Source organism: Anopheles coluzzii, chromosome 2 (assembly GCF_943734685.1).
Source record: "Anopheles coluzzii chromosome 2, AcolN3, whole genome shotgun sequence".
Taxonomy (NCBI): domain Eukaryota; kingdom Metazoa; phylum Arthropoda; class Insecta; order Diptera; family Culicidae; genus Anopheles; species Anopheles coluzzii.
Genome location: NC_064670.1, coordinates 75,298,853 through 75,370,941, shown reverse-complemented (window position 1 = coordinate 75,370,941; position 72,089 = coordinate 75,298,853). Strand labels below are relative to the sequence as shown.

The window sequence follows — 72,089 nt, the reverse complement described above, 5'->3', positions numbered from 1 at the left end:
GAGGGAATGGTCATGCCGAATATCAAAATTAAGTAGTTTTTTCCAGAGTTTTTGGTCATAAAAATGGATGCAATGCGTGCAAAACATATGCATCTACCTTTTACAAAACTAGTCTTCTCCGATTTAAGTAAAACAACATAAAATAACACATTTTCTAAAGCGGCTTCAAATTGTTTGCCAAATTGCTTCCGACAGCCGCTGCCAGATGCGCTAGTGAAAATCGAAATTACACTTCGGATTACGATCAATGTAGCCCGGCCTTAAGGTATTTTAAATACAGTGAACCCTCTCTTATTTGAGAGGCGATGGGACTGTCGAATAAGAGGGGTTTTCAAATTAGAGAGGTGAAAAGTGAATGAAAGGTCCATACAAACAAGAAAGAGACAGAACATTTAGAATGCAGCCTTAACTCTTGCTATAGGAAACAGTGCATACGATTGCCAATTTGAGCATACATCATTCAATAACCATGGCAACGCCATACACAAATAAGAGGGACACAGATTTCAGAGGTTTTCCAAATTAGAGGAACAAAAATGTACTGGAAATCAAGGGACTGTGAAAAATGTTCAAATAAGAGAGGTTTTTCAAATTGGAGAGGTGTCAAATAAGAGAGGGTTCACTGTAATCTTTATTTTTTATTCATTTTTTTACGATGTTATTTGTCGAAAAGATTACTATTTCAATTACAGCAATTATCCGCAGTACGCGATACTCGATATACGTGAATTCGCAGTACGCGGTTCCTCTAAATTTGACAGCTCCATGTGTTTTTTGTAAATATTTGGATTCTTTGAAATATTTTATGCTCTTTTTGAATTTCCTTAATGCTCTGAAGGTATTTTTCATTAAATTTGTGCAAAAGATACCTATTTTACAACAAAAAACTTTAATGCCAAACTCTGTGGCGATATTTGTCAACCCTCGAACCGGTAGTGTAAATTATTTTTCGATATGAATCCTTTTTCGCGAAACTCGAGATACGGTATGGTGCTCGGTCCCGTACAATAGCGTATATCGGATAATGACTGTATTGTGGATTTTTGCAAAATAAAATGTCAAAATTCAGACTTTTAGCATGCTACAAAAGCAATGCAAATACAAAAATCCATAAAATTTGAAATAGTGATCTGTTTGACACCTAACTAGTGTTGGGTCAAGTAGCTCTTTTGCAAGAGCGGAGCGCACTAAAGTGTGCGGTGCGCTTGAGGTAGCTCCGCACAGGGCGCTGCACACAGGAGCGATTGTGCGATGCGCTCCCAGGAGCGAAATTTCGCACTTTACTGAGCACTGCACGCAGGAGCGATTGTGCGATGCGCTCCCAGGAGCCAAGGTTCGCAATTCAGGGAGCGCTACACGCAAGAGCGAAGTTTCGCACCACAAGTAGCGATGCACGCAGTAGCGATTGTGCAATGCGCTCCCAGGAGCAAAGTTTGGCACCACAAGTAGCGATGCACGCAGGAGCAATTGTGCAATGTGCTCCCAGGAGCAAAGTTTCGCACCATACGGAGTGCTGCACACAGGGCTGCGTATGTGCGATGCGCTGCCTGGAGCGAAAATGCTCTCCGCCAGGATAAGTTGAAACAATGAGCTAGAAGATGTGCGCTTGAAAGCTTCGCACAGAATATGATGGCTTGCATAAATCCAGGCTTTGACTTGCGGAATGTGAGCGGAATGCGCCAATTATTTTTACTCACCTGTTTGAAAGAAATTATTTTCTTATGAGTCGAGTGACAAAAAGTTTATATAACGTAATACATACATAATTGGCCTATTCCTTTGCGCGCCGGATTTTCAATAAAATTTATTTTGAATATGTTTAGTGTGTAATGTGTTTATATGAGTGCGTATATGTTTATTATAATTGAAATTGAATACAGTAATAGAAAATAATTGATTGTACAGTCATTATATCTTAGTCCATATCCGCCTCTCACTTCTGCATTCTCCTTCTGTCTTACATTTTGTTTTTTTTATTAAACCAAATTTTGCTTAGCTTGCTTGAATGCAATCTATTTCGTTTAAAAGATTCAATGTCGGCTGCCTTTGAAAAAACCCTTTCACATGGCACAGAAGAGGCTGGGATGCAAAGAATGCGAAGCATTAGGTCGTATAATCTCGCATACTTGTTTTTGTGTAATTTCCACCATTCAAGAGGGTTGTCCGCTCTATGTGACAATGGCTCGGCCGAGTAATTGTCTAGTTCCTTCTGAGTTTCAATTCGCGTATGTAAATAACTTGGGAATCATTTTGTTCGGTATCGAAATCTTTCCAAATACTATTGGTAATGAGATCCTCACTAATTGCATCTTCAGTTTCGTTAACAGTTTTTATTTGAATTCATTGGTTTGTGTAGGCAATGTGTCTAATAGTAGCAATATATGTTTGCAGCTTTGCTGAAATCCTGTGTCGCTTTGGAATCCTTTTTGTTTGAACCGGGGGTCCAAAATGGTGGCTTGCTTAACAACATTTAGATGCAAATTATAGCTAAGAATAGCAAGTGAAGATACAATTGGATGTTTATTGGAATAAAAACGTTCCAGCAAATGGAACGTTGAATTCCAGCGTGTAGGAATATCCAATATAGGTTTAACTGGGAATGAATGAGGTTTTTTGATTTAGTAACTAAAGAATATTCTGCTGAACAAACAATAACGTTGTCCAAAATGCGTCCATGTAAATAACGAAAAGAAATCTCTGTCAAAGAGTAGATCTAACGTGCTGGATAGTCTTTCATTTACATCACTGATACCTTTCAATATGTTTACAAGCAGGTATATTGTTTCTGCCATGAAAATTCTGTTCGTCTTAAGTTTTTCTTCCATTTCTTCAAGCATTTCTAGGGTTTCTAATCTTCTAAAATGTCCCTGTAAGCTCTCAGAATTTTTCATGTCGCTTGTGGCTGACCTCTTGTGAAGTGTGGCAACATACTTTTGATAAAATGTCTATTTTTTCTCTAAACGTTCTAACTGTGTATCTCGAGGTGTATTTTTTTAAAGGATCGGATGTTTGGTGTTGGAAATGGGTAAAGAACTGGTTCGAGAAGGTACGACGGGAACAGGCGAAGCAACATCGACGGAAGAATTGAGCAAGGAACTTTATCGATCGAAAACTATTGGATCAGGACGGATTGGCAAAGTGGTTCTACAGGAGAACATGGAATGGACAGAAAAGTCATGCGTGATGGCACGGTAGGACTGAGAGGGAGGGAAACAGAATGCCGGATTGAAACGTTTTGCACAATCGAAGTTGGACGGAACAACGAAAAGGTACGTGGAGGGACCCGGATCGGTTTGGGAGTTGTGATTTTGGGAGGCAGAGAAGGGAATGAAATGTTGTGAACTCCAGAAGAACTTGGAAAGGATAAGGACGTGGTGCGAACGAGCAGGGGAGGTGAATTTAATATGTCACCTGGAGATACACTAACCGGAGCGCGCGATTGCTGTTTTTCTGCTGGAACAAATAGCCTGAGATGGTTTTTATGTTGATGCTGTACGATGTTGTTGTTGCTGCTGTTGTTGTTGACCAGAGCTTCAGACATTTTCCTATCAAAGTAAAACCAATATAATTTCTGTTGTTCTCAATTAAAGCAGCTCACGCAAATCCCAAAAGCAGTATATATCATTGAGATAGTGCTGGCTGAACGATGCAATTGCGATCAAACCTGCTTAAGTACACAACATTTAATGACACACCTGTATATAATTTTTTCTACTATAATTCACAGCTATGTACGGAGTCAATACACTAGGATCTTTGGAGAGAAACTTGAAAAAAGTAGGCGGGGTTTCAAACCGATGCGAACACTAGAATAAATAGAATGTTTACAATTACATAACCCATCTTTTATTTTCGCCTGCTGTCACCAATTTGCCATTGGTTTCAATGTGTGCGTGTCTCCGCGAAAATTTGGACCTGTGTGCGTGCAATCCCATCTCCCGCTAAGCTGAAAACGGGAGATATCAAATAGAAATGAGCAAAAAACTGCTCGATTTTTCTACTTGGGTACTCGCAACCCTCGCAATGTTTGACGGGTACGGATGGTTCACGCATCCCTGGCGTATACATCCAATGCGCAGCTAAAATAGAAAGAGTTTGTTATACTTGTTCGGTGCCACTTGAATCACTCGATCATGGTATCACATGCTCATACTGTGATGACCTCCACCACATTACGTGCACTAATTTGCCCTTGACGGTGATCGAAGAGGTAAGACGGACAGCCTCTCTTTATTGGAGTTGCCCCGGGTGTACGAGCGCGATCGCTAACTCGCGTAGTAAGGAAATCAAGGGAACGGGAATGCAGGTTGGCTTTCAGGCGGCTCTCTCTGCTGCTGTTGAGGCAATGAAAGCTACCCAAGTTCCGCCAGTGGTGCATGAGATTCGCATGAGCTTTGCCGCTATAGGTGCGGTAAACCAAGCTCCCAGCCGGTGCTCCAATCCCATTGCCCTCAGATTCTCTTCTGAGTGGTAAGCGCAGAAGACTGGCTTCCGTGGACGCAACAACGTCTTGAAACATTGTTGTTGATAATGTTCCTACACCAGCTATCACAAACACTAATAATAAATACCAAAACAGTCGTCCTTCACTACCACAAATAATTACCGGAACCGATACCACCACCACATTGATAACAACTGTGACACAACTACAAAGACCTGATTATATGTGGCTGCACTTGTAAAAGCTTTCCACATCTGTCACCGTTGAACAGGTAGCGGAGATGGTAAAATCGCATCTAGACACCTTAGATTTCCTCGTTTTTTGCCTGTTGAAAGCGGGAACAGCTATTAGTTTTGTTAGTGCATTAACGTTTTAGGTAAGAATTTTAGCTGCTCTCCACGACAAGGCACTTACTGCAGGCTCTTGGCCGGCCGGACCCTGTGGGAGTGAGTTCCTCTCACTGCCACAAAGACCATCGTATCATCAACGCGAACTCACTATCATACACTCACCTGTACCAGTTCAACACATCCCGTCTGATCCCTCGCAGTTATCACTTGACATGAATCGCAATTTAACTTCACTAGTTCCTGCTATATAGCTCATTACAACCCGCACACGGTCACCATTTACTGTCCGTCCCTCGTATGTAACTGTATACTAACAGCATGTGCGTAGTTTGCGACCCAAAACTGATGAATTCCGCTTAGCAGTATTACAAGCAGACTATGATGTTGTGGTATTCCTGGGACCTGGGACCTTGCTTGATCACAGCCTTCCCACCGCTCTCCTATTTGAAGATACGTACCGTGTCTATCGCTGCAACAGAAACGTCACAAACAGTTCTCTATCACGGGGTGGTGGTATGCTAATCGCAGTGTGTTCTACTTTTTCTTCTCATGAGCTTCCTGCACCTCAGCCGACATTCGAATCCATCTGTATCTGCATTCAGCTTCCCACGTATGGAGTATACATAGCCGCTGCCTACCTCCCTCTGAACCACAGCTCGGATGAAAGTAAAATAAATGCATTACTGGACGGTGTTTACTGCACCTGTAGCGCATTAAATCCGAACAATAGATTCGTGCTCGTCAGAGTCTTTAATCAATCCGCTCTCTCGTGGTTGCCGGCTCAATTGAATTACGAAATCCCTTTTACGTTTTTCGACCCTCACTCCACCTCAGCTCGCAGCGCCCACTTCGCCGATGAGTTGCATCTGAATGCGCTTTACGAGCTTAACAACTATACAAACTCCTTGGGACGAATTCTTGATTTAATCTATGTAAACTGGTCGGGATCAACAACCTCCTCGCTTATACGTGTCAGCGATCATCCGTTACTGCCAATTGACTGCTACCACCTACCGCTGAATTCAATTTGGCCATCAGCACACCTGTAATGATCACTCTCACTATCGCCCCAGAAAGAAGGCTCAACTACCCTCGCACCGATCTCGCTAAACTATAGAGACTAATGCTACGCGGTCAGACTTGGTCAACATCTGTCCAGACATATTCGCGCTTCTTCCGGTGTACTACAGGGCAGTAACCTGGGCCCCCTACTGTACCTGCTCTACATTTACGACGTGATCTCGGTACTGGCCGACTCCAACTGCCTTTTATACGCAGATGAGGCAAAAATCTACCGTGAGATCCGGAATCCCGAAGACCATCAGCGTCTTCAAGCATCCTTAATTGAGTTAGACTCCTGATGCAAGTGGCACGCTTTAACTGTCAGCATCGAGAAGTGTGCTGCTATCGCATTCACTAGATCGCGTACGCCTGCACATTACACCTATATGCTAAACGGACAAAGTCTTGAAAGAGTTTTTACGTGACTGGTACCGACGGCTCGACTGTGATACAAGATGCCTGCTGCTGGGGCTTCCTAAGCTCGCAGATCGTATTCAGCATGCCAGGTTGGCATTCATCACCGGGCTTCTTAACGGATGTATCGATTGTCCTGTGCTGCTCTCGCGGGTTCAGCAATATGTGCCAGCCAGATCATTTCGTGCCCGCTCAATGCTGGCTATTGCGACACCCCGGACTTCTTTTATTGCCTGGGACACCATGATCTGCATGACCCGGTCGCTACCCTGTATTAGCGACATTTACGAGTCCAGTACCACGGCGGTGGAATTAGCTATGCTTATTTATATAACAAATCACTAACTTGCGTGTCCTGTAATTATATGTATACGTAGAAGAGCAATTTCGAGTGGGCTATGCAGTCCATTAATAATACAATAAAAATTAAACATTAAATAGAAAACAAGCTTTTTGTAAGTAACTTTCTTTTATTTTGAGCAGCTAAAAAATCGGTCGCTTGTCCCGGGGATGACGTCGTTACTTTTGTCACGATCGTGAATTTTCGTGCAGTCGAGGATCGTTGGCCCGATCGAGATGGACGGCTATCCACACGAAACCACTACAATAGTGTCCTCTATCGAGATTCACTAGAAGCCAAAATGGGCTAGCGGATCGATTGTTAATATTTATTAACACCTTCCATGTAGTGCCCATTCTTTAAATCTTGTTGTTCAACACGCTTTGAAAGCATCGATAAAATAAAAAACAAAAGAATTATCAAATTCAACAAAAGATTAATCAAATGTTTTACATTTTAGAAAAAGCAATAAAGCTTCTAACAAACTTTTGGAAATGCAAACAAACATGAAATATCCTGCTTTAAAATTAATACAAGATTGCCCAACAAAATGGAATTCTACTAACGAAATGATAGATCGTATAGTTAAAAATAAAATCCCGTTAGTATCGTGTTGGGCCGCTGAAGGTTTTAATTAAAAGCTAGAAACAATTATAGGCTACTATGAAAAAAATAATAACTAAATAATCATTACTGAAAGCGGAACAAATAATAACGAATACGAAGATATTAATGATAATAATAATGAAGAATTTGGGATTACTTAAAACAATATGGAACAAACGAGGATAGAATGAATGCTCAATCGCATGCAGCTTCTGAATAAGATTCATTTTTGAGCGAAAAAACTTTAGCAGTAAACGAAAACCCCTTAAATGGTGGCAATAGCGAAACATTATTTGCCCTAAACTTTTCGAACTAGTACAAAAATATTGAAGCGTTCTCGCAACATCTGTTGCGAACGATATTTTTTTAAACCTGGACAAATCTCAACTGAAAGAAGGAACATATTAATATTAAGCTAAAATAAATTTTGTTTACTCACCGCAATTATGAATTATCTCTTAGTCTTACATTTAGAATATTTTAAATAATATTTGTTGAATGAATTACTTTTCTTGTTACCAATATAATATTTTTGTTTAAGATGTATCATTGTTTTTTATTTAGTTCAAATACATGTAAGCATTAGTTGTTTCAGAATTCACAACCATTTGTTTTTCATTAGGTTTATAAGTTGTAAGTTAAAAATTGTATGAATTAATGAATTAATAAAACTAATATACCTGAGTTAAATTTGCTCTAAAATGAGCTTTTCAATATCTTCTATTAGGCGTTACGTCCTACGCGGACATGCTGGCTTATAAGGCTTTCGAGACTTTATTCATTATCACGCAGACGGATAGTCAATCCTTGCTACGGGGGGACGGTCCATTCTAGGCTTGAACCCATGACGGGCATGTTATTGAGTCGTTCGAGTTGATGACTGTACTACGGGACCACCTCCAAACCCTCCGCTTTTGAATATGTGCCATCAAAATGAAGATAACAAAAACATAATATATGCAATAATTGATTCTTCTTCTACTTGACCTAACGTTCTACGTGGACATGACGACCGATAAAGGCTTTCGAAAGTTATACAATAACACGTAGTAGGCCCTTGCAGTTATTTTGTCAGTTAAGCCTTGCTAAAGGAGGATGGTCCATATGATACTTGAACTCACCACGGGAATGTTGTTAGGTCGTTACCGGCCATGTTGATAAGAAATAGTAGAGTAGATGATGTAAAATATGTGTGGAATTTTGCGACCAAATACTGACGGTTTTCTTAATGGAACACACCAATTAAAAAAAAAGATGGAAAGCATTTATATCGCTTAGCCTTAATCCAGCTTAACTCTTTGTTGTACTTAACAGCGCATACGCACGCGTTGAAAACAATCAGTGCTCTTTATCATGAGTATTGATCCCTACTGATCACATCCTCTACTGTCGCTCCTTGGTTTCATTTACTCAGTCTTAGGGAGCGGCTTCAACCTGGCTAATCGTGATGGACTGGTTCGGCTGTTACAACTGCTTTGGCAACACCCGGCAAACAATGTGAGGGTTTGTCAGGTACCTCTCGCTCAAATTCTTCTAGTTGTCTCGCTTCCTCGTATAGCAATTCTGTCCAGCTGAGCTATCACGTCTTGCGACCTTGTCTGCTACGATAGAGGCCGTCGATGACAACTGATAAAGGCGGTCGTATCCGTACTAGTGATGGGAAATATGAATCTCAGAAGTGACTCGAATCTATGTATCCCGATCCCAATCCCAATGTGTTACAGCGTTTTATTCTAGTTTGTAGTGGGGGGAGGGGGGTGGAATTTGTTAAAACTGGAATAGGAGGTCATTCTATTTTACTGTTAATTATTTAACTTTGCAGTACTTACATCATAATTAGAACAGGTTCCCGAGATACGCGGGCATGTATTCAATATCAAATCAAATAATTTATTTACTGACTATAACTTCTCATCAAAAGCTACATTACACGAACTTTTGCTACATTTTGACTGAAAACTGCGTAATTCGACTTCCGAAATTAGAAATACGTGGTTTCTCTCGACCCTCATTAATAGCGTATCTCGGGGACTGCCTCTTATTTCATTCGCAATCTCAATTCAAATCCCAATCGCAATCGCAATCTGAATACTGATGAGAATCCCATACAGAATAACAATCGAATCCCAATCGAATCCCAATCCCAGACGAATTGCTATCCAAATCCCAGACGAATTGCTATCCAAATCCCAATCAGACTCCCAATCGAATACCAATCGAATACCAATCGAATTCCAATCCCAATCGAATCGCAATCTCAATCCCATTCAGAATCCCAAACCCAATCCCATTCAGAATCCCAATCGAATACCAATCGAATTCCAATCTCAATCTCAATCAGAATCACAATCGAACCCCAACGAATCCCAAACCCAATCGAATCCCAATCCCAAACAAAATCACAATCGAATCCTAAACGAATCGCAAAGGAATCTTTTAGGGATTAAAATCCTACAAACAGGATCCGATCCGATTGAATCTTTGTATGAATTGAAGCTTCGAATCTTCCGAATTCTGAATCTCCCAACACTAATCCGTACAAGCGGCTCAAGAACCTAAACCTTGAAGTAGGAGAGAAGGTGAGAGAAAGATGATCGTGAGAATGGAGAGAGGACACGGTAGATGATCGAAGGAGCTAACGGGCGATCTCGGCAAAAAGATGAGGGGATTCTGGTGTCGGTGCTTGGCTAGAGAAGAAGTGTAGAAAATTAAAATAAATGTTGAGTGGTGTTGGAGATCATAAAGTTTATTATTTTCTGTATAAATAGTTGTAACCTTTTCACACGTCCCTCTCCACTGTTCTCCTACTTACCCCTCGCCTAAAATCGACAGACGTCGTGGAGCAATGCGTCTCCAGATTTCGCTGCTGATGTTGTTGTCCGAAGTAACCGAGATAGCAAAACTCCTTTACTACCTCGAGATTGTCGCCGTCAACTAATACACTGCTTCCCAAATGGTCTGAGTCTCCGGCAAGCAGATACTTCGTCTTCGTCGCATTGATTCTCATTCCAATTCTTGCTGCTTTGCGTTTGAGTCGAGTGTCAAACACCTTCACTGTTGTCCCGCCGATGATGTCGATGTCATCCGCGAAGCCAAGAAATTGGAGAGATCGGTAAAGGATTGTCGTTTTCTAGCCACGCACCTCGAATGATACCTTCCAGAGCGATGTTAAAGAGCAGACAGGAGAATCAATCACCTTGCCTCAGACCTCTGTGAGATTCAATCGCTTCCGACGTCAAGTTCGATACTCTCACTTTGCACTGCACCCCCTTCATTGTGGTCTCTAACTGCCGGATCAACTTCTCAGGAAAGTGGTACCGCTGCATGATGCTCCATAGCTCCTTCCGGTCTATGGTATCGTAGGCCGCCTTGAAGTCGGCGAACAGGTGATCCGTAGAGATCTGGCACTCTCGGGACTTCTGGAGGATGTGCCGTAGAGTGAAAATTTTGTCAGTGGAGGATTTGCCTCCAACAAACCCAGCTGCCGACAACATTTGTAGCAAGTGGCGCAAGTCTGCAGAAGAGCATCTGGGACAGGATCTTGCAGGCGACATTAAGGACTGTGATGGCTCGGAAATTCGAAAAATCCAGCCTATCGCCCTTATTGTAGACTGGGTGAGTAACACCCAGCTTCCGCTCCTCCGCTTCCGATTGCTGCCGGCAGACTTATTGCTTTTAAACTGTTTGATGGCGCTGGCAATCTCATCCAGATATTGCCCTGATTCAGAAGCTTGGATAATTGAGAGACATGTTAAAATTCTGTACGACGGGGAATGAGTAGGTGTAGGAGGTGGAGAGCCTTTGTTAATCTTCTAGAGGCTTCGGATTCACCCCCGTATCAGCGAGGTATTGCTACAACACTGTCAACAGAATAGCTACCCACAGAGCGGGAGTTAACAAAGGTAGATGTATGAACAGCCACTACGATGAAATGATGGACGATGAAATGAGGTCCCTTCGAACCATTTGTGAGGAATCGTCCTAAATTTATTCACGGTAAGTCCATTGTTTTGGTGCATATTAAACGCATGATACTTACATTTCCTTTTTTCTTTTTTTATTGGTTTCGTTTAACCACGGTAACATTTGCAGAAACCAAATTCCTTTCCTTACAACAGAATGTGTCTTAAATGGGATGGTGCAAGTGTAGATACGGTCTGTCTTTCTGCAAAGAATACATATTGTCATGTCACCCAAAACACCCAGCGATAACGGGACCCGATAATCGTTGTACAGTACTTGAAATTGTCGTCTTATTATAGTGTAGATATGTTTTTGTAGGGCATTTGAGTGAACAGTGCGGATTGAACGTTTAACGTATAGTATAGTTTCGTGATTTGATATAGTTTCTTATAGTATGTGATAGGCTGATAATGATAGGAAAAAATTAACGGAAGAGAAGGTGATAGATGTGATAACTCGATGTTGTAATAGAATGATAGAGAAACGATTTTTTTATTAATCACGATCCAGATAGATATTAATTAACTAGTCATACATAAAAATTATCATCATGTACCGTTAAAAAACAAATTCAATATATATGCAACCCTACCAGAAGAAAGCAATTGTGATAATGTTTGTGAACGTGATGACACTTGTTGTGTTGATTGTTATTTCGCTTTGTACGCTAAGCTAGGACATTATGACAGGCATGATTTCTATCTTAATGCTTTCAACACAAATGTGTGTGGTGGACAAGACTTAGCTAATCGTTACGTAAAACGGATTACAAGAAATTTCACTTATAACAGCCAGCGCCATTCAAGTGTACGGAACAAGACATTCATTTTACGAATTATTCCTCGCAATTTGAAACGATGACTACGAAACGTGATAGAGAAACTGGTTCGTTGCATAACGCAAGGAAGAGTATCTTTGAAAAGCGATGGGCTGCGTGAGAGTGCTCCCAGCAAAATCAGTCGCAGCCTTTGACTTCAGATATGTAACGATCAACGAGCAACGGTTGCAGTGATGACAGTGATTTTACTTGAGTATACCCGCTGCGCAAAGCGATCGAAAACTTCTCAAACTCAAACTTCCAAAATATTTCACAGTCCATAGTCGGCATCGCGAATAAATGAACTCTTTTTAACAGTCGTTTAAAGTTCATTTTGGTTTAACCGAGTTCATTTGTTGTTCATTCCTGTTAAAATAAACGACCGTCAAAACAGTTAACGACTGCTCGATATCGCATATAGGCAAACACGGTTAAAAAATTCGAGCAGTATAATTAAACGACTGTTAATTTGCATCGCATACGCTCTTGGCAGTCGTTTGTTTAACGACGGCATAGGACCAGTCGTTAAAATTAACAAATGAACTCAATGCGTTCGCGATGCCAAATTCTAGCAATTTTTAACGACTCTGGTTAATTTTTAACGACTGTTAATTTTAAACCAATTCTTTCGCGATACCAGCTCATGGCTGTGAAATATTTCGCATTCAAAATTTTTGCAAATTTATAAATGAAATATTTCAAAAGTTTCAGCGCTGAAAATTTTGGATTGAAATATTTCTTCGATCGGAATCGAAGCGTTTTCCCTGACATTTCTGCTCCCCGCTGCGCAAAGCGATCGAAAACTTCTCAAACTCAATCTTCCAAAATATTTCACAGCCCATGGCCCATGACCGAACAAGTTATAGCTGGGACTGATCAATTGGCACCGATGGGTGTGAAGTAACAGTTTATTTTTGTAATGGAGCTGTGCTTATTATTTTTACAATTAAAGATATCCGTTTACCAATTTCGACTGGTCCAACGAGTGGCGGGGAGACGTTTTCGGCATTCAGCAGCGCTAACGAAACCGATGTGCTCGACGACGGTATCGTGCAGTTCGAGGGTTTGGAGACACACATTTCCTACGCCGGAGTTTCGATGGAGGACGGTCTTCGGAATTGGGCCTTTGAGACGAATCAAACCCAAGGGAGCGTCACGTTGCTGTTACGTCACTTGCGGCAGTTCCCGCCTTATAACAATTTGCCAAGCAATCCGCGTAAGCTACTGAAGCCACCGGCCAGCATATCACAGGATGAGAAAGCAATATCGTCAATACTTGGTGGCCAATTTTGGTACCAGGGCATCGAAAAAATGTCTTCAATCCTATTTTCCGTAAGTAGATTGACATTTTAAAATCAAAGCTTAAGTTATTTTATAATATTTGTAGCTGTGTTTTTTATTTTTATTTTTTCAGCGATGTGCCTGCAGCTGAAGTGGTTTTGAACTGGACTTTTTTTGTCGACGGCCTGCCGTTATTTAAGAGTAGCCGCTCACAATTTTAGCCAATCTTGATGCGCAAGATAAATAAACACAATGTTCCCCGGCTCCCTGTGATAACGGTGACAATATTTTGTGGTGAGTCCAAGCCACTCTCGCTGGACGACTACTTGGGAAAGTTCGTCAAGGAGATGAACCGTTTGCAGGCGAACGGTTTAAAATTAGGCAGTTGTGTGTACTGGGTAAAGCTTCGGGCAATTATCGCCGATGCACCTGCGCGCGCATGCATCAATGGTAAGACAAAGCAAGCGTTTAACCTGAACATGATGGGTAATTGTACAATAGCTTACATTTTTTGGAGGTGTTAAGGCGCTCAACGCGATTGAGGGTTGTCAGAAGTGCACCATACGAACGGAGTATGACGCCAGAACGCGTCGACGTTTCTTCCGTTACGGTGCAATCGCTCGGCCAACGACGGACAAAGAGTTTCGGGAAGACAAATACTGGGAGCATTGTACAAAAATTATGCCACTCTTGAAACTAAAGAAATGCAACATGATTCGGAACTTTCGGGGTTTTGAGCGAATTCATTTCGCAGATAAAGGCGTTTTTGGAAAGCTGACGCATTTGTGAGAGGTTGCCGGTACCGCCCAAATGACAATCCAGCCTGCTTTCACTAGCTCAATGACAGCTGCTTCATACTGCCATACTGAGAGGCTATCATCGTTTCCTCCTGCGTACTGAGCAGCCTTGTTTTTCCCCTCGCTGAGGCGAGATGATTCTGTTAGTATGGTGGGCAAATCTATCGCCGTTGATTACTCTAATGAGATGATCGGGCAACAGCCACTCTCATGATGAAATTCTGATGAGGTCGGATTTTGGAGTGAGTATCTTCTCCACATCGAGCCGCCATTGTGGTATGGTTTAAGCAGCTGGTAAAACGTGAAAAATTGAAGAAACGACTAACAGTTAAATATCATGAAATCAATATTTTTTGTGCAATCTTTATCGAGTTTAGATGTAAAAATATAAAAATGTTTCCAAAAAAATTAAAACAAAGCGGATTTCTGTACAAAAGACTAAAAAAAAGATAGGGAGTGGTAGGATGATAATAATCAAGCCGGACCTTGCTGTAATGTACAGCCTTTAGGTAAGTTATTGTCATTTGATAAAATATAGTATTGCACGTGTTTACATAAATCAATATTGTAGAATATGATTTCGGCTCGTCCTCCTATATTTAAGAAGATGCATCAATAATAATCGAACCAGTGCTTGACAGTGATGATGATGATGTTGAATTATTTGATGAAGAAGAACCATTTCAAAATGAAGATAGTGAAGACGAAGAGTATACTGATATCGAATATCTTGAGACTAAAGATATAGAAACCAACAATTCTCAATTATCCAAATCTTTACGTATTTGGTTTATTAGGAACAAAATATCTAGAAAAGTTGCCAACGAACTATTGCAAATTTTGCGCGAAGATGCGTCTTGCGCTCTTGCACAAGATGTGAGAAAGAACACTATTGAAACCTCCGTTAAATGTAGGAACACAAATTGTTTCTGTTCCAGGGGGTGGTCAAATGCGGTACCATGGTGTTGCAACATGCCTTCAACATTATTATCGGTGAGTTCCTAGCTTTTTTTATTACTTTCTTGATTGTGATAAATATCTTCCAACTGGTTTTAGTTTTATCTTCAATTATTTTTAGTTATGTTTCTCCAAACGTAGAGGATTTCGAATAATGATAAATGATAAATAATAGAATCTACAGGATATCAATTCGAGCCATCATAACTGATTCTCCGACAAGAGCTTTCATAAAACGTCAGTAGCTCTGATTAATATATACAATAAAGGAAAATTAACATAAATCATTCTTCATTCTAAGATGTTTGTTACTTCAATGGAGTCCACGGATGTTTGAAGTGCAAATGCCAAGCTGTTCCATCAGACAATCCACGTAAATTAATTTACGAGGATTTAACTGCTGAACTTGGCACTGACAAAGACTTCAAAAATGAAAAATGGAGTTCTACCGGTCATCGTAGAGGTCCAACACCATTGACCGACTTGAAGCACTTTGACATAGTGATAAGGATTCCCATAGGCGAAGAAATGCATCTGGTGTATAAAGGCAATATTCTTAAACTGTTATTAGGATGGGATAGAGGAACTTTAGCTCCTTTTAAGAAGAGGTCTAAAGAAGAATTTTCGGCAGAGCTTATAAACATCAAGCTCCCTTCAGAATTTCCCAGGCGATTTAGATCATTGGATTCGTTTCATTTCTGGAAGGCAACAGAGTTAGGATGCTTTTTTAAAATATGGAGGTATAGTAGTACTAAAGGATAGAATAGGTAAAGTAGCATAGGAACATTTCAAATTGTTTTACTATGCAATTATTATTTTATCTTCAAATCAGTTTAAATCACATTGGAAGTATGCAGGAAAATGTGATCTACTAGCCAGTTCCTCGTCAACTTAAATAAATGAGGCACATTAGAAACAACATATACATTTTTTTAGTGATGGGATATGGAAAAAATGGATTATTATAATCGACTGCTCTCAATTCTTTCCAACAGCTAGTATTTGCAGGACAGTTATCGCTAACTATGGCGACCACATTTATATTTTTTTCATTTAACTTTTCAATAATTTCCATTATGATTTCTTTGGTCATGCTTTGGTCAAACCCTATGTAGATTGGCTGCTAATAGTTCTTAAATAGTCCTCTAGCCATTACTACTTGAACATAATTGAACGGTCCCATTACTTCATCTGCTGCCGGGTTATATTCTAATACGCTTTCTACTTTCATTTCATCAAAACTAAGAACCGCGGCCAAAACATTTAGCAACAAAGATCGAGAATGTTTTCTAACTAAATTCAAAACGTCTTCTAAGATGCCTTGCTTTAAGTACATTTTTCGTCCATACCTTTGTAACGTGGATGGAGCAGCCATAGGCACCTTAAAATCTTTTCCTACGTAACAATATGCCCGCGAACTAAAATATTTCAAGGTGAACGCCTTGCTAATTTCCTCTTTGGTCCATCGTACTCGCTTCTTGTGCTTAATAATCAAATGAATTTGATTGCTAGTCAGAGTGTCTCCTAGCATTTGCTTCATTATTGGAACTACATCTGAACTTTGGATGCTTTCTTTCTTAATGGTTTCCTTTTTTTTACAAATTCACATTTTGTTTCTTTAATGCTGTATTTTCCTGAACAACCGAATCCAAATGCTGTTTCAAATTATGGTTTGCTGCTTTTAGGTTTTTAGCCTCCTCTAGTTGAGCAGTTGGGGCAGAAATTTTTAATTTCAGGAATTCAATTTGTTCATCCTTTTTTTCGCACATGGCACATTCTTTCTCACACGACTGATATAGCTCATGTCGGCGTTGCTCTAGAACAGGGGCCTTCAAACTTTTCAGCTCGCGGGCCACATTGCTTCAAAAATAACTATGTTGGGTGCCATTTGACGCTACCTTTAACTGATGAGTGAACGTTTAAATCTCGTTTTTACAACAAAATACTAACGATACTTGTACAGTTTCGTGTTACTAAAGCTTGATTTTTGTTTAAGAAATGTAAAAAACACATTTTTATTTGAAAAAGTCATAATAACGTAATATTTATATTAACTCTGGCAAAGTCATCGTGGGCCGCATTATAAGCTCTTGAGGGCCGCATGCGGCCCGCGGGCCGTAGTTTGGAGACCCCTGCTCTAGAACAACGTCGTTGTTCCCCCCCCCCCCATTAGCAACTCTAACTGGTTGGTGCAGCGAATACGGGACGCTCCAAAGTAGGTTCAAGACGCCACGCAAACTGGATGAACCAACGGATCTGATTCGCATTTTTGTTTACTCATGCATCTAGTATTAAATGTGGGAGACCCGAACTCGTTCTACCAACGGAAAGGAATTCGTAACGACTGATCTTGCGCACTCGCCGCAGCCACGGGTTAGAATTACCACCGGTCCCTTACTCTAGAACTACAAATGCTACGCTCAGTGCGAAGATACATTTTCGCGAAGATGCGGGAAGATGTGCGAAGATACATTTATTAATGTACGCATTTAAAAGCAGAATTCACTTAATCTACATTATAAATAATTACATATAATTATATCATAATCAATGAAAACTGGAAAAGTACTTACCCTCACATTTTAATTTCCGCAATGCTGTAGTTTTCATAGGAGCGTTGTGCAGCTGATAGTCCTGGGGCTGAAAATGAGAAGAACAAATAATAGAAAAATTAGAAGGTTCCCAGCCTTCGCCACGATTACAAAATTTCTTCCAGAGACTGTGTTAGAAACTGGCGCTCTAACCAAAAAATAAGAGAACTCGTTCTCTCTACCTTATTTTATTTTCAGCTATTCATCTTTTATTCAGCAATTTTTGACAATAATATTGATAAAGGAAAAGCAATGCTCATCAAAATATTAAGAGTTAAAATTATCATTAAAGGAATAAATAAATGTTCTACAAATATCATTCAATCTTTTTTGATAGTCACTATCCGTTCTAGCATGTCGTACTTTCCGGTGTATATGGAAATATTTGGCCAGAGCATGGACTTCGTTTGGCGCTCACTTCAAATTGAGCGTACAGTTCAAGAATCCGCGCTGCAAAACCTCGCGTATCTCGTCCTATCCAAGAAAGCGAACGGATTTCTCATTGAAATGTGAGTGACTTCACCCAAATTTTTATTCAAAGTGGCTCCGCAATGAGTGCAAATGATTGGAGATTGGCAGCCGTGTCGGTGAACTCGTTCGTCGAAAACGTTCGTCGCTTATAATTGGACAGGGTAGTACCACTAGGATAAACAGTGCGAAACCTAGAGGTTTTTGATTTAACGGGATACGAAATGAGTGAAAATGTGCGTCGCGGCTAACGTTTCCGGGAACAGTCATGTAGTCATTGGCATATCGTGGAGGACCTTCAACTTTAAGCGTATTTTGAAAAGAAGCACATTACAATCCTTTTAAACAAGAACACAAGAAAATCGACCTGTCGATAACATCCAAGAATCTCATAGCAACACCGCATTAAATACATCGGGAGCATTGGTAGGCATACAGCAAACATCAGGTGAACCGTGACTTAGATAAGACGCTGTTACTTACGATACGCTAGGAATATTATCCATGCAGTATGGTAGAAAATAAGTATTTTAAATCATTCATAAAAAAATGTGCCCTAGTTACGAATTACCAAGTAGGAAAACATAAACAAATGCTTTATTGCCAACCATTTATGAGAAAACATTTATGTCCGTCAAAACTAACCTTTTTCCGGCGAAAACTATTTCACTCACAGCGGATGGATGGAGAAACATAAACCAATTCAGTTTTTTTGCTATTACCGCCTATTTTATCAACTTTGAACTACGTACATATCATTTTGAATGTTCAGAATTTTACGAATCACATACAGCTAAAAACATATCACTGTTGATTAATAAAGTTATGGAAAATTTCAAAGAAGATGATTAAAGAATTTGTTTAATAAGGGACAATGCTGCAAACATCAAGAAGGCCGTAATAGAATCAGAAATACTTTTCTTTCCATGCTTTGCACATTCGTTGAATTTAGTTGTACGAAACGCTTTAAAAACCAGAATACATAAAACAATTGATGAAGTAAAACGAGTTAGATCATTTTGAACACAGTGGTTAAGAATTAAAAAAAATTCAATGAAATTCAGCTTAATTTAAAACTACCAGAATTGAAATAAAATAAACGGCGTCCCAGCTCACTTCAATTCGACGTTTGATATGTTAGACCGATTCTTGAAAAATAGGATCTCTTTAGTATCACGTTTGTCTAACTTAAAATTTGGCAAGCTGACTAATAACCCGCTGCGCAAAGCGATCGAAAACTTCTCAATCTCAAACTGCAAACATATTTCACTGCCCATGGCTGTGAAATATTTCGCATTCAAAATTGCTGCAAATTTATAAATGAAATATTTCGAATGTTTCAGCGCTGAAATTTTAGGATTGAAATATTTCTTCGATCGGAATCCAAGCGTTTTCCCTGACATTTCTGCTCGCTTTCTCGATCGCTTTTGGCGGAAAGCGATCGAAAATCCGAGCTACAAAACTGCTCGACTTTTTCGTGCGGGATATTTTTACGAATACCAAGTGCATAATCCTAAATTCGTTAGGGATAAATTTTATACCAGTGCTGCAAAATGTCACCATCAATATCACAAAAAAAACTGAGTGAAACAAAAACCTTGTCAGCGTCACGTACTCAATTGCGATTATCACAGGTGAAATTCTCAAGTGGTTGTAACGAGTGATATGATTGGTGACAATTTGGGAATAAACTTTTAGTCAATCACTTTCTTATGACATTTTCTGAACCAGGAGCAGCACTGTAAAATATCACTGTTTCATTCACCAACGCTCATGACTGAAACGAACCTCAAATCAGCTCACGTACACAAGTGCGATGATCAGACGCAAGATGAACATAGTCGTTGTGACGTGTGACCAGATTGGTGACATTGCAGCAACCACCTCTTGGTCGGTCACTTTGACGTGACTTTGTTTGTCTGTGATCAATTTCGAAATGTCACTGGTTCTATCACCAGCACTCGTGATTGAAATGAAATTCATTTCGGTTCACGTACACATGTGCGATGATCAGGGGTAAGACGCACATGGTCGTTGTGACGTCTGATCTGATTGATGATATTTTGGTAACCAACTCCTGGTCAATCAGTTTGTCGTGATTTTTTGGTATCTTATTATCGCGATAGACTTAGAACATACGTGGCGCGGGCGAGTGGTGTTTTATTAACCATGTGCATATGATTAGAAGCAGTAGTCGGTTCTGCTAGCTGGTTAAATGATCCCGCATCCTACAGATATTGCAAGACTCAGTTTGCTGATCCAAACGTTTATGTATGAACTCTCGTAACCAGTGCACATGCAAGGATGCCGCGAGCGTTGCCTTTCTGTGAAAAATTCACTAACCCGCGACAATCACGGTTGCCTCTGATTATTTCTAAAACTGAGAAGTTGTTTTAGAACAAAGAGCTCGCAAAAAATTGTCGCGGAAGATTTCGTGGATCGTCTAGAAGCAGTGTGACAGAAAGTAGCCCAATTTTGCAAACAGAGCTACTTGCCTCGCGCAATAGTTCTGCTGCACCAAATAGAATTGTTATATTTTCGTTTTCTTTCGAAGAACGCTAAGAAACGTTAACGCGTTACTTCCTTCAAAACGATGGGATTGGAAAGTCCTTGTTTATTATTAATAACTCGTAAACGATTTGCTACCACTTTGTTCCACGACCTTTCTCAAGCGCGCGCCATATCTTTCTCCTCGATCGGCACTCACGCATCGTGCCGAGCGCGCGTTCGCTGACCTCCCGATAGATCGCACACACACTTCGATCTACGCCCGATGAGTGTCCTCGGTAGCGATCTACGGGATCATCAGGTTGGCCCATAACATCTCCCCCTTTTTATTGCAGCAGGTACCCATCAAGCCTACGCGGGAATCGTCTGGACCTGTTGGACCGGCGTGGCGATTGTACCGGCTGCTGACGTCTTCTTCGTTGGACAGGTACTGGTCGTGGAGATGGTAACGGCGGTGAGGAGGTCATAATGTGTCAGCAGTAAATCGGACGAGAGAATTTCCTTAAATTTGCTGAAGGCTCGATCACATTCCCGAGTCCATAAAAATTTGCTCTCGTCTTTCAATAGCATATCTAGCGGGTATCGTAGGTCGCGCATTTTCGAAACGAACTTTCCATAGTAGTTGATCGCGCCTAGGAATGAACGTACCTCGCTGATATTTGTTGGTGTTGGCAGCTTCTGAATTATGTCGATTTTTACTGGGTTTGGTCTAAGGCCACGACTATCGACGATGAAACCCAGATACTCTATCTGCTGCATTTTGAACGCACATTTGTCTGCACGGATAGTGAATCCGAATTCCTGTATTCGGCGGAATAGATTCAGCAGATTTTCATCGTGTTCGCGTTCCGTTTTGCCACCAACGATTACGTCATCCATATATCCGGATGTTCCTTTTAGTCCAGCAAGCATGGTGACTATTAGCTGCTGGAATGCTGCAGGAGCTATTTTGATGCCGGGCGGCAGGCGATTGTAGTAATATAAGCCGCGATGTGTATTTATGGTTAGCAAGGGTCGGTATCTGGCATCAATTTCGACCTGTAGAAAGGCGTCTGAAAGGTCGATTTTGCTAAAGAATCTACATTGGGCTAGCTTAGCAAAAATGTCGTCTGGGAGCGGTAATGGGTATTCATATGACCGAAGAGCTGAATTTAGTCCGGTGGAGTAATCCCCACAAATGCGAATACTACCGTTCCCCTTTCTAACGACGACAATCGGTGCGGCCTACTCGGAATAGTCAACTGGCGTAATGACTTTGAGTGCTTGTAGCCTATCTAGCTCCTTCTCGACTGTTGCCTGCATAGCGTAAGCTACGGGACGCTTCGGACAGAAAATAGGACGGACATTTTCCTTCAATTGCAGCTTTATGTTGGCCTTTGTGCATAAACCTGTACCGTGGAAAACAGCTGGAAATCGCTTCTCCCATTTTGCAGAATCGCTCTCTATTCTGTTGCAAAACTGGTTCATCGGCATGGCTGCAAGCGAAAAAATATCGATTTGATCGGCTCCTAATAGCTGCAAATCTGACGGAATGACTCTTATTATCGCCGTTTCAGTCCTTCCGTTAATCGTGATATCCGCTTCAAATTCGCCATCCAGCTGAATGTGTGCACCAGTTGCCGTTTTCGCGTGCACTTGCGCTGGAGATAGAGTTGGCATGCCGAGCTGTTTCCAGGTCTTTCGTCCTATGATCGTAATGTCCGAGCCAGTGTCGAGCTGTAACCTGGCCGATTTCAGTCCAATGTGGATAGTCACGTATTTCCGGTTTTGTTGTACGCTAAAAATATTAACGGAAACTACCCTTGTCGCTACTGAAGAGCGCTTGTAGAAATTATTTTCTATCCTGGGTGTTTTATCCAATAATTCTCACAAAATCTTGCCTCACACTTCCTTCGCAATTTGTATTTAGAAAAGTTGTTAACATCGAAGCAGCAGTGAACAGCGCTTACTTTGACAGAAGTGATCGCCTCACTGGTAAATGCAGTACTTTTGTGTGGGACACTTTTGTAACGCCAGTGTCACGTCGGTTTGTCGGTGTTTCAACCATAATATGCCATTCTATTAAGTCACTAATATTAAGATGTGTCGTACAAATTTGGAAATTAAAAAAACAGGCAGCAGCCTGGTCTCCATACACCTTGGGCTTGGAGAACGATTGTTGTTGATGTGTGTTTAATATTTACATTTCAAGAGGCATAGCAAGCGGAAAACAATTTGGTTTGTTATTCGAAGCTAGGAGATAAAATTTCAAACGGTTCGTGTTTCATACCATTTTACATATCACCAAGTCAAACCACACGTAGAATGGAATCGAAGTAACGGCTTCATATTTTGGAGCCATGCACCAGCGTTGGATGCTGGTGTCATACTTAGCACTCATACTTAATTCATGGTAAGTTTTGCTTCTTTCTTTTACTCGATTGATTGATAAACATTATTATTTGCTATTTTTACGAATGGTTTATAATGTAATAAGCTCGAGCGAAGTTTTTCCAGCTTAGTTAGATTGCGTCTCAACAGCTTCTACTGTGTGATGTAGATTTTTCTCCGAGTGTTGCCGGTTTCAAAGGATACCCGCTCGCTGTCGGTTACTAATCAACGCTGGATGTATACAGGAGTGCATTGCCACGATTACGACGGTGCAGGCCATTTGACGTGCCGGCTGATTCTCTGACCGATCCAGTTTTGACTACCACATTTGCTCGCTTTGATGTCACCATGCTATTGCTTGCCATCGCCGAGATAAGCATCTACTTGGCTGTGAATCCACTGGATTCGATATCGCGTATAATGAACCCAAAACATTACCGACGCTGAGCATTATAACATTTACCGTGGCGTGCAGCGGATCCTGTAGAACTACAGGACGCGCCAGGAAATAATTTCCATCCTGACAATGAATGAACTGTTCGTAGTGTTGCACATAGTGCATTGTGCTAGCACTTTTCGCACAGTTTGGTCTACGAGAACGGTGCGCTTTTTGTGCTCCTGACGTGCTATGCGCTTTGAGTTTTTGAGCCCTGTCCGCTCTTTGAGCACTTGAGGTTTGGTCTCCATTTTTTTCCACGTCCATGTAAAACTTTCCGCACAGTCGCGTACTTTAAGCGCTGTGTTGTAATGTGCGCATAATATGATGTGCTGTGCGCATAATATGATGTGCTGTGCGCATGATCCGCCGTTTCCAGCGTTTCGAATTGCAGGCGTTTCAGGTCACAGAAGTGTTCATGGGCTAAGCCGGCAAGCTGGTGAACAAAGAGAACATTATCAAGGTTTACACCATGCTCATGAACGGCAAACTCGACCAACTGACGGAGATTGCCTTTTGGTCATGGTCGGTACGATCGAGAATTTTGGCAAAATAAAGTAAATTGTCTGGCCAAGGAACCGGCCTAAGAATCCGGTCGACTCAAAAAGATAAAGTAGGCAGTTTTCCAGTACTTGCGTCAGCGTTCGATTTCGGTTGGAAAACGATCAAGCAGAGCTCCTCGGATGTGAACTCACTTCAGCGACACCTCCTCATTCACTGTGTTGTTAGTGTAATAATTTTAATCGAATCGGCGATATTCTTAGCATACGAGGTGTGTAATTTGTTAGTTTCTCCATAGTGCAAATATAAAAAGATGTTTTGTAGATGGTTGAAAAGGTAGAAAGTTTTTGTTTTATATCCTGGTTTTATTATTTTCATATCGGAAAGCACTAACTCTAGACAAAGCCACCAAATTCCAGCACCTTTCATAATCCACCTTTGGCGCAATTGACACCGCGCACGAGTACGGATTTTCTAACGGGCACGGCATGTTGACACCTAGCGTCTATCCACTGCCACCAACAACAGTCCGTGTATCCGCTCTCGGAGATCACCATTAACATAGGATTCCCGTTACCATCGAACAGCGTAAAATTGGTCATCTGGACAAGAATCTTAGGTAATGTCCGCTAAAAGTCGTACTGACTCTTCCTTCCCTTCTTCCAAATCGCCTCAAATTCCAGTGCCAGCTGTTTGTGGGTCTAGAGTGTTTTTCTAAAGTAATTAATAAATACATTATGAAGCGGTAATCCTTGCATGTGCACTGGTTACGAGAGTTCATACATAAACGTTTGGATCAGCAAACTGAGTCTGGCAATATCTGTAGGATGCGGGATCATTTAACCAGCTAGCAGAACCGACTACTGCTTCTAATCATATGCACATGGTTAATAAAACACCACTCGCCCGCGCCACGTATGTTCTAAGTCTATCGCGATAATAAGATACCAAAAAATCACGACAAACTGATTGACCAGGAGTTGGTTACCAAAATATCATCAATCAGATCAGACGTCACAACGACCATGTGCGTCTTACCCCTGATCATCGCACATGTGTACGTGAACCGAAATGAATTTCATTTCAATCACGAGTGCTGGTGATAGAACCAGTGACATTTCGAAATTGATCACAGACAAACAAAGTCACGTCAAAGTGACCGACCAAGAGGTGGTTGCTGCAATGTCACCAATCTGGTCACACGTCACAACGACTATGTTCATCTTGCGTCTGATCATCGCACTTGTGTACGTGAGCTAATTTGAGGTTCGTTTCAGTCATGAGCGTTGGTGAATGAAACAGTGATATTTGGCTGCACTGTACACAGCCAGCAATAGTCATGATTATGCTTATGCGGGCATTAAGCTAAGCTTGTCAGTCAGAGTATCGCGTTGGACTCAAGAATTCACATGTCGTGTTCAGCATGTCATGACGCACTTTTATTGACTATCAACAATGAGCATCAAGCTACCACGGATATGTTCATTGTTTTCGCTGGTGAAAATTTCGTGATACTCATGACATTTTGCAGCACTGTTTTATACTCCTCTTTTTATGGCTATATTTACATTGCTGTAATGTTATCTATAGTCTGCGGGTAATCAGGATTACATACCCGCACGACAAAATCGAGCTGTTTTGTAGCTCGGATTTTCGATCGCTTTCCGCCAAAAGCGATCGAAAAAGCGAGCAGAAATCCCGCTGCGCAAAGCGATCGAAAACTTCTCTAACTCAAAATGCAAACATATTTCACAACTCATGGCTGTGAAATATTTCGCATTCAGAATTGTTGCAAATTTATAAATGAAATATTTCGAAATTTTCAATGCTGAAATTTTAGGATTGAAATATTTCTTCGATCGGAATCCAAGCGTTTTCCCTGACATTTCTGCTCGCTTTTTCGATCGCTTTTGGCGCAAAGCGATCGAAAATCTGAGCTACAAAACTGCTCGATTTTGTCGTGCGGGATGTCAGGGAAAACGCTTGGATTCCGGTCAAAGAAATATTTCCATCCTAAAATTTCAGCGCTGAAAATTTCGAAATATTTCATTTATAAATTTGCAACAAGTTTGAAAGCGAAATATTTCACAGCCATGGGCTGTGAAATATGTTTGCAGTTTGAGATTGAGAAGTTTTCGATCGCTTTGCGCAGCGGGTATTTTGCATATTTTTCTTTGGTCATCAATCAGGGTTACAAATACACATGAAGCGTTCCGCTCACGCTATAAAGCGAACGCTAGGATAAAACAAAGCGGCGCGTTAGTGATCGCGCGGAGGGCAACGTAAGGATCGACGAAAGATTGTCAAAGATAGAGAAATTGAGAAGAAGCAGAAGAAGGGGGGGGTCGTCCGGTCATTCCTCCTCGGGAGAGAGGTCAAGTGGTGGCAAACTTGGATACGAAGGAGGATTAACTCGGTGGACGGGAAGCTAGAAGGTTCAATAAATTGGCTAATAACACGGTGTAACAAAAAAAAATAGTTTCTTTTATTAATATAAAGTGTAGTTTAGTTCATCTGGTGACAGCGGTAAAGCAAATATTTGCATGGTGATTTCTGGCTGGTGCTAAAATTCAAGTGGCTAGGTGATAAAGTAAATTGGTGAAAGGTAAATCGCAGCGTAGTTATAGTAAAATTTAGTGATTAATTAGTTAGTGATTATAATAGTGATTAACACATAGTGAAGTTTTTGGTTTTGGATTTTTCAGTTTTTTTATTAAACATATTTTTTTTTTAAATTTTTGGGTTATTTTAAATATTAAAGTTATTTTTATGAATACAATAAGTTTAAAAGTAGTTAAATAAGTCAAATAATTATTGCGTATACAGCATTTGTATAAGTGCATTGGTACGGGAATGAACGAGAGAGTGCTGGCGCTAAGGAATAGAGCTGTTCGAATCAACAATAGTTCGGATAATATTAACAAAATTCACAATTTGCACAATTTCAATTCAACTGCAATAAGTGAATCAAACGTAAATAAAGCTTATTGTTACAAGCAACGACTTCAAATACTTAAGGCGGAATTTTTTAACCAAAGTATTGAGATTGAAAAAGCTTTGAATAACAAATTAACAAATATGGAGTACGCGTTCCCAACAGAGAGAGCAATGATGTGCATTCCGGACTTTCACGGTGAATCGAAAGATTTGGAAAGATTTTTATATCAAATCGACTTCTTTGCTAAACGAATCCCTGAGGGGGAGTCAGAGGAAGAGCTTATTCAAGTAGTAATGTTCAAACTTAAAGGAAAGGCTGCAAGTTTGTTTAATCGCATTGTTGATGAAAGTTGGGATAATGTGAAAACAAATTTAATCAAGCAATTTGGTGAAAAGGTTAACGTGGAGGCCATTTTCCAACAAGTGGAAACGCTACAGCAGGAGTTCAATGAACCTTTCACAACGTATAAGGAAAGAGTTCTAAAATTAAAAGAGCAGATCATGAATAACTATGCAAAAAACGCAGAAGATTCATATGCCATTAAAAGTTTAAAAATTCATTTCTTAGCTGGACTCAAAAATCAAGAACTGAAAACACTGGCTCGAACCAACAAGCATCTCGAATTTGATGATTTGTTAGATTACCTCGAAGAGGAGGTGGTGCAAATTGAGCACATTCGGAAGATTGAGGAAAGGTTAAATCGAAGCCAAGTTTCCTCACACAGTTTCCTCACACATGATACACACACCAATTATCAACCCAACCTGGAGGAAAGTTTCATAGATGATAACGTGCAACAACCGATGCAAAGTAGAAATTGTCAACACGGTAGTTTTTACAATAGAGATAGATTAACACGCTGCGATGAAAGTAGATGTAATAATTTACGGGTAGATAAGGGTAATTTCCAACCTCAACACAACAGTACCACTTATTATCCTAACACTTCAAGAAACTTTTCTCAACCTAAACAATTCACTTCATATGGCTCCTCATATAATCAACACTCATCACAACACATAAACTACCCAAATAATCAATCCTCCTTCCAACGTAACCAACATCAAAGTAGTTATTTGCAACAACCACAACGTAGTCAATATCAAAACCATAACACCCAACAAATACCAAAACATAACCCATATCACAACGATAAAATACAGCAACAGTTATGCCAGAACCAACAGCAAAAAAACTAAATATTGGAACATTAGATATTGCTACTAAAACCTCTAGTGTTCCCATAGAAAAGAAAAATATTTTTCATATAAGCCATCCAGAGTCAAATCATAGTCAGGCAGAGCCAACAGATGGGGATTATTATGAAAACATTCAGGTCAGTTTCACAAATGAAGGAAAACCAATGGCTAATATTTTATCCGAGCATCGTGAAAAAATCGAGTTAAAATATTTAATAGACTCTGGAGCTTGTTTCAATGTGCTAAGCTGGGATGCAGCTAAAATATTAGGGGAATCGGCTATTAATTATACCGATAAAATAACGTTGTCAAGTTTCGATGGAAGTTGTGTTGAAACTATGGGTTCAATGTTAGTACGCTTGTACATTGGAAAATTTATATATTGTGAGAAATTTCACATAGTGGAAGTTCTTTTGGTACCGGGAATTATAGGATCGAACTTTTTAAGAAAATATGCAAGCAAGATTGAAAGACATTTTCAAAACATTCTTTTAACAAAGCCGCACAACGAAGAAGAATGTAAAGAGGGTAATGATTTAGAAGGGAATGATGAAAACGATAAGGAGGTATTCTTGGAGAAGATAAACTCAGAAGAGAATGCACATGAATGCCTCTCTTACTTGGAGGAAAAAGATGCAGATTGCGATTTACTAGGTAAGGGGAAAGAGGCAATAGGTGAAGCAAGATATAAAGAATTATTAAACAAAATTAATACCAACCATTTAGATTTGCATGAAAAAACATGCATCACAAAAATAATAATGGATTTTTCTGATACATTTTACTTGCCGGGAGATAAGCTCACATTCACTGAAGCAACTAAACATGAAATAGAAACTAGTTCAAATATACCAATTTACAAGAGACAATACAGATTCCCGGCTACAATAAATGCGATAATGGAAGAAGAAATTGAGGAAATGTTAGCACAAAATATAATACGACCAAGCAAAAGTCCGTGGAATTCACCTGTCATGTGTATCCCGAAAAAGACGGACGAAAATGAAAAAAAGAAATATCGTATTGTTGTAGATTTCAGGGCACTAAATCAAATAACTAAACCATTTATCTATCCTATACCTAGAATAGACGATATAATGGATAATATAGGCAAAAGTAATTTTTTTTCCACTATCGATCTGAAGTCCGGTTTTTTTTTCAAATATTAATAGATCCTAAAGATGCTGCAAAGACAGCTTTCTCTACAACTAGAGGGCATTATGAATTTACACGAATGCCTATGGGACTAAAAAACAGCCCATCTACGTTCCAAAAGCTGATGAATACCGTCATATATGCTATACAGCCGGTAAAAGCATTTGTTTATTTAGATGACATTGTAGTTTTTGGTGAAACCATAGAAGAACACAATATCAATTTAATTAAAATTTTTAACGGTCTAAAGCATTACAACCTAAAAATAGAACCATCTAAATGCAAACTATTACATAAACAAATAAATTATCTGGGGCATACAATCAATTCAGAGGGAATTAAACCTACAAAATCTAATATTGATGCAATAGTAAATATGCCAGCACCAAAAACATTAAAACAACTCAGATCGTTTTTAGGTGCTATTAACTTTTACGGAAAATTCATTCCCAATGTTTCCGAGGTACGAAAGCCCTTGCACGAACTTTTAAAGAAAGATTCGAAATTTGCTTGGGATGAAAATTGCGATGAGGCTTTCCAAACACTTAAATTTTTTTTAATTTCTGAACCTATATCAGTCCGACCAAATTAAAATGATATGTTTATAATCACTACAGATGCCAGTGATTATGCACTTGGAGCAGTGCTTTCTAATGAAAAAACTAAAGAAAAACCTATTGCATATGCTAGTAGATCTCTTGTAGGGGCAGAGAAAAGATACCACCCTATCGAAAAAGAATTATTAGCGATTGTATGGGCAGTAGAACATTTTAAGCACTATGTATATGGTCAGAAATTTGTTATCTATTCTGATCATAGACCGCTTGTTTCTATTTGGCGCCTCAAAGAAAATTCTACGATATTAACAAGACTAAGACTTAGATTGCAAGGTTTAGAATGCGAAGTACGATACATGAAAGGAAGAGAAAATGTAGTCGCAGACCTTCTGTCTCGGCTTCCGGGTGTGGAAATGAAAGAGATAGAAGCTGAAAATCATACATTAGCTGTTGTAACGCGCCAGCAAATGAAAAACAATATAATTTGTGAAAACAATAAGCAACATAAAGCTACGGAAGAGACATGTGAGAATTTAGAGCAACAACACTGGGAGGATTTATTAAAAATAACTATCGATAACGATCCAAATGAGAACGAAATGAGAAGGAAAGAACGATTGAAGGATATGCAACAAGTTGATAAAACTAAATTTAAAAATTACAAACCGGGCAATGAGAGAATAGAAGTAGATAGAAGTGAGATAGAAACAGTTTTGAAAGAATTTCACGACGCACCTTTAGGAGGACACGTAGGGGTACGTAGGATGAAAAAAAGAATAAAAGAACTGTTTTACTGGAAGGATATGAACGTCGATATAGAAAGATACGTTAAAACGTGTAGATCCTGTCAATGTAACAAAATTAGCCGGTACAACAAAATACCCATGCAAATAACAACCACTTCAAATAACCCCTTTGATAAGCTATACATGGATATTGTCATTCTCCCGGAATCAGAAAAGGGTAACAAATACGGACTAGTGATTCAGGATGACTTAACAAGATATTTAATAGTTTTACCAATGGAAAATCAAGAGTCAACAACCGTAGCAAAAGCATTTGTCGAAGGAGTTATATGCCATGTTGGAGCTCCTTTGGAATTAGTAACCGACCAAGGGACAAACTTTATGAGCCAGGTTATGAAGGACACTTGCAAACTGTTGAAAATTAAAAAAATAAACACTTCGGCATATCATCCTCAAGCAAACCTCGTAGAACGAGCTAATAGAGAGTTAAAAATTTACTTAAGACAGTTTGTAGGGCAAAACTATAAAACATGGGACAGATATCTACCATACTTCGCATTTGAATATAATACTACAGTAAATACATCAACCGGATTTACCCCATATGAGCTAATCTATGGCAGGAAGGCAAGATTACCGACATCAATTTTTAACCAAAATAGTAATAAGCGAGTGTATAATGATTATTGCGAGGAACTGAAATTAAGATTAAACGAAATGCATATAATAGCGAAAACAAATCTAATCAAATCAAAAGAGATGAGGAAACAACAATATGATCAAGATGCGAAAGAATGGAAGCCTATGTGGGGAGAAAAAGTGTTGGTAAGAAATATCCCAACAGGTGCAGGACAGAAGCTACAAAGCCTGTGGAAAGGTCCGTATGAAGTAGTAGAGATTCCCAGCGACCAAACATGTGTCGTAAGAAATGGAAAAAGATTCGAAAAAGTTCACAATAATAGGTTAAAAAGATTCTATGAGTGATAAGTTTAGGATTTAGCTAAGTAAAAAAAAAAAAAAAAAAAAAAAAAGAAGAAACTCTGTGAATTCTCTTGAAATCCTTCATATCCCTATTATCTTTAAAATATTAATAAGTTCACTAGGTTTAGGTAGGTTAATTCATTAGGTTTAGGTACGCTTTTTCACTAGGTTTAGAAAGGTTTCATCGCTAATTTTAGGTAGGCTCTTTCACTAGGTTTAGATTGTAGGTAGCTTTAAGTACGCGTAGGTTAAGATTACTTTTATAACGTTATTTGAAAAAAAAACACACACACACACATACACCACATTATGCCACTGTAAGCCACTAACAGTTACATTCCATTTTAGCAACTGCTTGGTTTTGATCTCGGAGGGGTTTGATAGGCGATCCGGAAGCCTCGCGCTCAACGTATCGTATGCGTAGGCGGAATGATTGTGTGAAGAAGAAGATGATCGATCATTTGTAAACGTTGATCGAAGAGAGCGATGATTGAGAGAGATGAGAGGTGAAGTTACATGTATTGTACACCAGGATACGGTAGGAGTATGGCTAAAAAACTCAACGGAAAAAAGGTTAGAATGGGTCACAAAGAAAAATAGATTTCCAAATTACGTACTATTTCCGCGCACACACACAGAGTATAACCCAACGGAACGACGATATTAACGAACGATGATGATATGACAATGAAGAAGGGATACCGATCGCTGAGCGATAATCATGAATCGATGACGATGTGTAGGGAGCCGAATGGTATGTGGATCAGCACAGCAGAACACCGTACAGCTAAAAGTCGGTGATAGAGAATGTTATTAGAAGGATTATGAAAGCAATATGATAACCATGAAAAACTACTTAGTTAAGACACTTCGGCGAAGTTAAAGGTAGTTTCGGTATTGCTGCACGAAAGGATGTTTCCGGAATGAGCTATGACGTTTGTCACGAGGTGAAGGTTGAAAAAAAAAAAAGGGTAATGAGATGAAGCGTTCCGCTCACGCTATAAAGCGCAACGCTAGGATAAAACAAAGCGGCGCGTTAGTGATCGCGCGGAGGACAACGTAAGGATCGACGAAAGATTGTCAAAGATAGAGAAATTGAGAAGAAGCAGAAGAAGGGGGGGTCGTCCGGTCATTCCTCCTCGGGAGAGAGGTCAAGTGGTGGCAAACTTGGATACGAAGGAGGATTAACTCGGTGGACGGGAAGCTAGAAGGTTCAATAAATTGGCTAATAACACGGTGTAACAAAAAAAAAAATAGTTTCTTTTATTAATATAAAGTGTAGTTTAGTTCACACATTTGGTCATCTTTCTAAGCTAAAATTCTTTTATATGGAAATCAATCATACAATGGAATAATAAACTGTCGTTTTTAACACACCAGACTATCCAAATTTCAGAACTGATTTAGTTAGTCTTCCTTGTTTCAGTCGCCCTGACATTGACCAATTTGACCACTGTAAGACCTGTCAGCAGAATGAAGGAATAAGCTTCTTGCTTGTTCAAGTTCATACAGTGGACTAACGTTATTTCATAGTATATGCATGTGTACTATGATTGTACAACTATTTATATCGTGAACATGTTTGTATAATTTGACTCTTTCAGACGCAAAGTTTGCCGACCATTGCACAGAGGAAGCAAATCGGGATTTTTTTAATTTTAGATTTCAATGCCGGTAGTATTTTTGCTTTAAGACATTCAGTGTTTTCCCGAGTGAGACTCGGGCTGTGCTTTTGTTCTCCGTTTCGATTCAACTGTCCCGTGGAGGGAGGGGGAGGAATATAAAACAATGATAATGACACAGTTTGCACATCATTTTTGTGTAGTGCAACAGTTTGCAGAATGGGCCATTTTTTTTTATTAACTTTTTGTCAATGTTTGATTATGGGTATTTTTAAAAAATCGTGTACTGTCAAAGGGTTAGAGTAGATACTGTTACATTAAGAAAGGCAAAAAATTAGACTTCTAAACCCAGTGAATTGCAAAGAAAAAAAATCAAACTTGAGGAATGCTTCTGTGAACTACAATATTTCATAAAATAATGGTTTGATTTTAAAAGATAATAGTGTTTTGGAAAGGTTATTTAATATCCTTTAAAATTATGCCTCATTTACCTTTATTATAAAATTTTCATGAAAGTTTTGGGAATACATTAACGATGAAAAGAAATTTTTTAATAAATTAAATGATTGTCTTCAACTGGGTAAAAATCATACAACAGTTCAAAAAAATCATACATTACGGTTCAAAATATTCTCGCGTGTCGCAGTTCGGCGGTGGTGGGATGGGGGTGCTTTCATTCGGCAAAAACCATTAGAGACTTATTCTAGGACCTTGGACCGATATATTATAGTTCTGATTTTTGCAGAACTATATTAAAAAGTATCCTCATTCATAAAGTGAAGAAAGTGGTATTCCAATACATGATTTCCGAACTTTCCAGAAAGACTCAATGTTGGAAAATGGCTGAAAATATTGGTAGTTTGATTTTAGAGTGCTCTCAAGAACCAACTAACATAAGTAGCATAACACATGCTACTCTCCATCTTCGCGGATACCTTCCCAAACAAGCAACTATGTGTAACTTACTTCACTCTTTGATTATCAAACTATTAAAACTGAATGGATATCCTCAGTCGATAAACATTAATACACTCGTTTTCCTTATCTTATAATTTACAATCTATTTGTGGGGCCCTTTCCGTTTGAAGTTCGTAGGCTGAAATTTCAGCATGTCAGCAGTTTGCATTGTATAGCAGTTTTCGAGCAGCTATCTAAGTGAGTATAATATACAGGTGGACTTATCCCAAGGTGTATGAATTTAGAAGGTTTTTTTTTATCGATTCTGCTTCTGAATGAAGATTTTAAGAGTGTTTTGTGTATTCGTCAAGCCTTTAGAAAGCTCGTTGGAGCAAAAGTTTTCACTCGTTCTGTCAAAAAGTGAGGTTCAAAATTGGTTATAAAAAAATGCTATGAGACCACCTGGACCACATACACTTTGATTCTAGATTCCACCACGTAATCTCTTTAATGCATCTTGGAGTAAATGTAAACAACACCGTGTTTTCGAGCAGGTACTCGAATCTAATTCTAGCTTTGTGGCTAGAATAATCTAGACTGAAAATTGCAGGCTAGTTTTTTGTGAGGTTTTGTATGGAGTGTTTACATGATTTCAGCCTCCTGTCACTGTCAAACTAGATACAAAAAACTAACTAAAATCGTGTAGGCCCCCTGTGTTTCATTCAAATAACTGCCAACGTTCTAAGCGGGCCGGATTGAGAGTCTTCGCGACATGTCTATCATAGAGTTTGGTATATGTTTTATGTTTATGATGTTTACTAGAAAATTGGAATTTCTTAGTGAAACAATGGATAAGCTAAAGGAAGACACCTGGTTTACAAAGTTTTTCACTCTGTTGAAACTAGTGTACCGCTATGTTTTTTTTTTGCCATAACACACGGCGTTTTTTTCCAAAATTGCCGTGCTAAAAAGAAGGAACAAGAAGCTGACACACATTCTTGCACAGCGTTTCGCTGTCAGAGATCACCGTGCAGTCCCTCGGCAATCGTGTTTTACTGCATCACTTTAACAATGGCCAATCGAAGGAGCAAAATAAAATTTCTTATTAAGTATTCCTTTTGGATACCATTGGGAAGGCTTGTGCAGGGCAAACAAAAAAATAGTTTCTTTGGGGATCTCATAAGAAAATCTTTTCTCATGTTTGCGTGTGATGCTTTTTTAGGTGAGAGCGAAATATTTTTCTATGATTTTTTTTCTCATGAAATTCTAGGTGGTATTATTTTACAAACATAGATGCGTCAATTATTACTTGCATTCCGTTATTTTTCATCCCTTTCTTTGCCATTCCCAAATATACGAATAAATAATAATGTATGAATAAATAAATGATAAACATAATTATAATAACACTCTGGGCGCTGGCATTTTGCATTTCCTTTCTGCGGAGAACACAGTACAATCTTATCTTGCGATGACAGCCTTTCATTGGCTTAAGATCGTTCATTCTCTTTTCGATCCTCACGTACGATGCCGCTTCTGCAATATGCGATCTCTCTCTTTCCTCCCGCTGCAATACGCTCTGCTGAGAAGTGCTGAGAGACCAATCACAGAGAAGGAGAGTGAACCAAGCTGTGATTGCAAACCGAGCCACACAGTGCCCAGAGTGATAATAAATATAATTAAATCAATAACATAAAAGAATATTAAAATAAATAAATAACATTAGTTTCTCTTTCACAATCCAGCTTGAAGAGCCTTTGATTCACAATTATCAGACTTAAATTTTCCTAGACAACCTAGTAAAGTATTACTTTGAAATAAGACATAGGCAAAATGATTCTTTACGACGAACCGAGCGAGTTGGCTCTTTTATCAATAGCGAGTCATGAGTGAGCGGTGATTCGTCCGCTCGCGATAATCACACAATGATTAGAACGGTGTACAGTGTAAAAACCGTCCTTCGTTTGGCATTATCCAGAAGCATGCAGTTTTATCCAACTCTAGAGATTATGTTCAATGCAATGCAAAAGAGTATAAAAAAAAATTATGTATTATCATTATATCTAATTAAAACATATTCATATCTTAAAACCTGTTCTAGACCTAGGCGTATACATAAACGGACTTTCTAACTATAATTGATAATTACACCTGTTTCCATCTACGTTCGAATCTCGTGCCGTTTGCATCGAATCGCAAACCGCCTGCTTCGAATCGCATGCCACTACGATCGAATGCGTGCACCCATGGTTGAATCGCGTGCCAGTACGGTTGAATCGCATTCCACTATGGTCGAATCATATGCCACTACGATCGAATCGTGTGCCGCTACCATTGGATTTCTGAAAGCAAGAGCATAGTAAACTGTTTGTTTACGTTTGAAAGCTGTTTCCTTCTTCGCCGACGGCATTTCATTTGTAAAATACTAATAAATGGGATTTATTCTCTGATTATAGGAAAACCCCACGAATATTGGTTGAAACCAAGGATTTTACCATCAACAACGAACACCGAATATTAGTTGAACACAAGGATTTTACCATCAACAAGGGACCACGATATTCGTCGATAACAAGGATTTTACGTGTAATCAGTGAATAATTGCCTTTTATTAGTACTATTTTACAAACGAAATGCCGTTGGCGAAGAAGGAAACAGCTTTCAAACGTAAACAAACAGTTTACTATGCTCTTGCTTTCAAAAATCTCATGGTAGCGGCACACGATTCGATCGTAGTGGCATACGATTCTACCATAGTGGAACGCGATTCAACCGTACTGGCACGCGATTCAACCATGGGTGCACGCATTCGATCGTAGTGGCATGCGATTCGAAGCAGGCGGTTTGCGATTCGATGCAAACGGCACGAGATTCGAACGTAGATGGAAACAGGTGTATATTAAAAACATTAAAATTCATGAGCTCACTCGACCCAAAACCACATTGTGATGAACCAAATATCTCTAGCAAAGTAATTGATTTTATTATTTAATTCACTTCATAATTGAAAATAATTTTCTTTACTGAGATAATATCGTTCATTAACAGTACTATTATAATTCAACATCTTACGCATAAACAGTTTCAAAAGTTATGAATAATGTTTTAACAATATAAAAATATATTTGCTAAGCCTCGTGCTGATGATTTTGTTACAGGAAAAGAATTTATGACATTTTTTTAGGCAATAGTTTTGACCGTTTGTCAAAATATATATTCCGTACCTTCGAAAAATTCGTTCACATAGAATTGACGTCGCGAGAATGCAATACAGTTTAAGCACAATTTAATAAATTGCTGGAAGTTGGCCCTTATATGTTTTCCACCACGAGAGAGGATCAGCAGTAATTTCTAAGCACTCCATTTTCAAGTAAAGGCGTCCCCCGAGTTACGACCCCCTCGAGTTACGACGATTCGCAGATACGACAATTTTGATTTTGACAGTTGAAAGATGTCATTGAGACGAAATTGATATTTTTTTTTGAATTTCTGTGCAGATAACCGTTACAAACATATTTCCTCAGATTCCACCACTCCCCGATCTTGAATATCTTTGTCGTGTAAACGGCTTTTGGAGGAAAATTAATACATTATCGTACATTATTTTTAAGAAAATATACGATTTCATGGATTCCGACTCTTCGATTTCGGTTATAAACTTTATATTGACAGATATTCGACATACTATTATTTTAACATACGCCTTGCTTTAGGACATTTTTTCGGTCCTAAATACAGTCGTATCTTGGGGGACACCTCTACTCATCCAGTTCTAGCTTTGCAGCTATCTTTGGATTTAGATTATGTCTTACCCGTTTTATTTTTGATGTAAAATCACTGAACAAACATTCGTAGCTAGGGTCGGTGAATGATTGCTGTGTTATTGGATCTTCCGCTGATGAATTGTTTACTTTAAACGGTACTATAGCATTTATCAAGCTTTGGTAAGTTCATACCTGTTCCGATCATTCCCAAAACTATAGTCTTTCATTCGAGGATCCAAACGAATAGCTTGGTTAACGAGCTTATTTTCTAGATATGGCTTACCCTTTTCTAAACGGCCCTGGATCAAAATATACATTTGCATTTCTATTTTTGCTGTAGTTTGTATAAATAATAAGCCCATTTAACATATTGTTACCGATTCTTCAGCTGAAATAATTTTAGTAACGTGATCAAACGTTTGTAACACTTTAATGCTTTGTTCCATCACCAACCAATCTTTGGTAGATAAATCATGTTTATATTTCATGCTATCCAAACATGATAAAATTGGGATCTTATTATTGTGAAACCGGTCGATCATGTCTTATGTTGAATTCCATCTTGTCAACACATCCTGCTTCAATTTTAAGATAATGAAACCCATTTTCTGTTGCACTTCGGCTAGTTTATGGGTTGCAGTGCTATTTTTTTTAAATCTCAAAATTGTTTCGACAGTGTCTGAGATCAACTTTTGCACAGCATTTTGAACGATCAAATTAAGAGTATGAGCAAAACATGGCAGATGAGGAAATTTTGTCTGACGTACTCCAGCTTTCATGTTTGCAGCATTGTCTGTAACAACTGCCTGAATTTTGTCGTGTATTTTAAAATTTTCCGGTTCATCTTTTTAGCAAATGGCAATATTTCAGCCGTATGTTTGTTCGGAAACTCTGAACATTCTAATAAATTGGAGCAGAGATTTGATTCATCGTTTATATAATGAACTGTAACAGCCATAAAGCTGGTATTATTGGAATTGGTCCACCCGTCAGAAGTTAGTGCTAATGATGTTGTTTTGATGAAATCATCTGTAAGTTTTGCCAATTTTCGCTGACAATTGCTTTCAAGTAAACCATTTGAAAGGGGTTTACGAGAAGGAACCTCATACTTGGGATTTAACATACGTACGAATTTTTTAATCTTTTCTCCTTCTACGATGTTGAAAGCTTTTTTGAGCAATAGTTAGCGGCTTATTTGCGTCAAAGAAACGTAAAAGATCCCCCTACTTTTTTGACGGGCCTGCAGCAGGCAACGTAGTTTCGTCCCTATCTGTCGATTGTATTGAAGAAGTAGTAGCTGTAGGAGCATTTCTTTGAATCGGAATAGTATGGTGCATAGATTTCATATGACGCTTCAGATTCGAACTAGATTTGTTGGAAAATGAAATCGCCTTGGAACAATAGCGACATTTGGCCGTATTTCCTTGGTCTTCAAAATGTTGCCATATGTCACTAGTCTTGGAAGACATACTTTCACCCTGGAAAATAAATAATTTAAATAGTGTTACATTTTTTGAATAATTGATATTCTTCTGTAATTAGCTTTTCTTAACAGCTTCCAGTAGAATAATTATTTTACCTAACCAACCCAAATACGAAAATACATTAGGTAAATATAATAAAATAATTTTTCAAAGATACAGTACTCTGAACATTTTGCCGTCCGCACGAATCACACGTTTTTCTCTCGTGGCGTCGAAAAAACAGAGTGTAAATGTTACTCGTATAGCCAATCGTTACTTTTTTACATAAATGTTTCATAAACTTTTTTGCATATGTGGCAACCTTGCATATAATTGCAACGCACTGTAAAGTGCCGAAAACTTTTAATCTTTTGAGCTTTTAACCTTTGTAGGGTTCCGTACACACCTTTACGCTTCCGTGTCTATTGCAAAACTAATACGCGTTCCTCTATTAACACTAATACTACAAACTTATACTACCTACGCTAAGTGAGGATCATTACACTATTACCACGAAATCTTCAAGTTGAATTTGTACAGAATAAAATTAAGTCAGTCTTATCTCGCAACCTATCTCTATCACATCTCTTTCCCCGTTAATTTTCTACAAATCGAAAGAACGCGCCAAACATATAAGGTTCAAAAGGCTATCAAGAATTTCATTAACAGTATCAACAAGATGATAAAGGTGAACATAATTGATCATTAGCAGGTAAAAACATTAAATTTAAGTTTTTGCACAGGACACTACAGCGGTGGTGACAGCATGCTTTGCGCTGCGCATACTACTCAAAGACGTAAATGTTTTCTTCGGCGTTATCAAGATACTGTACATTTTTTTGTATTTTCCCTTTCAGAACTGAAATCAGTATTGTAGTTATACACAATAAAACTATAGAATGAAGAGTACCCAGATGGACAGTTATGCAAACTACTCCTTGACAACTGCATTGCTCTGTTCATTATTCTATGTATATAGTCACTGCAGCTGCACCACAAAATAATTTGACAGTTTTCTCAATGTAAAAGTGTTAAATTTAGTATGTATTGATCAAAAATTGGCAGAACGAACGAGCAAGCATAGCACGAGTAGCATTAAACGCTGGAAAACTGATCCTTCGATCACACCAAACCATCACTTGTTTCAGTTAGGGCCGTGTGTGTGCTTCATTGCATGCGATTTTATCGCACGTGCTGTCAAACTTTTTTTCGCACAAAATTGCGATTATTTGGATGATTTTAATAATATAACGTTAAGGAAAAATTAAGTTAATATTGTTCCTACAAAACAACACACATTTAGTTTGACAGATAAAATCGGATGCGGCGTCCTACGAAAACAAAAAAAAATTGATTCCGTCGTACGACGAAATCGCACGTCCGACATTGTCTGTCAAATCTCATATAAAATTTTGACAGGCCTTCCGATAAAATCGTATCCGATGGAGCACAGACACGGGCCTTATGTATAAAACGCTCCTTGATAATATTATTTCAATTCGTTGTCATACAGAAAACATAGCTTTGGTTCACACTTTCACTCATTATTTGTTCAAATTCGCCACATATACAATAGGATAGATCATGTTAAACTTACCTTTATTTGTTAATAATTCATAATATTCACTGTCAAAAGTATCTTGGTATCTTGGCATACGCCTTTTTGAAACCCAGGAATGTCGTTTGCTGTATGTCGTATGACACACACAGATGCGGAGCAGGAATTCTGCGAACTCTTTCCGATCTTCAGCATTTTTGGCAGTATTCGTTGGAGGTCGCCACATAACAGCAACACCTTATCACCGAACGTTCGGCAATTTCCCATAACGTCCTGCAGGGCGCAATCGTGGGCGCGGGCTTCTGGAGCATAGTGGCTGCTCATGGATGTCTCGTTCCATATGATCAGTGATTCCTATTGCATCAATTCAGCTTGTGCTGACTGTACACGGATGTTACAGGAACGGTTAGCGTAAAGATTAAGCATTAGCTTGAATGTAGAGTGTTGCGTACGTCCCGCGGTCAGTAGGAGAGCAGCAATTCCACACAAAGCCACTGCGATTGCGATTTACTTTTGGCGACACTCAAGAATAGTTCGAGTAGAAACAACTTTCCAGTGCCACCAGGTCCATCAAGGAAAAAGATTTGTCCAGTGTGTGTCTACTCTAGGCTGCATTGTTCTGTCAAACCGAAACTGATCACTGCTGCGGTATCTACATCGTACACCGTTCGTTGCTCAATGTTCAATAGGTTAACGTTTACTAAAATCTTGTCCAATACACCGATAGCATAAAGGATACTTCGCATGGTAGCAACGTAATCAGCAATGCAACCGATTAGAACAGTTTTTAGCCTGTGCGTATTCATTCAACAACGCATCGTATTCTACATTGATTGCATTACTTGGATATAGTGCTTCTAATTGGTAACCAATCTAGAACGGGAGATCAATGCAATATTTCAATATTTTCAATAGTATTGGTTAACATTGCAGCACGTTTGAGTGTTTAAATGCGTTAATTTGGCAAGTAATGTTGATCGCGTACCTCATACCCCAGGGCCTGCCAGTAAACTTTCCCGTATGCCGGTGGCAGGCCTTGGGGGCTGTCATTGGTCTTTTGCTAGGGAAAAAAACATTGCGAACAACTGTACTCTAATCGCATGAAAAACAGCAGCGTGCGAATAAGATTAGTGTTTTACGAATTATCGTGGTTAACAAAAACCTCATCCCACACACAACAGTACCAGTCAAACATTGCGAGGGTTGCAAATGGTATCATCTGCACGAAATCTTATGGTATTTTCAATAATCTTTGATTTTTATTCATGGATTTTTTTTGCGGCAGTATTTGTCTAAAAGATCACTAGTAAAATTTTTGTGGGTTTTTTGTAATATAAAATGACAAAATTCAGGTGTTTAGTATGCTACAAATCGCACAGTTATACATGCTCTCGGGGTGCTATAATTATAACTGCTAAAACTAGGGGTGAAAAAACTACCAAGGCTCGCAAGCTCTTTAATGCGAGGGCTCTGGTGCGGTGAATTTGTATGGCGTGCGAGCCCTCGCGTGCCCTCGCAAATCGCTGTCAATTGCACAGCGGGATGCTACAAATCGCACTGTTACGGCCAAGCTACACGTACCGGACGACATCGGACGATGCCATAAATCCGTTAATGCCAACTGTCAAATCCCATACAAAATCGGCCCGTTGTGATCCGACACGGGCCGGCCCGACGCGAATCTCTTGTCTACGGTCCTACGTTTTATGGCATCGTCCGATGTCGTCCGGTACGTGTAGCTTGGCCGTTATACATGCTCTCGGGTGTGGTGATTCCCGAAATATTATTTTTAATAATAACAGCTTTTTATTTTGTCCAATCGAGTAGTTGCATCCATCCTTGCTAAGATCAATTACAAGACTGACGATTTTCTTCCTCTCCTCGAAAATCCTCCTATTTTGACACTTCCGTACGAACGGATGTATCGCATCTCGCTATTTCACTCTCTCTGCGATTAGCCTGATTTTTATTTTGAATGCGCCGATACTTTTCGTTAATCGCTATTCTATCGTAACTGTTTTCATCTTCAACTAAATAAACTTATATTTGTATGTTCCTATCTGATTATCTGATCATCATGAAATGGTTGTTACTTGCACTATTCGAATCTATGATATATATTTATTTTCCTTCCTGCTCTCGATCCCTACATCGGGGTGCTATAATTATAACTGCTAAAACTAGGGGTGAAAAAACTACCAAGGCTCATAAGTTGCAGGGATTATAAAGAAGTTGAACTTCTTTATAATCCCTGCAACTGTTTGTCGCTTCATATTTAACATTCTTGCAATTGCTCCAACTCGATTTCCATTTTCATGGGCAGCTATCACTCTTTCTCTATCGGCTTTAGTGGTGGTACGGTAGGTTCTTTTTTGGTGCTCTTCTTGTTCCGACATTATCTGTAAGATAAAATAACCTATTAAGAACAAACGTTTAAACGAAAACATCCGTTTGTAGGTACTTACAGCAGCTTTGGTATCAACGAGTATCAGTGTTCCACAAAAATAGCAACGCAAATAGCAAAAATAGGACAGCACAGAAGTTATAAAAATGTTAGCAACTGTCTTCGATCAGTGTTTTTCATACAACATTAAACGCGCTCAATATTCAATAGCTGAATTTTCGAAGAATATTTACCTTATTTTCAATCGTGAGTACAGTGATGGCAATAAATAAAATGATGAACACATTACATAAATTTAAAATTTAAACTAATTGCTTTTTTCCAGTTTTACATAACTTTAGATTTCAATTAATCTCTAAAAAAACACATCCAACCTTCTGAAACCAACCTAAATTTTTTTTCTACTACTTCTATATTTTTTTATGAATAAAATATGTGCATATCACGTAGGATAAATATGAAATGCTCCTAAACTAATTCCACTCACTGTAAGCACACACGCCTGAGTTTATATTCACAGATTGATGAATTACAAATTCGCAAAATCATATTCCGCTTAATGTTCTTGACTTCAAAATCATTATTATGTGAGGGTCATTTTAAACATTTTAAATAGAAATTTATCTTAACTGTATAAAATTTTGTAACAAATAATTAGTGAATCAAAACGCAACATTGTATTTGTATACTTTAAGGATCAAACATACCGGAGCTTCCGATTTAATTGTTAAAAAACAAAAGATTGGTGCGGTCAACAGCGTCTCGCCGTTGGTGGCAGTAACCGATCCTTGTTGTGTAGATAAGTGTTTGTACCGTTTTTATCCATGTATGTGTGACACCGGGAGATACGTAGAGTAGCATATTAGTATAGTAGTGTTTGTGTCGCTTTTGGCCGGCGTTTGAAACCAGGTAAGCGAAGAAAAACACTTTTATAAGACTTCGCCCGTATTTGTTTTTACACGTCATGGAGTGTTGAAAATGCTCCGCCGTGGTGGGAACCAGCGATGACCCGATAATTTGTTCAGGGAGTTGTGGGTTTATTTTTCACCGTCGGTGTATTACACCCACACTCAACAAGCCTGCGGTCAAATTAATTAATGAGAACCGCAATGTCGTATATATGTGTGACATTTGTTTAGATCAAAGCGCGGGCTTGGTTCATATGGATACTGATGCAACTAAATCAAATGATTTGCTTGCACAAACACTGAGGGATTTGGAAGCCAATGTGAGCGTGTGGATTTCTAGCGCTTTAGAGAGAGGAATCGAGACTCTCAAAACTGAGCTTTGCGCGCAAGTGGAGCGTAAGTTGGAAACAACTTTGCGCGAAACATTAAGCGCTATAGAAGTCTCGAAAATGTCGAAGGTGGCCTTGCGTGCAACTTCTGACACTCCGCAAACCAGCAAAACAGTGCAAGAAGTAAATTTAGAAACATGGGCTACAGTAACGAAAAAAAGAAAAAGGACAAATAGTGGAGACAGCAATGTTCAAACTATTATTAATAGATTTGACGAGGGAAACAATAAAGTTACTCCCAAAATTAAGAAAATTAACGATGTGAAGGAGCCTATGGGAAAAAATAAAGAAAATAATAAAACACTGGTTATTGTTCCTAAGGTGGTGCAGTCTTGCGATAAGACAAGAGCTGACCTTAGCGCCAGATTGGATCCGAGGAAGCAGCAATTGTCGGAATTCCGCATGCAGAGACGGTCAAGTATATGCACAATGTCCTGCTCTGGCGAATTTAGATAGCATTAGAAAAGAAGTAGAAGACATTTTAGGAGACGATTATTCGACATCCTTACCTATGGCACGCGTTAAAATAATTGGAATGAGTGAAAAATATTCTTCTTCTGACTTAGTAGATCTTTTGAAATCTCAAAATGAGGGAATTCCCTAGAAACAGGTGAATGTAATTGGAATGTTTGAGAGTAAGATCTACAAGTACCAGAAACATAATGTGGTTTTGGAAATCGACCATGAAACTGATAAGTGTCTGGCAAAACTTGATAAAATCAATATTGGCTTTGATCGGTGTAAAATTTCTAGATCCATTCACGTTATGCGCTGCTTTAAATGTGGTCAATTTAGCCATAAAAGCACTGACTGCCAAAATAAGGAAGCGTGTTCAAAGTGCAGTGGCGAGCACCGAACGTCGGATTGTACTTCGTCCATTCTCAAATGTGTAAATTGTGTTTTGGCTAACACATCCAGGAACCTGAAACTACAGGTACAACATGCGGCCAATAGCTATGAATGCCCGCTGTTTAAAAAACAGGTAGAGAGACGAATGCAACATTCTCAATAGCAGGGAGGGGTGGAATTAGGGCGGTTCAGAGAGATTTTATAATTCAATGTTGCCGGTCTTTCATCTAACTATGCTATGTTTCGTGAGACAGTAGATAAAGCTCAACCCTTGTTGGTCTTGATCTCTGAAACCCACGTAACCGAGAAGGAGGCATTCGAGCAATTTTATTTGAAAGGATATAAGGTAGTGTCGTGTTTATCTCATTCACGTCACACAGGAGGTATTGCAGCTTATGCCAGAAGTGACGTTGTCCTTAAAGTGATTTTAAACGAGTCATTGGAAGGTAATTTGTTTCTCGGTGTAGCGGTTTCTCGGGGTATGACGGTAGGCAATTATAGCATATTGTATCACTCACCTAGTGCGAGTGATTCGAGGTTCGTAGATATTTTGGAAGAATGGTTAGACATGTTTTTGGATCTTAGTAAGTTGAACATTATCGTCGGTGATTTCAATATTGACTGGTTAAATGTTGAAAAATCTGCGAAACTGAAAAGTTTAATGGATTCAGTAAACATGTACCAAAAAGTCAATGAATTCACACGAATTGCTAGGCAGACATTGATTGATCAGGTTTACAGTGGTATTGACTTAATCAAAGTCACTACTAATCCGTTATTGAAAATATCGGATCACAAAACACTTGTTTTGAACATAAACGATGAACGTTGTAAAACGATTCAACGGAAAGTTAAATGCTGGAATAGGTATTCGAAACATGCTCTTTGCAATAATGTGGCACAAGGCTTGCAGTGTGGTGCATCTGATTTTGATGAGGCTGCTGACTTGTTATGGAACACATTGAAACATGCAATGAGCACCTTGGTGAAAGAAAAAACAATTGTTTCTAGAGAAACTAGTAGGTGGTATACTTTGGATCTCGCACGTGCTAAACGGAAAAGAGACAAAGTGTATAAAAAATTTATTAGAACGAATAGAGATAATGATTGGTCTGAGTATACTAAACTTAGAAACAGTTATAGTAGGGATCTCAAAAATAGACGAAGCGATTTCTTTATCAGTGAAATAAACAAGCACAAGAAAAATAGCAAAGGGTTATGGAAAGTCCTCAAAAGCATGTTACAACCTGATGAATCATGCGTTTCAGTTGTAAAATTTAATGGTGTGATTGAGGCTGACGACTCCATCATTTGCAACAAGTTAAACTCGTTCTTTGTGAACAGTGTTTTAGATATTAATCAAAACATTGCTTCTGTCAGTGAACCTAGCTATTACGTAGATAGTGCTACTCCACAATGCCATTTCAGATTTCAGAAAATTACTCTTGAACAACTAAAAACCATTTGTTTCAACCTGATAAAAACGGCAGGTATAGGGAATGTAAGTTCAACAACCATACAGGATTGCTATCATGTGATCGTAGAGGACCTTCTTATGGTGATTAATCAATCACTAGAGAGGGGATGTTTTCCGAAATCATGGAAAGAATCATTGATTATACCTATTCCTAAAGTGAACGGAGCTGCCAATGCGGAAGATTTTCGCCCCATAAACATGTTGCATGTGCTCGAAAAGGTGCTGGAGACAGTAGTTAAGGAGCAATTGGTTCAGTTTCTGAACAGAAACGAGCTGTTGATCCGAGAGCAATCAGGATATCGGCAAGGACACTCTTGTGAGACTGCTTTGAATCTTGTACTAGCGAGGTGGAAGGTGTTGATGGATAAGAAGGAATCGATAGTTGCTGTTTTCTTGGATCTAAAACGGGCATTTGAAACAATATCTAGGCCATTGTTGCTTTCTACCTTAAGGCGTTTTGGTATTGTGGGGAGGGAGCTCAGTTGGTTCGAAAGTTATTTAAAAGAAAGAACTCAGAGAACTTTATTTGGTAGCTCTGTATCAGAGCCTATAGAAAACACCCTAGGTAGTGTTCTTGGACCAATTTTGTTTATCATGTACATCAATGACATGAAACAGGTTTTGAAGGCTTGTGAGATCAATCTTTTTGCCGACGATACTGTGTTGTTCATCTCGCACAAAGTAATCAAGCAAGCAGAGTCTCTGATGAATATCGATTTAAACGCTCTGGATGGATGGCTGAAGTACAAAAAGCTGGCATTAAACATTAACAAGACTTGTTACATGGTGATGTCTGCGGGTGTATTGGAAGAACCTCCATCTATCGTAATAAATTCGGAACTAATCGAAAGAGTTAGACAGGCTAAATACCTGGGAGTTATCCTAGACGACAGGTTGAAGTTCCACGCTCACATTGACTGGGTCATCGCTAAAGTGGCAAAGAAGTGTGGAGTGATAAGTAGATTGGCGAAGGATCTCGATTTTTTTGGGAAAGTTCATCTCTACAAATCATTGATCTCGCCACACTTTGACTTCTGCTCATCCATTTTGTTTCTTGGCAACAAAGGTCAAATCAAAAGACTTCAAAGGTTGCAAAACCGGATTATGAGGTTAATTCTGGGGTGCGGTCGTCGTACGCCGTCCGCGGTTATGCTGAATATTCTTCAATGGATGTCAGTAGAGCAGCGGATTGTGTACCAGACCATGACTTTCATATATAAAATGTTAAAGGGCCTGTTGCCTGGGTACCTGGGGGAGAGCATAGTTCGGGGGTCCGATATCCATCGGCACCACACACGCAGGGCAAATGAGCCAAGGGTACCTAACTTGCATTCCCTAAGTGCCAGAAACTCTTTGTTTTTCAAAGGGATTCAACGGTGCAACAGTCTACCAGATGAAATTAAGAATGCGAGAAGCTTGCCGGATTTCAAACGTAAGTGCGTCATATATGTTGAACAAACTGTATAATGTGAAATATGTGTAGATATCCCATGTCATTATTAAATGTGTAACTGCAGTTGTCATCACGATCTTTATGATGATGATAAGATTTTTCTTTATATACTATAATTAAAATTAGAAAAAAATATAAGAAAGAGTCAACATAGGTTTGAGACACGCGCGCGTACAAGTGGATATTCGGGATCTATTTGGGGGAATTTACGGTTTGCACAAGGTCTGGGAGGTCACAACAGGATTCACTCATTGATGATTGTAAGTGGCCAAATCCAGATACATTAGGTTCACCTGCTTCGGAAGGTAGTGCCCTAGAGCCAATCATTGGGACTAGTGGAACTGGCCATATGCATGTTGCAGTTGTGTTCTGATAAGTAGTGCGCCGGATCCATTAGTTGGTTCTTGGCGAGCTACGTAAGGGATACATTAGATTCTCCTGCTTCGGAAGGTAGTGCCCTGGAGCCTGTCATTGGTGCCAGAGACCCTGGGGCCAGCGGTTGGCACTAGTGGAACTGGCCATATGCATGTCGCAGTTGTGTCCTGATAAGTGGTGCGCCAGATCCATTTAATGGTTCTTGGCGGGCTACGTAAAGGATGCTAGGGAATACCATTGTATTCGATGGAGTATGACCCGTTTTTTCTTGATGAAGCTATGTTGGTCATCTTGGGTGTGTGTATGACTCGAACAGTTCCTCTGAGAGTTTTCCGATGCCACCACTTGCTCGTACAAAATATTTTAATATACCTATCAGAGTAATATTATCGTAAAGATACTTCCGTCCTTCTCAAACCTATGTTGGGGAAAAAGGTGGGACTTATCATCATCATCATTTAACGGCTTAATGGATCTTATACCCCGGAGCCACCGATTTGACAGAGTAGGACGCTTTCATTCTTGACTTTGCCCGATTCATACTGAACAGGGCCCGAATAGAAATGACAGTGCCCGATTGAGGGTTTACGTTGCCTGAATAAGTATTTACGGCGCCCGATAACGCTTTGGCGATGCCTGATTGGCTAGGTAAACCCTGTAATGCGAGGGCTCTGGTGCGGTGAACTTGTATGGCGTGCGAGCCCTCGCGCGCCCTCGCATATCGCTGTCAATTGCATGGCGGGAATTGCATGGCGGGTAAGCACAAATGCTATATATAGTATATATATATCTATAACGCTTTGATGTGATAAATGGCTGTTATAAATGAAATATTTCAAAAGTTTCGGCGCTGAAAATTTTGGAATGAAATATTTCTTCGATCGGAATCCAAGCGTTTTTCCTGACATTTCTGCTCGCTTTTTCGATCCCCGCACGACAAAATCGAGCAGTTTTGTAGCTCGGATTTTCGATCGCTTTCCGCCAAAAGCGATCGAAAAAGCGAGCAGAAATGTCAGGGAAAACGCTTGGATTCCGATCGAAGAAATATATCAATCCAAAAATTTCAGCGCTGAAAATTTCGAAATATTTCATTTATAAATTTGCAACAAGTTTGAATGCGAAATATTTCACAGCCATGGGCTGTGAAATATGTTTGCAGTTTGAGATAGAGAAGTTTTCGATCGCTTTGCGCAGCGGGTCGCTTTTGGCGGAAAGCGATCGAAAATCCGAGCTACAAAACTGCTCGATTTTGTCGTGCGGGGTATCCTAATCAACGGATCCCTATCTCCCCCCCCGCACGACAAAGCCGGCGTTTCTGTAAAAATATGTTTAGACAGAAAAAGAAAATTACCAAACTGCTTGCCTCAGTTACGCGGTTTAGTAGTATGCAACAATTACTTACCCATCGCTTGTCGTTTCAAAGGAGGCTGCCCTGACATATTACCACCGACCAAATCAAAGGAGGCAAAGCAGTTTATGATCATCGGTAATGCGGATGAAGAAGACAGCAACCAGAGCAGAAATATCATCATTGGACAGCAGCGATCAATATCGGTAATGCGGATGAAGAAGACAGCAGCGCGCGCCACACAAGTGTATCAAACCAACACCATACCATCCCTCTCCCTTGTCACATATCAAGAATGGTATTGCAATACACGTATATCGTATCCAATTGAAAGAGTAAAGGTGAGAGCAAAGGTTAATGAGCTGTTTTCCTCCATGTGCAGAAACGCAATAATATGAGGGCGTTTTTTCTATACCCGTTAAAAATTGCGAGGGTAGCGTGTGGTATCATCTGCTCGAGGTCTTTTAGTATATGAAGACTATACATACAGTGGCCGGCAATATAAAGTGGCCACTACTTACAATTTTACATTTTTTCCATTTTTTCCGTGAAAAATGAAGTTATTGTACTGCTTTATTTTTTGAAACATTGTTCGTGATATGCTTAAGAATGTGCAGTACCAAAACATGACAAAAATGAGAAGTTTGCTTCAAGAAAAAATATTTTTTCCAAAATTGATCAAAATCACTGTGCCAAAATAAAGTGCCCACTTTATTCATTGTACAGAAAATATTTTTCTGAACAAATATAACATCAAACTTTTAATTTATATGCGTTCTTCTTGCATTCTTTACATGTTCGATGATCTTTGGCGTATTTTTTTCTAATTTTTAAAGGTTTATCTAGTTCTGCATCTAGTTTTTGCATCTGGTTCTTCTCAAGCGTTATCGTTATATATATATATATATATATAACTATATATAGTATATAGTTAGAAAAAGCGAGCAGAAATGTCAGGAAAAACGCTTGGATTCCGATCGAAGAAATATTTCATTCCAAAATTTTCAGCGCCGAAACTTTTGAAATATTTCATTTATAAATTTTGCAACAGTTTTGAATGCGAAATATTTCACAGCCATGGGCCATGGGCTGTGAAATATGTATGCAGTTTGAGTTTGAGAAGTTTTCGATCGCTTTGCGCAGCGGGACGGGAGGAAGACTGATCACCAAACCTTCTCAAAAGCCTCACCAGCCTAGGATTAAAACCCATAGAGATCATGTTATTAAAGAGGAAGCCTCTATCGACGCGATCGAATGCCTGCGAAAGATCAAAGGAGATGAGTTTACCACACTTGCGTTTCATCTTCAAATCAACCACCCTCTCCTTAACAGAGAGTACAGCTTGAAAAATGTTACAATGTTTGTTGCAACACTTCTGCGCTGTCGAGATTATTCCCCAGTTCTCGATTATACAATCGAGACGGGGTTTAATAACCTTCGACAAAAGCTTGCAGTCTGTGTTAAGGAGTGATATAGGTCGAATTGAAGACATGGTATCTCCCCTTTTTCCTCACCAGCACTATGACCCCGTCGACGAAGCTTCGAAGAATTTCTGCGCGGAGTGCCTCATTGATCACGAGCCCAAGCTCGCGCTCGATGACGTCGAACGCGCGGAGATAAAACTCTTTGGGTATTCCATTCGGGCCAGGGGACTTTCGAGCCCAGTCTCCCAGTTTTTGATCGCATAGAGGATCTCACCAGGATCTCACAATCCTCAGGAATGACGCGTGTGCATGTAAATGTGTCGTCTGTTTGTGTGTTGTCTGTGTTGTCTGTGGTGTATAGCTCTAAAAAGAAGCTCCTAATGTGAACATTTATCGCGTCTTTATCAGTTAAGGATGTCCCGTCTTCAATGTTTAGTTTTTCGATCACAGTTCGCCTCCTCCTCCTTTCCTCAAGCTGGAAGGTCGAAATGTTTTCGCCACATATGCGGGTTTCATTGATACGTTTGAAGTCCTCGGAAAAACGTCTCTGAAGGAGAAGCATTTTACCTTTTATACGATTGATATTCGTCAACTCGTAAGGATCAGACAGATATCGCTCGTATGAGGACTTCAACCCTCTGTAGAGGAGTTCGTGGTGCAAGTGGAAACTTCGGAATCTCTCATTTGTTTTAATAGTTTAATAGTCCAGCGGAAAAATGATTTTATTTAAAGCATCGCGAACTCCACCCACCACGAAATCCACGTACCGTAGTTTCGACACTGTTTAGTCCAGTTATTCCACTTGCATCTGAACTCCTCCAGGTTTCCTTCAGTTAAAACGCGTGGCCTCAGCTGCCAGTAATCGTTTAGGTCAAACGATTAGGCGGGGTTGGGAGGCAGAGGCGCACTGTGAGTGCCTTGTGATCCGAAAAAGGAGAGCACATGCATATCGGTAGTCCTTAACTGTGTTACCAGCGAAGAGGAGACATAACAACGATCGATGCGTGACCCCGAACCACTAGTGATGTAGGAAAACTTCACAGAGTTGCCTCTGAGAGCCTCCCAGCTATCACTCATACCCATGTTTACGGCGTTTTGCAGAGCAAGGCTGAAATTCCCCCCACCCGTGACATCCTTCGATTTCAACACACAGTTGAAATCGCCCGCAAGAATGACATGAGGACATGCATTCCGCAGGTAGAACGCATCGGTATGGTTGAAAAATTCCTCCCGCTTCGCCCTACGCTGGCTTCCCGAAGGAGCATAAACATTACACACGGTGGCTATATTCTCCAACCGAACGCAGATCAGACGTGAGTCTAAGCTGCGCTCGACGTGAGAAAATTTTAAATGGTCCCGTAAAGCGATCGCCGTACCCCTCCTCGACGAGTCAACATTAGACCAAACATTGTATCCTGGAAGCGCTAGATCTGTATGATATACTTCCTGCAGAAATATAACACCTACATCCATCGTTCTCATAAATGTCTTAAGAGCTTCTAATTTCGTTGCGCTGGATATGGTGTTGATGTTAATAGTAGCTATAATATAACTGCTCCTATGTTATTGTCACCGTATCCGTCGCAACGAAATTCAGAGTTTATTAGTGGTAGTGGCCTTTTTGAATGGTCGACCAGGCTTACGCTTAGCGTAGCATCGTAAAGCTGTTCATAGATGAACTTGAGGCGTCACTCTCGACATCTGACTCAGTGCACAATGGGCATTTGCCGGGATGAAATTCAAAAAATCAACTTTGTAATAGCGCAATTCCAAATAATAGGTTTTAATACTAAGGGTTAAACTAAGAAAAATACCAAATTTGAGCTCTTTATCTTTTCTGGTTCTCTAGAAAAGACCTCTCAAAGTCGAGACTTGTTAAAAAAACGCAGAAAAAATTAAACTTTTTTGGAAAACTTTGAACCTTTGTAACTTTTTCAAATATAAACCGATTTTGATAAATTTAGACATTTTAAAAAGGATATTTATGCAGCTTTATAATTTATTAAATATTTTGAGTTAAGTTATTTTTTTGCAAAAATATATAATAAGAACTGAAAAAACTTCCCGAAAATGTTCATCATTTTAATTTTTGACTTGATGCCATTATGGAAGTGGCGTAGAGTGGCGTTGTCTCATATATGTCACATAATAGTGTAATATATATACTATCAATCTGTGAAGAAATATTCTGCGAAAGTTTGCGAATGCGAATTTCATTGAAGTTTTTTCACATCAACTTTTTCTAAAAACAGACACATGCGTAACTAGGCGGCTCCATAGATGCCTAGTGTAGCGTATTTAGTGTATTCTACAAAAATATATTCTACGTGCTTTTGATTACCTTTAATTTCCATTACGAAGCTGTGCATCTTAGTTTCAGCTCATGTGCTTATCTTATATGTAAATTTCTATTCTAACCTAACTTTATTATTAAATTTATTATTCAGAAAGAACGGCTTTGGCCGTATTGCTGACTTTATTATTAAATATAATGAAGCAAATCAGAACCAAATACCTTTTGGTACTGCTCCAGATTATAGACGGATGTAAGGAAAATAATTCTAAAATTATACGCATAACATGAAAATGTTATGAATACACCAGCATCTATTGCCGAGAAGAAACTCCCAAACGTCATGACAAACTAAATATAAGGATAGAGGGGAATATGCTACAAAGAATATTTTGCAAGAAAGAAAATGCATCCAGAAGGACATTTTGTATAATGAGCTGTATTCCTCTGATTCGTTAACCAGTTCAAAATCAGTAGCTACACGCACTAAAACAAAGACAGAGTTTAACTTTACAAATGAAGTAAATACTTTGTTTGTAGCTATCGTTGAATTCTGATTTTTCAGATAGTTGTAAAACCAAGAACATCGGATTTTTAGTTTTATTACCCCTTCTATGAATATTGTGTGATATCAATGCCCAGGAAAATGTGTAATTCCTATTTTTTTAAACAACATATTTAAAATTTTAACCTTCAAAGACAAAAAATATGTTCAGCTTTTCGTTACGAATTTGGGAACTACTTTATTTCAATGTACCTGCTCCATCTAATTATTTAAATGCCTTTATTCATGTCTTTAGAAATGTGAACTAGACGTTAGAAGCTTGTAATAGCATCCACCTACGTTGTGTATGTACATTTTTTATATTTGTACTACCTGTGAGTAAAAGTGATGAGAATTAGCTACAATTGTCCTTTACAAAGCAGAAAAAATTATCTTATTCAAAATGATTATGTTTTGTTCATATATTATGGAACATCACAGTATATTTTAAAATGGTTAATACCATTAGAAACAACAAACACAAGAAAAAAACACACAAAATTAAAAAAAAAACAAAGCAAAGATCCCTTAAAACACTATTGTATGTAGCGCCACCTGGTGGTATGGATGCAAACTACATATAAAATGTTATTTACTATCATAACACTTTACTACAAACGATAAAAACAAACAATTTCTGCAAAAATAATTTTATCCCGAAATTTGTTCTAAAATGCCCATTGTGCAAGTGGTTCGCTTACGTTTTACCATTCACGGTTCATCCGTGGAAGGGCCAGGAAAGAGGGCAGGAAGGACATCGAGCGGTACCTTTAAGGCCAGTGGAGCACTTGTTGCCGCTGGGTTTAGCGACGACTGCACCAGAGACCTCGGCAGTAGCAGGAGCGGCGGCGTTGATGTGCATACCGAAGAAATCGGATATTGATGGGGAAAAAAAATATCGCATTGTTGTTGATTTTCGCGCACTAAATCTGATAACAAAACCCTTTATATATCCAATACCTCGTATAGTGGAAATCATGGATAACATTGGTAATAGTAAATACTTTTCAACAATTGATTTAAAATCCGGATTTTTTCAAATACCAATTGCTCCTAAAGATGCGCCAAAAACAGCCTTTTCTACGTCAAAGGGGCATTACGAATTTTTAAGAATGCCGATGGGCCTCAAAAACAGTCCCTCCACGTTCCAAAAGCTCATGAATACGGTACTTTATACTATTCAACCGGTTAAAGCGTTCGTATATTTAGATGATATAGTGGTGTTTGGTGAATCAAGAGAGGAACACATTAAAAACCTGATTAAAGTTTTGGATGGATTGAAACAACATAACCTCAAAATAGAACCTTCAAAATGCAAACTCCTGCATAATGAAATAACATATCTGGGTCACACTGTAAATGAATCCGGAATCAAACCCACTCGAGCAAATATTAAGGCAATATTAGAAATGCCAACACCCAAAACCCTTAAACAGTTACGTTCATTTTTGGGAACTATCAATTTTTTTGGGAAATTCATTCCAAATGTTTCTGATATTCGTAAACCGTTGCACGAACTCTTAAAGAAAAATACTAATTTTATATGGGATGAAAAGTGCGATGAAGCCTTTAAGACACTTAAACAATATCTCATTTCTGAACCTTTGTTATTGAGACCAAATTTTACAGACATTTTCGTCATTACTACTGACGCAAGTGTTTACGCCCTTGGGGCGGTGCTATCTAATGAAAAAACGATAGAATGTCCAATTACCTATGCAAGTAGATCCCTTATAGGAGCTGAAAAACGGTATCATCCAATAGAAAAGGAATTGCTAGCAATTGTTTGGGCAGTTCAACACGTTAAGCATTACATTTATGGCCAGAAATTTATTAAATATTCCGACCATAGACCGTTAGTGTCGATATGGCGGCTTAAAGAAAATTCCCCAATCTTGTCCCGTTTACGATTAAGACTCCAAGGCCTAGAGTGCGAAATAAGGTATAAGAAAGGGAAGGAGAATGTGGTTGCTGATTTTCTATCAAGACTCCCAGAGATAAAGCAAACCGAAGTACAAATAGGCAAAATCAGTAATACGGTCGCAGTGGTCACAAGACAACAAGAGAAAAAATACAATTTTCTAAACCCAAACAAGAACAGAAAACAGAACTCCTAGATCATACCCCACAAGAAGAACACTGGGAGAATCTATTAAAAATAGAGGTAGAAAATGAAACTAGCGACAGGGGAATAGAAAGAAAACAAAGGTTGGAACAAACAAAAAAAATAGTCAAAGCAAAATTTAAAAATTACATTAAGGATTTAGAGAGGATAGAAGTTGAAAGAGGTGAAATTGAAACAGTTCTAAAAGAATTTCAGGATGCACCATTAGGTGGACATGTAGGTGTGAGAAGGATGAAAAAAAGAATCAAAGAGCTATTCTTCTGGTCAGGAATGGATGGGGATATAGAAGGATACGTTAGAAGTTGCAAGTCTTGTCAGATACCTTACCGAGATACCTTATAGTGACACCTATGGCAAATCAAGAAGCCACAACTGTAGCTTCTGTAGAAAAAATTGTAGAAAATGTTGTTTGTTTTACGGGTGCTCCTAACGAATTAGTCACGGATCAAGGGACTAATTTCATGAGCCAAGTTATGAAAGATGTTTGTTCACTCTTAAAGATTAAAAAAATCAATACCTCTGCCTATCATCCCCAAGGAAACATAGTGGAAAGAGCGAATAGGGAGCTAAAAATATATTTGAGACAGTTTGTTGGAAAAAAATATGAAATATGGGATAGGTTTTTACCATATTTTGCCATGGAATATACACATGTTTCCATCTACGTTCGAATCTCGTGCCGTTTGCATCGAATCGCAAACCGCCTGCTTCGAATCGCATGCCACTACGATCGAATGCGTGCACCCATGGTTGAATCGCTTGCCAGTACGGTTGAATCGCGTTCCACTATGGTCGAATCATATGCCACTACTATCGAATCGTGTGCCGCTACCATTGAATTTCTGAAAGCAAGAGCATAGTAAACTGTTTGTTTACGTTTGAAAGCTGTTTCCTTCGTCGCCGACGGCATTTCGTTTGTAAAATACTAATAAAAGGGAATTATTCAATGATTATAGATAAACCCGACGAATATTGGTTGAAACCATGGATTTTACCATCAACAACGAACACCGAATATTAGTTGAACACAAGGATTTTACCATCAACAAGGGACCACGATATTCGTCGATAACAAGGATTTTACGTGTAATCAGTGAATAACTGCCTTTTATTAGTACAATTTTACAAACGAAATGCCGTCGGCGAAGAAAGAAACAGCTTTCAAACGTAAAGAAACAGTTTACTATGCTCTTGCTTTCAGAAATCCAATGGTAGCGGCACACGATTCGATCGTAGTGGCATATGATTCGACCATAGTGGAACGCGATTCAACCGTACTGGCAAGCGATTCAACCATGGGTGCACGCATTCGATCGTAGTGGCATGCGATTCGAAGCAGGCGGTTTGCGATTCGATGCAAACGGCACGAGATTCGAACGTAGATGGAAACAGGTGTAATACTACTACAAACTCTTCAACGGGATTTACTCCATACGAATTAGTCTTTGGTAGAAAAGCTAGGTTGCCTTCATCGATATACAAGGAAAGGGGTTGCAAAAGAACGTATACCGACTTTAGCCAAGAAATGAAAACAAAACTTACAGATATACACGAGATAGCAAGAAAAAACTTGATTGAATCAAAAGAAAAACGGAAACAAAAATATGACCGAAACGCAATTGAATGGCAACCTATGTGGGGAGAGATGGTGTTAGTCAGGAATATTCAGACAGGTGTAGGGCAAAAGTTACAAGGGATATGGAGAGGACCATATGAGGTCGTAGAGATTCCCAGTGAGCAAACGTGTGTCATTAAAAATGGAAAGAAGTTGGAAAAGATACATAATAACCGATTTAAAAGGTTCAACGAGTGATTTAATCAAACAGGTTTGCACCCGAGTATGCCCGGGATAAGGCAATCGCAAGGAGGAAATGCCTTGTGCTAGATTTAAGTAAAGATAGGGTAGATTAGGGTAACAATGGAGCAGATGAAGAACAGGGAATAGCTAGGCATTCTATCATAGTACTTTTAGCATTACGATAACATGTAAATGGATATATTTTAACACTCATATAGTAAGGTAAGTTAATATAACCGGAAAGCATTGAAAATCGCGAATTATTTAACCTTATTATATAGTTCTTAAATATATCCATGTGGAAATTTGTATAATTAGAAGTTAGGATAATTGAAAAAAAAGGTTAGCTGTAACACTTTAGGAACCTACACATAAATATATCGCCTACACTGTCCACGGAATGCACATTACACAGGACGCACTAGATAAAACAAAAGGCACCGAAGCATACAATCTCGAGTTGATTGAGAAAACGAAATACATTAGGAATAAATGTTATTCATTTATTTTATAATTCCGTTAAGATAGCGACTATAAGCATACACAAGTAGGGAAAAACTAACCTGTCTCACGACGGTCTAAACCCAGCTCACGTTCCCTTGAAAGGGTGAACAATCCTACGCTTGGTGAATTTTGCTTCACAATGATAGAAAGAGCCGACACTGAAGGATCAAAAAAAAGCCACGTCGCTATGAACGCTTGGCGGCCACAAGCCAGTTAACCCGCGGAGTGTTGTTTGGGTAGCCGACCAGTAAGCACACGCGTAAACACGCTCCGACAAAGTTGTGCAAAAAAGTGCGTAAAACGACCGCGGAACGTTCCGAAAGTGTCAAAATCGTGATCAGAGCACCCAATTTACTCAAAAATAGTGTTAGCCAATCGAAATTCGGTGAATTTTTGCAAATTTGTAAAATCGTGTTGTTGTGTGTACGTGGGCCCCCCCCCGGTAGCACCTGATTTCCGGGTGTGGAATTTGGGAGCAAAATTTCGTGATATTGGTGCCGCAAACACTTGAATTTAAGTAAATTGACGGTTCTAAAGCGTTTGGAAGTGATTCTGCAACGATTCGTGCAGTAGAAAGCTGAAAAAAGTGTATGTGTTTTTTCCCCATACATTTTGTATGGGGAATTTTGTTATGAAAAAACTCAGTGAAAATTGCACGGATTTTGTCCGGGTGTGTTTTGAAAGGTGCGCGTAGTGACACTCATAGTGAATCGAGCGAAAAAAGTGCGAAAATCGGTTAAAAAACGCGGAATTCAAAAGTGTCGGGGGTGCTACCGCTGGGGCACGTGTCCTCAGTAAAAACGAAAAAAACAGTAAATCGTGAATAACTCGGTGAGTTTTGGTTATCGAGTGCGGTTTTCACCATTGTGCTTATTTTTGTGCAAACAATAAGAATCGACCAAAAAAACAGTGAAAATCGGGAAAAAAAATTTTGACATTTGGAAGTGACAGTTCAGTAATACCCATAGGACAAATTTGGCCGGGGCGCAATTCCCAAGGGGCAAAATTTGAATTTTCGGTCCGGTGACGGTTGGCGGCGGAACCGAAGGTGCCGAAAAATTCTAAAAATTGCAGGGGTGGTAGAGCAAGTAACGCCGACTACGGGAAAATTATTTTCCCCCCTCCCCCCCCCTCCCCCCTCCCCCCCCAGAGGTCAGAATAGAGTAGGGCGCCCGATAAGAGTCGGATAAGGTCGAGGTCGCCCGAAAATTCTCATTTTTGGTAGGGTGGTAGAGCGTGACCCCAGCATACCGGGAAAATTATTTTCCCCGCTCCCATCCCCCCCCCTCCCGGTGAAAAAATATTTTAGAAGTGCCTAATCCGAAAAGTGGTCCAAAAAAGGGTGGAATTCCGGGTCGAGCCGTTTGGACGAGTGAACGTGCCGCGAAAATTCGGGAGTGGTGCGGAATAATTCCCCACGTGTGTGACGCACCCTCCTGAATTTTTTCCCCACCCCCTTCCCCCTCCCCCCCGCCCACCAGGGGGCGTGGAAATTTGGAATTTTTTTTTTTTTTTTTTTTTTTTTTTTTCGCCCTGAACACCGGAGTGGAAGCGGAAACCGACATCATCGTGCAGCAGATCACCAGCTAGGCGGCGCAGCATCCCAGGGGTCATTCCGACCCCCTGGGTCATTCGACCCCCGGGGTCATTTCGACCCCCAGGGTCATTTTACGGCATATCCATCGCGAGTCGGTCAGCGTGATGGAAGCACCCGGGAGATCGACCCGCTCGGGTGCTAGGGCGATGTCGGTGGACTGCCGCACCAGCTTGGCTCCTAATTCCAAGCTTTTTGCGGCCGAGCCTCGTGTTGCGCTGCCTCGGGTAAGCGCCACAGGCATCAACAAGCCCACTGCACAGCCAAAAGCTGCATCCGCGACACCGGCTCCGGAGCTCGAGTTGCTCAGAGCAACCATCCAACGCCTCGAGGAGCAGAATATCGCTATGAAGGAGCAAAACGCAAAACTCCTGGAGCAGATAACCGGCATGTGCCAACTGCTGCAGGAGGAAAAGGAGGAGGCAAAGCGCCGTGAGGAGAAGCTCGAGGCGCAGATGGAGAAGTTAGCCGCCGCACATCAACGCGACCGAGATGTGCTCAACTCTCTGTTGGCGGCAAAGGTTGGCGGCGGACAACCGTCATCTAGTCCGCGTCAACCACCAACTCCGTTGCCGCGCCGATCCTCTGCGCAACAGCAGCAGCAGCAACAACAACAGCAGCGGAATCAGCACGAGCAGGAGCAGCCCCGCGCGTCGACGTCGCGCGTAGTCATGCCGCCGCACAGCGAGGCATCGACAGCCTTCCGCGAAGACGCTGTGCCGGAACTGACCTACAGCGAGGTCGTACGGCGCAGATACCGCGGCAAGCCACGTACCCAGCAGCAACAACATCAGCAGCAGCAGCAGCAACAGCAGCGCCAGCCACAGCGACAGGCGGCCGCTGGCTCGCAGCAGCAGCAGCAGCAGCTTCAGCCACAGCGACAGCATCAACAGCAGCAGCAGCAGCGTCAGCCACAGCGACAGGCGGTCGCCGGCTCGCAGCAGCAGCAGCAGGAGCGTATGCAGCAGCAACATCAGCAACATCGTAAGCGAAAGCCGAGGCCCGACATCATCGAGGTGTCTCCCAGTGAAGGCGAAACCTGGGATGGCATCTACGAGAAGGTGCGCAAAGCCATTCGTCTGGACGCGGCTCACAGCGAAATGAAAGGGCATATTAAGCAGGGCCGCCGAACTCATGCTAGGCTGCTACGTATGGAGCTGAGCAAGACGGCAAACGCTCCGCTTATGCTGGAAGGCGTCCGCAAAATCATCGGCGACGCAGGCGTCAGTCGGCTTGTCACAGAAATGGGTGAGCTGCTGGTAGTCGATATCGATCCCCTTGCTACGGAGGAAGATATCATTGCTGCCCTCGATGCTAAGATTGGCGCAAGTGCTGGAGTTGTGTCTGCCAGCATTTGGGAACTACCGGATGGTTCGAAGCGAGCACGCATCCGGCTACCTGTGAAGTCGGCTCGGCAGTTGGAAGGACTTAAACTGTTCTTGTGCGACTGTGTGAGCAAGGTTCGAGCAGCCCCACCAACGCCTCCAGAGCGACAGCGCTGTTTCCGCTGTCTGGAGATGGGCCACATCGCCTCGAACTGCCGTTCCACCGCAGATCGGCAGAATCTGTGCATCCGCTGTGGGCTTACCGGACACAAAGCACGATCCTGCCAGAATGAGGCGAAGTGTGCACTGTGCGGTGGCGCTCACCACATAGGCCACAGCGAATGTGCTCGTTCGGCCCAACGATGTTCCCGGCCCTGAAAGTTCTGCAGGCGAACCTGGGCCATGGCCGTGATGCCCAGAACCTGGTGCTGCAAGCTGCCAGAGAGGAGAAAGCAGACGTGCTCATTCTCTCTGATGTTCTGCGCCCACCTGAAAACAACGGCCGGTGGGCATTCAGCAGCTGCAAGGCGGTAGCGGTGGTAGCTGTCGGTGAGCTACCAATACAGCGGGTGTGGTGCAGTGAAGCTCAGGGGTTGGTTGCAGCGCAGATCGGCGGAGTGGTTTTCATCAGCTGCTATGCTCCACCAAGCCTTAACCTCGCAGAGTTCGAGCGCTTCTTGGAAGCAATAGAACTCGAAGGCTTCTCCCACCCTCAAGTCGTCGTCGCCGGCGATTTTAACGCCAGACATGAGGAGTGGGGTAGTCCGAGGACTTGCGACCGCGGGGAAGAGCTGCACGCAATGGTGGAGCAACTTGGCCTGAGCGTGATAAACCGAGGTCGAGAATTCACGTTCGACGGCAACGGGGTGGCTCTCCCGAGCATAATTGACTTGGCGTTCGCAAGCCCGTCGATTGCTCGCCCAGATACGTGGATCGTGAGTACACGCTACACCGCATCAGACCACCGCTATGTCCTCTACACCGTGGGAGGAACACCAGCATCGCCCGAGCAACTGCAGGACCAGCAGCAGCCAGCGCAACAGTCCTCTGCGCAGCAGCAGCAGTCACTTCAGCAGCAGCAGCAGCAGCAGCAGCCATCGCAACAGCAGCAGCAGCAACATCAGCGGCAACCGTCATCGCGGCAGGGTGCTTCCGCTAGCCAGAGGCGTGTGCGTCACGCTGGCCGTAGATGGAAGACCTCGCAGTTTTCTGCTACATCATTCCTCGAGGCGCTGTTCGCTGCGGACTTTGTCCAACGCGCATCGACCCAGGAGGGTATGATCGCAGCCATGTTGAAGGCCTGCGATGAGACAATGCAGCGGGTTACCCGACTGCACCAAGACCCGCACCGTAACACATTTTGGTGGTCTCCCCTCCTGGTTCGCCTGAGGAACAACTGCGAGGTTGCCCGTGACCGGATGCTGCGGACGGCTGATTTGGAGGAGCGCAGCATAGCAGCAGCTGAGCACAGGACAGCAAGGGCGGAGCTCAGTCGAGCAATTCGAGCTAGCAAGCGGAACTTGTTCCAGGAGCTGATCGAAATTGCAGAAGAGAATGCGTTCGGGGCAGGATATCGGGTCGTCATGTCCCGGCTCCGGGGCAGTCGGACGCCTTCAGAAGCGGACCGGGTCGTCCTCGAACGCATTGTGTCCGACCTCTTCCCTGAGCACCCGCCCTGTGACTGGTCGCAGCAGAGCAACGCTGGAAACGACGAGGGAGCAACAACTGCGGCGGGTGTAGCACCTGTTACTGACGACGAGCTGCTGCTAATCGCGAGTCAGATGGCGAGCCGCAAAGCGCCAGGGCTCGATGGCATCCCGAATGCGGCGGTGAAGACGGCAATCACCATGTTCCCGGAGGTCTTCCGGGTCCTGTACCAGGATTGCCTCAACCGCGCTACGTTCCCGGCGCAGTGGAAGAGGCAAAGACTGGTGTTGCTGCCGAAGCAGGGGAAGCCTCCGGGAGAGAGCAGTTCGTACCGACCCCTTTGCATGCTCGACGCTCTGGGGAAGGTATTGGAGCGCCTCATACTGAACCGCCTCAACGACTATCTCGAGGAGCCGTCTTCACCCCGACTGTCGGACCGGCAGTTCGGATTTCGTCGAGGACGATCGACGGTGAGCGCCATTCAGCGCGTTGTTGAGGCCGGCCGCACCGCCATGTCGTTTGGGCGAACGAACGGTCGGGATAACCGATTCTTGCTTGTTGTGGCGTTGGACGTGAAGAACGCGTTCAACACGGCCAGCTGGCAATCCATTGCCAGCGCCCTTCAGGCAAAAGGTGTCCCAACCGGCCTCCAACGGATGCTTCGGAGCTACTTCGAAGATCGCATGCTATACTTCGACACGAGCGAAGGCCCCGTCGTACGGCATGTTACCGCCGGTGTTCCACAGGGGTCCATTCTCGGCCCCACTTTGTGGAACATAATGTATGACGGGGTGCTGGATGTGCCGCTTCCTCCCGACGTCGAAATCATCGGTTACGCGGATGACTTGGCGCTGCTGGTTCCTGCTACCACCACCGACGAGGTTCGCGCGAGAGCAGAGGAGGCCGTTGACCAGGTCCAACGTTGGATGCAACAGCACGGTCTGGAGTTGGCCCCAGCCAAGACTGAAGCCGTCCTGATTTCGAGTAAGAAGACTCCACCGCAGGTGACATTTCGCGTCGGTGACGTGGAAATCAAGTCGTCTAGGAGCATCAGGTACTTGGGCGTGCAGCTCCAAGATCACCTGAAATGGCGAGACCATGTCACCAACGTCACGGAAAAGGCGTCGCGCGTGGTGGCAGCTGTAACGCGCCTCATGCAAAACCACAGCGGCCCCAGGACGGCCAAGTCAAGGCTGCTGGCGTATGTGGCAGAATCGGTGTTGCGGTATGCTGCTCCCGTCTGGGCGGAGGCAACTCGGGTGCGTGAGTGCCGACGGATGCTGCAACGAGTTCAGCGAAAAGCAGCCATCAGGGTGGCACGGGCATTCCGTACCGTCAGGTATGAGACGGCCACCCTACTCGCTGGACTCGTACCGATATGCCACCTCATCAACGAGGATGCTCGGGTTCACCAACAACTCCTTGCTCCAGACCGTGCTGCAACGAGGGAGGACATCCGGGCGACGGAGCGGCAGAACACCATCGACTGCTGGCAGGAGGAATGGGATGCCGACGCACTGCAACAGGATGCTAGCCGGCACACGCGGTGGACGCACCGTGTAATTCCATCGGTCGGCGACTGGCAGTCTAGGAAACATGGAGATATGACTTTCCATCTGGCACAGGTTTTGTCCGGACACGGATTTTTCCGTGACTACTTGTGCCACAATGGATTCACGTCGTCCCCAGACTGCCAGTTGTGCGTCGGCGTCCCAGAGACGGCGGAGCACGCCTTCTTCGAGTGCCCACGCTTTGCGGCAGTTCGACAGGAGCTACTCGGCGAGGGAGGTCCAGACCCTGTCTGTCCGGACACCCTCCAGCGGCACTTGTTGCGCGACGCCGATAGCTGGAGTCGTATTTGCGAAGCCGCGAAGCGAATAACGGCCCAACTGCAGCGAGCGTGGGACGAGGAGCGGGCAGCATTGGCTGTTAACGTCATCGAGCGTCAGGACGAAGACGCAGCAGAGCTGGAGGCCCAACGCGCGGAAGTGCGGCGGGCCCGTAACGAGCGACGCAACGCCAACCGGCGAGCAGCAACAGCACGCCGGCGGGAAGAACGTCGAGCTGGACTTCCCCCAACCCCACCAGCTTCACCACGGACCGCTCAGCGACGTGCAGCGCTTCGTGAGCGTCAAGCGCGGTTCAGGGAGAGGAGACGAAACCGTCGTCTTCTCGGGATGTCCGGCCAGGCGATAAACAATGACGATGACGGCCGAGAACGCGCGGATTTTGCAGCCGGACCATCTGGTATGCGCAACCGCGCAATCGACGAGGAAAACGAGGCCACGGACGGTGGCCTGAACGCCGCGGAAGAAGCCGCCGTGGTCGAGGCAGAAGTTGCCTCCCGCTAGGCGTGGTATGCACGTAAAAACAGCGACGCATCGAGCGTGAAAAAGCGCCCTATTTAGGGGAATGAGTGAATTTTTCGGTTGAATTTAGAAATAGAAATAAAACATGGAAGGTGCTTTTCGCACGGACAAAAGGTTGGCCATTAAGCCATGAAACCCCCTGCAGGGTAAGCCCTCGCGGGTAAAATGTAGGGGAGCGGGAGGGTTTAATTTTGAAACAAAATAAAAAACCCGTTTAAAAAAAAAAAAAAAAAGCCAGTTAACCCGCGTGTGTTGCTTGGGTAGCCGAAGTATGAGCACATGTGTAAACACGCTCCGTGAACACTCCGTGAAAAAGTGTGTAAAACGACCGCGAATCGCTCTGAAAACCTCAGAATCGTGTTCAGAGCACCCATTTTACCTACAGATAGTGTTATCCGGTCAAATTTCGGTGATGTTTTGCGAACTTGAAAAACCGTGTTTTTGTGTGTACATTTGGCCGAAATACCGATAGCGGCGGAAAATTCTGCAATTTGCAGGGGTGGTAGAGGACGTGTCCCTGATTACGGGAAAATTATTTTCCCCCCTCTCCCCCTCTCCCACTCCCCCCAGGGGCCAGAACAGAGTAGGGCGCCCGATAAGAGTCGGATAAGGTCGATGTCGCCCGAAAATTCTGGTTTTTGGCAGGGTGGTAGAGTTGGACCCCCGCAGTCCGAAAAAATTATTTTCCCCGTTCCCACCCTCCCCTCCCCCGCCCGGGAAAAAATAATGTCGGAAATAGGTCTAAATTGTGGGTGGAGCCGTTTGACCGCGTAAACGTGCCGGGAAAAATCGGGACTGGTGCGGAATAATTCCCCACGTGAGCGACGCACCCTCCCGAATTTTTCACCACCCACCACCCACCACCCCCAACCAAAGAGAAGCTGGAGGCGCTGATGGAGAAGCTCGCCGCCGCACATCAGCGGGACCGAGATGTGCTGAACTCTCTTCTGGCGGTAAAGGTTAGCGGCGGACAACCGTCAGCTAGTCCGCGTCAACCTCCAACTCCGTTGCCGCGCCGATCCTCTGCGCAGCAGCAGCAGCAACAACAACAGCAGCAGCGGAACCAGCACGAGCAGGAGCAGCCCCGTGCGTCGACGTCGCGCGCAGTCATGCCGCCGCGCAGCGAGGCATCGACAGCCGTCCACGGAGACGTCGTGCCGGAGTTAACATTCAGCGAGGTGGTACGTCGCAGGTATCGTGGCAAGGCCAAAGGCAAGCCACGCTCCCAGCAGCAGCCGCAACCGCAGCAACAGCAGCCGCAACCGCAGCAGCAGCAGCGTCAGCCACAGCGACAGGCGGTCGCCGGATCGCAGCAGCAGCAACACGAGCGTATGCAGCAGCAGCAGCAGCAGCAACAACAGCGTAAGCGAAAGCCGAGGCCCGATGTCATAGAGGTGTCACCCAGTGAAGGCGAAACCTGGGATGGCTGTGACATGAAAGGACATATCAAGCAGGGTCGCCGAACCCATGCTAGGCTGCTACGCATGGAGCTAAGTAAGACGGCAAATGCTCCACTTATGCTGAATGGCGTCCGCAAGATCATCGGTGATGCAGGCGTAAGTCGGCTTGTCCCCGAAATGGGTGAGCTGCTCGTGGTCGACAACGATCCCCTCGCTGCGGAGGAGGACATCATTGCCGCCCTCGATGAGAAGATTGGCGCAAGTGCTGGAGTAGTCTCCGCCAGTATTTGAGAACTCCCGGATGGATCGAAGCGAGCACGCATCCGGCTACCAGCGAAGTCGGCTCGTCAGCTGGAAGGAGTCAAACTGTTCCTGTGCGACTGCGTTAGTAAGGTACGTGCAGCTCCACCAACCCCTCCAGAGCGACAGCGTTGTTTCCGCTGTCTGGAGATGGGCCACATTGCTTCGAACTGCCGTTCCATCGCAGATCGGCAGAATTTGTGCATCCGTTGTAGACTAGACGGACACAAAGCACGATCCTGCCAAAATGAGGCGAAGTGTGCACTGTGTGGTGGCGCTCACCACATAGACCACAGCGAATGTGCTTGTTCGGCTCAGCGATGTTCCCGGCCCTGAAAGTCTTGCAGGCGAACCTGGGCCATGGCCGTGATGCCCAGAACCTAGTTCTGCAAGCTGCCAGAGAGGAAAAAGCAGACGTGCTCATCCTCTCTGATGTTCTGCGCCCGCCAGAAAACAACGGCCGGTGGGCATTCAGCAGCTGCAAGACGGTACCCCGGTACCAAAATCCATGCGACTTTTCGCTAACGGATTGATTAAATGGCGCCCGATTAGACGATCCGATAGAAGCACTTTTCAGGCTTAACGGATTGAGCGAGATACACCGTCACGGCGACACGATACATGTTGCATACATGTGTACTACATTTTAAGAGCCCCCCTCGCTTTCTTTCGGATTGCAATGAGTTCAGACACACTTAAAACTTCGTTTAACATATTTCATATTCGTTTTTTATTTTTCACTTTCTTTTATGAAGTACATTCTTTCATACACACATCCTCCCCCAGGTATTTTTCGAAGAAACTAAAAAAAAAAAACTAACGCACACAACTAGATCCGCGAGAGAGTGCGAATCGGCAAAGAAAAAAAAAACATACACACACACACACTAACACCTCCTCCTCCCCTTGGTGTTTTTCGCAAAGTGATCCCGTAGAACGTGAACGCAAAAACACACACACAAAGCACGCAGGCAAGCACACACACACCTCACTCCTCCCCCCCCCCCACGTGTTTTCGCAAGGTGATTCCGTAGGAGATCGCCGAACAGCAAAAGCACACATACACACACATACACAGCCACGCACGCATGCAAGCACACATACACACACATACACAGCCATGCACGCATGCAAGCACACATACACACACATACACAGCCACGCACGCATGCAAGCACACATACACACACATACACACATACCTACCCCTCCCCCTCTCTTGGTGTTTTTCGCAAGGTGATCCCGTAGGATCTCGTTATGCGAAGCGGCAAAAACACACACAGCCACGCACGCAGGCATGCACACACATACACACACATAGACGCGCGCGCGCACGCACGCACGAACGCACGAGGGAGCGTAAAGGTTCTATACGTTGCCGGTCTCTCCCTCCCGTGTTCTCGTTCTCCGAGAAGGCTGATGTGTGCACGTTTGTGCGTGTACCTTTGCCGTCCTGTAAGCTGGAGGATTAGTTCAGCGCTGTTGAAGAAATGAAAGTTAAGAATAAGATTACTCACTCTTTTCTCGTATGCTTTGTGTGTTTTCATAACTTACCTTATTGCAAACAAAATCCGGAATGAATCTCCTCGTTTCGAATATTCCGCATTCGATCACATCCTCGGCGATGCTCGACACCATCAGTGGATGAAAGCAGGAAAAGAAACAAATAAAAGCATCAGTCACCATCAACATCACTTTACTCTCACACTTTTACATCGGTCTATGAGTCTTACCTTTTCAATTTCACCAAAACAAACAGGGATGGAACCAAATCCAGAACACCAAAATCACACACGATTTCTGGAGCAAACCGACACATCCTCCCCCTCCAATTGTTTGCCACAGACTGACGTGTGTGTGAGCAGCAATGTTCTTGAAGCGGTCAGCAACGGTAAAGCACACACAAGAAGAAGCGAGACGGCTATACGAGTAGCGAATTATCGACATTTTCATACTCTGACGAACTTTTACGAAAGATATGTAAAAACTTAATGTAGTGCAATTAAATTCAGTGCAATATCATTAGCAGAACATAAAATTTTGATATTTGTTTGTAAAGTCAGATCCTAGGAGCTACTACTTTTTTGAACAATAAGTGTAGAAACACAAATTTTGTCTGAGTCCAGAACAGCAACAGGGAAGATGTCGTACGCTGAGTGTGGAGATGTGTGTGTATGTGGTGAACGTTGCCGCGACAAGCGTACTGAAGGATACAACGCGTGTAGGAGGGGGTAAAATCGCTTGGCTCATTGAAAATACAGACAAAGTTGGTGCGAAGAAAACGCAACACTGCGGATTGTATGGAAAATGTTGCGCGTTCAATCCGATTGCCATGCGATTGTCCTGGGGGTAGCGGTGGTAGCTGTCGGTGAGCTACCAATTCAGCGCGTGTGGTGCAGCGAAGCTCGGGGGCTGGTAGCAGCGCAAATTGGCGGAGTGACCTTCATAAGCTGCTATGCCCCACCAAGCCTCAACCTCTCCGAGTTCGAGCGCTTCTCGGAAGCCATAGAACTCGAAGCCTTCTCCCACCCTCAAGTCGTCGTCGCCGGCGATTTCAACGCCAGGCATGAGGAGTGGGGCAGTCCGAGAACCTGCGACCGTGGGGAAGAGCTGCACGGAATGGTGGAGCAGCTTGGCCTGAGCGTGATCAACCAAGGTCGGGAATTCACGTTCGATGGCAACGGGGTGGCTCTCCCGAGCATAGTTGACTTGGCGTTCGAGAGCCCGTCGATTGCTCACCCTGATACGTGGGTTGTGAGCACACGCTACACCGCATCAGACCACCGCTATGTCCTCTACACCGTGGGAGGAACACAAGCATCGCCCGAGCAACTGCAGGACCAACAGCAGCCAGCGCAACAGTCCTCTTCGCAGCAGCAGCAGTCATCTTAGCTGCAGCAGCAGCAGCAGTCATCGCAACAGCAGCAGCAGCAACAGCGGCAACCGTCGTCGCGGCAGGGTGCTTCCTCCAGCCAGAGGCGTGTGCGTCACGCTGGCCGTAGATGGAAGACCTCGCAGTTTTCTGCTACCTCATTCCTCGAGGTGCTGTTCGCTGCGGACTTTGTCCAACGTGCAACGAGCCAGGAGGGTATGATCGCAGCCATGTTAAAGGCCTGCGATGAGACGATGCAGCGGGTTACCCGACTGCACCAAGACCCGCATCGGAACACATTCTGGTGGTCTCCCATCCTGGCTCGCCTGAGGAACAACTGCGAGGTTGCCCGTGACCGGATGCTGCAGACGGCTGATTTGGAGGAGCGCAGCATAGCAGCAGCTGAGCACATGACAGCAAGGGCGGAGCTCAGTCGAGCAATTCGAGCTAGCAAGCGGAACATGTTCCAGGAGCTAATCGAAATTGCAGAAGAGAATGCGTTCGGGGCAGGATACCGTGTCGTCATGTCTCGGCTCCAGGGTAGTCGGATGCCGTCGGAAGCGGACCGGGACATCCTCGAACGCATTGTGTCCGACCTCTTCCCTGAGCATCCGCCCTGTGGCTGGTCGCAGCTGAGCAACGCTGGAAACGACGAGGGAGGAACAACTGCGGCGGGTATAGCACCTTTAACAGACGACGAGCTGCAACTCATCGTGAGTCAGATGGCGAACCGCAAAGCACCAGGGCTCGATGGCATCCCGAATGCCGCGGTGAAGACGGCAATCACCATGTTCCCGGAGGTCTTCCGGGTCCTGTACCAGGATTGCCTCAACCGCGCTACGTTCCCGGCGCAGTGGAAGTGGTGGCCTTAGCGCTGCTGAACAAGCGGCGGCGGTCGAGGCGGAAGTTGCCTACCGCTAGACTCGCAGCGCTAAAATTGAAGCTGCGAATGCTGATACGGCAGACTCCAATTGGAGTATGATAGGAGTTAAAGAATTTCAATCTGAATTTCATTTCATTTCATTTCATTTCATTTCATTTCATTTCATTTCATTTATTAATACAATATCCGCCATCAAGGCTAAATAAGCCAGACTTAAAACTAAATAAACCCTAACAAATAAACAAAATAATTCATGAAAAACTAAGCCAAACTAACCTAGTCTAGACCTAGCAAAAAAATTAAAGAAAAAAAAACATAGGTAGAGCGTAGAGACTATCAAAACTTAATGAAACTTAGAAGAATAATTAAAGAGAATGAGAAGAAAAAATACGGTTACGGAAAGAGTTGAGAGAGGAGTCGAAATCAAAGAGATAGTAAAAGTGGTTAAGCAACCTGAAACAGGATAGAATAGGATCGTTGAAAGTATAAAGAGTATGACGTGTTTCAATTGACAGAGGATCACGAGGACGAAGGGAACGAGAGGGAACACACAACGAGATGGACGAGAGTAAATTAGGAGCATCAGTATCAGAAAGTAATAAGCCACCAAGAAAACATGCCTGAGACACATGGCGGCGGAAGCTTAAAGAGTGAAGATTGAATAACTGCAATCGCGTTTCATAGGGAGGTAGTGAGGCAGCACCGAACAAACGACGAAAAGCAACCCTGGTAAAAAGGCGCTGAATGCTTTCAATTCTCGAACAGCCATCAATAGTAGGAGGATTCCAGATGATACTAGCATATTCAAGAAGAGGCCTTACCAGAGCACAACAAAGGTTTCTTAAGAAGCTTTGATCTCTAAAAATAGAGGTAAAACGTAAAATAAACCCAAGAGTTCGATTAGCTTTTTGTAGAACCTCATCAAGCTGCAGTTTAAAGTTAAGACGACTGTCGAGTATAATACCAAGGTCACGGATGGACATAACACGAGAGAGAGACGAGTTAGAGAGAGTATAGTTAAAT

General features: G+C 41.9%; 2 protein-coding genes and 1 long non-coding RNA gene across 3 annotated transcripts; 2 read left to right on the top strand and 1 right to left on the bottom strand.

Annotated features, from left to right (window-relative positions):
• The first annotated feature begins 60,206 nt into the window (after positions 1-60,206).
• Positions 60,207-61,973, top strand: LOC125906501 (uncharacterized). The gene has a single exon (XM_049605534.1). The coding sequence runs from the start codon at positions 60,378-60,380 to the stop codon at positions 61,971-61,973; it is 1,596 nt and encodes a 531-aa protein (XP_049461491.1). The 5' UTR covers positions 60,207-60,377.
• Positions 61,974-66,504: 4,531 nt separating this feature from the next.
• Positions 66,505-67,302, top strand: LOC125908362 (uncharacterized). Its single transcript, XM_049611077.1, has 2 exons — positions 66,505-66,803; positions 67,086-67,302. The coding sequence occupies exons 1-2, from the start codon at positions 66,505-66,507 to the stop codon at positions 67,300-67,302; spliced, it is 516 nt and encodes a 171-aa protein (XP_049467034.1).
• Positions 67,303-68,517: 1,215 nt separating this feature from the next.
• Positions 68,518-69,240, bottom strand: LOC125906503 (uncharacterized). Its single transcript, XR_007451879.1, has 2 exons — positions 68,866-69,240; positions 68,518-68,790 (listed from the first exon to the last, which is right to left on the bottom strand). It is a non-coding gene; the product is annotated as an uncharacterized LOC125906503 (long non-coding RNA).
• Positions 69,241-72,089: the final 2,849 nt, after the last annotated feature.

Coding starts and splice junctions, on each gene's coding strand:
- LOC125908362 (XM_049611077.1), top strand. CDS start 66,505: ATGGAGAAGCTCGCCGCCGCACATCAGCGGGACCGAGATGTGCTGAAC. Junction 66,804..67,085: donor AGCGAGGTGGTACGTCGCAG/GTATCGTGGCAA, acceptor AACCCATGCTAG/GCTGCTACGCATGGAGCTAA.
- LOC125906501 (XM_049605534.1), top strand. CDS start 60,378: ATGGAAGCACCCGGGAGATCGACCCGCTCGGGTGCTAGGGCGATGTCG.